Here is a 72,089-nt window from a genome sequence, read left to right as displayed (position 1 = left end):
GAACTTGGATATATTATGGAAGATGTTATAACCATCACACTATGGTGGTATGGTGTTTGGAGAAAACAAGAAGCCTAAACAAGACTGTTGCTGATGGTTTCCATACAAGTTGTCATGACAAGAAGTCTTGTTGCTACTACAGCGAATGAACTTTGTGATTTCCATCCAAATGTGAATGACATCATGAACAGTGCAAGGTTTTATTGTGAAGAAATGTGGTTATTATTTGTTGTTGTTTTTTGTTGTCACAAAGTGTTTAGTCCCATCAAGCATGTGTAATGGGCTTGTGTATTGTTGTCATAAGTTGAAGGATTTTTGTGTTTGATCTAATATATATTGTCAAGACCCAAAGAAGCAGTGTATGTCTTAGTCATGACAACCATGAGGGTAGAAGTAGTGTTTTGTGCATCTTGTTGAGGAAGTGGATTAAGAACCTTGAGTATGAATCCAAGTAATGTGTTGGTCAATGTGAAATTGTTGCCTTGAAACAAGTTGTCTTGAATTGTTTTTGACAGAAGTTGTGCCACTTATAGGTATGATGGGTGGTTTTGATTTCATGCTCTGCATCAACTAGCCAGACATGGAGAAAGACGCTATAAATTTTTTGAAAACTTGTGAGAAGTGTCAACTACATGGGAATCTCATACATGCTCCAACAGGGGATCTCATACCCTTCATTACACATTGGCCTTTTCAACAATGGGTGTTCGATCTCATTGGCCAAATATATCATGCATCATCTAACAGACACAAGTTTATTATAACTGCCACTGAGTACTTCACTAAGTGGGTAGAAGCGGTTCGATTCATCAAAGCAACTAGGAAACAAGTAGCTCTGTTCATCCTTAACTGTATCATCTGCAGGTATGGGCTACCTTCATTCATTGTGACTGACAATGGAGGAAAATTTAAGAATAAATATCTAGATGAGCTCTATGAGAAATTCAAAATCAAAGAGCACTGGTCATCCATATATTACCCTCAAGGTAATGGACAAGCTGAAGCATCTAACAAAAAACTACTGACTATCTTACATAGAACAATAAATAAATCTAGAAGGAATTGGCATCTGCAGCTCAATCCCGCATTATGGGCTTATAGAACAAGTATCAGAACACCTACTGGGGATACACCTTTTTCTTTGGTTTATGGATCCGATGCAGTTTTACCTATTGAGATGGAAATACCATCTTTAAGATTTTCTTTGCAAGGTCTTGTTACTGATGAAGACTACAAAATATCTAGATTGCAAGAACTCAAGTTGTTGGATGAACGTCGGCAAGTGGTGTTTGATCATCTAAGAGTGTATCAAAAGAGAATGTCTAAAGGATATAACAAGAAGGTTCGACAATGATAATTGTAGGTTGGTGACCTTGTTCTGTGAGAAAATCCTAAAAATCAACAGTTTTGAGACAACAAAGGGAAGTTTGAACCCAATTGGATGGGTCCCTACATCGTTACTACAGTCTTTGGCTATGGTGCCTATCAACTCTCAACATCAAAAGGAGAATAGCTCTGTGAACTGATCAACACCTTCCACTTGAATAAATTATTCACTTAGTATTCTCTGCTCCAGCAACCTGGATAGCTGAAAAAGTCTTGAAAAAAAAATCCTAAAAATCATAATATGTCCTAAAAAAAAAAAAAAGAAGAAAGAAATCTTTGCCAAGCAAGTGAAAACCTGGCAAACAAGTGCCTCTTGTACTCAAGCACTCCATCTCTCAAGGCAACATTGGCGTTTCCCTCTTTCCTGCATCTTTGATTTTACTTGTACATATCTTTTAGTCACTTTTGTGACATCTTGGTTGTTTTAGAACCCTCATGGCTTGAAACTGGTCAATGTCCTAGTCTTAGGGTAATCGACTGAGTATTTTATGTTTCCTAAGTAGTATCAACTAATTCATCTTTCTGTTAGTGATACTCGGTTGTCCAATCTAAGTCACCTATCTCCTAACTATTGAAGAGTTTTGTCACGAAGTAAACAAGCAAAACAACATTACTGAAAACAATCACTAAATAGTTTGAGATATGCATGAAATTTTCTTTGTGTGTTGTCTTTTATATTGTTTTTTCATTATTATTCCCTATGAGTAACTCAAGGAAGTCTATCTTGACTAAGATGAGCGAGGATTGGGGGCATAATATTTTCTTTGTTTTCTGCTTGTAGGAATGATTTTGATGATCTGAAAACATCTAATCAGTTGGGTGTCTATGATAAGTGCCTTCACATTAAGGTTAAATCACCACACATACCTCAACTCTACTTATTTGTATGCTACAGGGAGGTTGGCATCATTTCTTTGTCTATTTTGAGGGAATCTCTTTCAATGTGCAATTTGGATGCATGCATACTCTGTCCAAGGATATGAACAAAAAAAAGGATTATTTCGGACAAGATAATTAATAAATTAATATTGCACATGAAAAAAAAGGAACTCTATTCTACCTACTATGTTTTTAAATGCTCAGTGATGAAAATTAAGCATTCCAAATCCAATGACTAGTTTTAGTTTCCATTCATTCTGCATTTTGTGAATTTGGAGTGACTTTTGTATGATAACAATGATCTCTTTATCTTTTGAATGAGAGTTTGAAGTATCATCATTTCTCAGCTAAGTGGTATCTATTTCATCATTTCTCTGATCAAGTACTTGTGTATTCAGATGTTAACTGTATACATAAGCATCTTAGATAGATCCATACATTTTGTTATATACTTATTTGCATTCATATTATTGCATAGAATTTTTTTTCCATTACTAGTTACACATTTTCATCATATATTTGCATATGAAAATAAACATAAACATACATCCATATTCATCTGCATTACATTCATCCATACTACACAAATATGCATACATATAGAATAAAGCATATATAAAAAATCTCATTATCAATCAACACAAGTACGATGACATCAAACCAAGATCTCGTATATATCATCATAAATATCTCAGAGTACAAATAAAAGTTTCACGGTAAAAATGATATCAACTTTCATCTACAATCTCTCATCGAAGTAAGAATCATATGGGCTGCAAAAAAAATGGGGTATATAGAAAAATCTAAGAGCTATAAAAATGTAGCTCTTTGTCTCTCCCTCATCGCCAAGTGGTGGAGGAGGTGGAGCCTATTGACCAACATCCTTCCTAGGTGCCTAAGCTCCCTCAGATTGAGCCATATACTTAGAATATGAGACAATCTTCTACCCTACTAGAACTGCTATGCTATATGATGCAGTGTAATAAGTTGTTCAACTGGTATGATGCAAAACCTCCCACTGAAGAGCATCTCGCTCTGCCCTGACCTCAGCCAGCTATCAATCTTTCTTTTTCCCTCATCTTAGCGAGCTGATGATCATGCTCAGCTCTGACCTCTATCAGTTGTTGGTCTTGTTTTGCAAGCTGTGTCTGAGCCACTATCAACTGTGACTACAAACCTACTAATCTGGATCGCATAGACCATGTTGCATCAATTGCCCCCTGCTCCCTCACAAGTTCTCTGCCTCCATCTCCGCCCCCCCTCCACCCTACTCATCCCTCCACTATCGCACCTGTCTAGGAGCTACTCACTCCTCCTCTCCTCCACCCTCTGTTGTCCTAGCACCACTAGTCCCAACACCAATAGCTCCATGGGATCCACCCTCCCCTCTCTGCTGTTGTCTCCCCCTAGTTGGTACTCTGTTACTTCTAGCACCAGGATCACCATCTACCCACCTAGAAACTACCACTCTCTGACACTATGCATGTCCCTGTACCTATGCCTATGTAGGGTACTCATCCTTAGCCTCCTCTATGAGAGGCGCATGCTCAGCCTAATCCATAAATCTAGGAAAGGGATGACTCTAAAACCAATCCTTGTACTAGGGAAATACCCCCACATCTACAATATCCTCCAGATAGTCCCATCAAAGTCATTGCAATCTAGCAAGCACCTGCATGCTCAATGCATATGACAACCTAGGGGCCCATCCTCATCTTTCCTCCTCTCCATTACGGGCATAGGCGGTGAACTCCTATAAAATCCCCTAAGACTTGCCATATCGCCTCATAACACGAGATACAAAAAATTGCTCAATAACGGTCACAAATCTGCCAATAAGAGGTCGGGTCATGAACGTATCTCTCTGCTAAGCTCTCCAATCATCCCATAGCTCTAGATCCCTATACGGTCTCCATACCACAATGATCAGATCATCAAGTTGTTGTCGCCAATACTCTGTCTTTCCCAGATGGGGCTGAGTAATGTATCCAGAATATCTATAAACGATCAGCTGGTGTAGATCTCTGGCATCATCCACAGTAGGTCTACAAACTAGGATATGCTCCCAGGCCCAAATCTGCAGAACCAACACTCATGTTGTCATTCTCTTCATGTCCTTGTATACAGTCTCATGCATCTCATGATACATGTGGGCTAACAAACACGATCCCCACCCTAATCTCTCAGAATGAATCAGTAGTCTCTCAAGCATCCTTGCCCAGCCACATAAGAAGCCCTGTTGTTTCCTATTTGGCATAACAAAACAACCAATGAACCCTGCTAATACATATGCCAAGGGAAACTGCTCACTATACCTAGCCATCATATCATCCTAGGTGATAGCTCGGTCTAGAATGTCCTTATCATGAAATATGTGTCTCAAGGCTAAGATACTAGGCCACTGAGTAGAATCATAGTCAACCTTATCTCTAGCAAATGGAATCCTCAAAATCCTATAAACAACCTCTAGAGTAATGGTCATCTCTCCCACTAGTAGATGAAAGGTGCTATTCTCTGAATGGAACCGCTCAACAAGTAAAGAAAGCATCCTGTGATTCACATGGATATCAGGAATTTGTAAAAGGTGAGTAAAGCCACACAAATCAATATGTGCTCTATCTATATTTGATAGCTCATAGACTAACCTCATCGTAGGAGGATAGACACACCGAAACAGGATATATGGTAGTTGAACCTGTAAGAATCAAACAACAGAGCATCAACAAGTTATCCCAATTATGTTATACGACATGTTAAACATCACACAAATCCAAATACACCAAATGCCAAATAAAAATTTCATGTTTTGACCCTTAAAAATGCTCACTATTTTTCATACAACATTTCACAGACTAAGTAGAAACTCATACGAGTCAGGAATTCATGTAGCACAATAAAAGACTCCCATATGATAAATGAAATGCATTTGCACGATAAAATAGGTTCTCAAGCAAACTCTCGTACGATACATGGGATGACCCCAGATGACAAAACATATAGCATAATATGATAAACCACATGAAGAAAGTTTGTCGTATGAGAGATAGTATCATCTCGCATGACAAAACAACATTGAATGGTTTTGGACGACATGAAAAAGAAAAAAATTCAACCAAAATTCAAAATTGATGAAATGCAAAGGCTTAAAATTGACTAGTTACCATTGGCTCATAGTTTTGTGGTCTGTTGTGATGTCTCTGGCACTCGAATTGATGCTCCTGGATCAAAATGACCATTTTTCTTCATAGAAGGATTTTCAAATTTCAAACTTGGAGAGGTTAAAATGAATTGAAAATGACACTTGGACCCCTTATATAGCCAAAACCCTAATTTTTCAACTTGCTCCGATGGACATGAAAATTGTACCCTAAGCTAATTTTCCCATCTTGATTCAATTTTCGGGATCGATATCAAATTACAAGTTTATTATTCTAGTCAATTTTGCACAACTAAGATCACTTAGCACTTTCATCACATTCTCATTTTATTCTTCAATTTGCACTCAATTTCACATTAATCATCGCTAAATCTTCAAATGATCCTCTGACTCAATCTTTGTGCTCAATTCATTATCATCACCAACAATTACCTAAAATCATGTACCCTCGCTATCTTTCGATTTGTCTCCTGAGGTGAGATATTCATGATCTCATGACCTCACATCTTCAATGTCGAGAAATTTTTTAAATCTTCATCAAAAGTCGAGAAAAAATCTTTTCAACTAAAGAAAATCAAACAAATTCTTATCACTAGGGGCATCTCAGCTTCATCACTTCATATCAAGTTGAGATTTCTTGATCATCTGAATCAAATCAATGTCTAGGGGCATATCAGTTTCATCGCTTCAATTCAAGCTGATATTGCCTTCATTTGAATCAGACTCTTAACGTTAATCAGTTTCATCGCTTTTCATCAAGATGATTATTCATTTAAGCTCAATCAAATTTTTAAAGAGTATCTTTGATCACATGCTCAATCTAAGCAGGTGTTCAATTTTATCGCTTCAAATCAAGCTAGACAATTTTATCTTTGCTCATCATGTCTTGATCCATCAAGTTCAAGATTGATTTTATCTTCACTCGCTGTGTCTAGTTCAATCAAGTTCTAGATTAGTAAGATTCGCTTCTTGATCAATCAAGTTCAAGTTCAATATCTTTTCTCTTCATCGGTCCTAGTTCAATCAAGTTCAGGATCGGTATTGCTTTAATCAACTTTGTTAAGTTTCATCGCTTCAAAATAAGCTAAACATCTCGCTCTTCATCTGGTTCGTTATCAATCAAGTTTACAACTGGTATCTCCTAGACATCAACTATTCTTTGAACCAACGTGTTGCTTGCACATTAATTCAAAGAGGGGCAAATGTAATACCCTAAAATTGGTCACCTAAACCAGGGGCCCCTAATCTCGACAACATCACCAAGGTCCTAACCAAAGGCAATTAAATCAACTTTGATTACACAATTAATCAATTCTTCAATCATTAAATGTCACATGGCAAGTGAATTATTCTATATTAATTAAATATTTATTTAATTAATTAAATCATTCCAAGTAAATAATTTTGATCAATTATCCTAATTAATTTATTAAATATCCTACCATATTTTATTAATTAATAAAATTGCCATTAATCATAAAAAAGGAATTAATTATTACAAAAGAGGAATCAATATGCAAAGCAAGAGTTAAATTAAAAATAAAATAAAATAATTGAATTGAGAGACAAAATCAAACTTGAGATATTATTTCTTCTTCTAAATTGAGATAACTTGAAATCAGAAAAACAATTAAAATGAATTATTAATCATTCTCTAAAATTGGAACTCAAAACTTTTGAGAAAAGAAGTTCAGTTGCATTGAAAAGACTTTTTTCTTGAATAAATCAAAGAATATGCATGGAATCACCTATTTTTATCTCAAGTACATGGAATTAATTGAATTTTATCTCCAATGCAAAATCAAACTTATAATCTGAATGCATTTCAATCAAACTATAGTTGGAATCTATCTCAAGGTTAACTGAATCTGATCTCTCAATTATTTCAATTATCCTAAATTGTGTTTTTTCTTGAATAATCTCAACCGCTCATTCCTAATTGATCTTGACCTTTGGTCTCTCTTGTGATTCTCTACAAATTCATCCTTCATCTCTCATTCAAAACACCCTGGATATTTATTGTTATTATAAAGTTTTTGCTCTGGAGTCATTGAAGATATTGTGCTTTCTTTTTGAGATTATTGCATCTTAGTCTAGCTTTTTGCATATTTAGTTCAATTATGATTGCTTGAATTCACATAGCTTACTATTCATCCATCTAGCATAATCTTGAATCCATTTAGCTTAATATCATGCTCATATAGATTAAATCCTTCATCTTGGTGTAGTCTAGTCACTGGTATTGCTTATACAAATATGAGAGCAATTCTATACTCGCATATTTTAGAAGGCAATTGGTCAATTTGTGATGGTTTTATTATTCATTCTTATATATGTCTAACCATACATGTAATGATTTAATTGAATTCTTGTGTCTTACAACTTGCAGATACTTATTCCACTTTTCACACACATGGTAGTCAGTGAGACTCTTTTGTGTTAAGCAATGTGCTCTAGGAAATGTGCCTTCCTGCATGTGTAGGCCCCCATGCTATGTAATATCTTTCATATGGCCAGTGAATTGATATTATGGGTCACAAATCCCACTATGGTTTTTCCTCTTTGAGGTTTTCCACATATAAACTTTGTGTGTTAGGGTGCTCATTCATGTGGCTGGTTTATTTACTTCATGTTATATGTTTCTTCATTTATCGGTTTATATGTGTATGTTATAAAAAGTTAAAATCTTGTATTACCGGTAGAACATTGATTCACCCCCCCCACCCTCTCAGCGTTCTTGGATTCATTATATTCCAACAATTGGTATCAAATCCTAGTACCTTGGAAGAAGATCCTGAAACCAGAATCATTGAACGTGGCTATGGAGAAGCAAATTGAGATGGTACTTGAGGACTATGATGCTGAAAGGATGAAGAACTTAAAACTACAAGATGAATTGAATTTTGCTATTGAATTCATTCTTGTTCTGCAAGAAAGTTTATCATCAACTCAAGCTAAGAGGAAGGAAATTTTGCAAAACCAGGATGATGAAGAGAAAAATGCACTTAAGGAACAATGTCAAAAAATTAGTCAAGCAAACATGCTCATGAAGAATAAAATGCCAGACTTGACTATGAGGTTGTTAAAAGATATTGAGGATAGAAAGAAGAAGGAAGAAAATCTTGCTATATCTCTAAAGAACAAATTTTAGGAATGTGTCAGATTGAATCATGAGAATAATCTGTTGAGTACTGATTTGGTACAATCCTTAAATAATGAAAAAGATACAGAGAGACAAATAATGACTCTAAGAGATGATCTGACTACTACATGTGAGTATAAAGAAAAATTTAGGATTAGTGCTACATAGTTGGATGATTTATTGAAAAGACAAAGGCAGAGTGAGGATGTTGGCATTATGTGAACCGGTATGAGGACATAATGACATTGTATGTTGTCATTGATGTCAATATGATGAAGAGGTGTGAACTGGCATATGTGAGAACTGGTATAACACTGTGAACTAACATTTGTGCCAAACTCAAGCAGTGTGCTTGTTCATGATGAACCGGCATATAGTTATGGGAATCGGCATATGGAAGTATTGTATGACTACCGGTTGGTAGTCTTAACTTTAGGGTTTCCAGTTGATGTGCTTCAAGTCTATGTGGCTCAATTGATGATATTGTGTGATGAGTTAGCATTGTAAAGAAGAACAGATCGTGTTGCCATGCAAGCCTGTGTTCGTGAAGGATTTTACATGAGGGAGATTGTTCCTATCTACCTCAGGAATGTGTGAAGTCTGTAAAATGGTGATAACATGTGATGGGTTATCATCCATCATAAAATCGGTGGAAATGGACGATGGAGAATGTCTTGAGTTTGGATCAAGATCTGCTGCATTTAATGTAGTGTGCTCAACGGTCAGGATTGAACCATTTGAATTCCTTAACCTAATAGGTTTAGGGTTTAGGGTTTATGCTACTGACCTATCTGTTTTCCTATAAGGTCGATGTTGTGTCTCTTTCTAAGGTTGTTGGCAAAATTTGTGTGTGTGTATCCAAGAGAAGGGATACGTGATTCTTGCCAAACCAAAAGGAGAGAAGTGATACCTATAAAGTATAAGTGTAGAAGGTGAAGAGGAGCTTAAGTGGATCTGCATTAGCATTGAGTGTTGTTACCAGATCATTGTAATACCTGTTGATCTCTAACCACCTCAACAAGTGGAAAATCCCTTAATAGGGTAGCCTTAACTGGCTTGCTGAAAATCCTTTAACAGGGTAACTCAAAGCTACTAAGTTTGGAATACTTTAGCTATTGAGTTCTTGAAATCCTCTAATAAGGTAACCTTTAACAAGGTTTAACCCTTAATCGGGTATTGTAGCCATCCCTTAACCGGGTGATCTCTAACAGGATTGGTTCCTAGCAGAACCTTTTGTAATGTCTCTAACCGGACAAGGCTCCTAATAGAGCAGACTTCTAAAGAGTTCAAAAATAGCTCGTGGGTATTCATCCCCACCATGGTTTTTCCTAGTTGGGTTTCCACGTGAAAAGTATGTTTGTCATGTGTGATGCTTTGCTATTGTCTGTCAAGCATATGATGGTTCTACGTTTTATGCCTATCAATAAAACATGTTGAACTAGCTGTTATTATGATCTGATGATAGATTACCTATTTATGCATAAGGGTGAAATGGAAGTGTAGTCTTGAGTTGAGTGAAAAGATAAGTGAGTAACTGGTTAATTCTTGTCTTGGACATTCTTATCTTTACCAGTTGCACTTTGTTTCAAACCGGTGTCACTATCTGCCAGTCATTTGAAGTGTCTGCTATCAAACTGGTTTTGGACTGTATTTTTGTCTATACTAATTCACCCCCCCCTCTTAGTACTATTTTGGTACTATTTTCTCATCATTAAGTTATCAATTGGTATCAGAGCATTCTCTAGGTCCTTTGTGCTATAAGCTTAACTGCTTGAGGTAAAGATCCCAGTCTAATGATGAAGAGGGAAGGTCCAAAGTTTAACAGAGAAAATTTTAGTATATGGAAAGACAGAATGAAGATATTCATCAGAAGCATGGGTGTTCAACACTGGAGTTTTGTTGAGACTGTCTATGTTGCTCCTACCGGTACCCTTACCGATGACCAAAAGAGAGAGATGCAGGAGAATGGGCAAGTCATGGAAGCCCTAATCAATAGTTTATCTGTAATTGAGTTTATTGATGTTCAGGATAAGGTAAATCCCAAAGAGGTATGGGATACTCTTGAAAATATCTATGGCGGTGATGAGCATGTAAAACAGGATAAGGAAGAAAGCCTTAGAGGGAAGTTTGAAGATATGTGGATGGTTGAAGGTGAGACCATTCAATAGTATGGAATAAGGATCAAAACCATTGTTAAAGATATCAAGAGTGTAGGTGGTAAAATAGAAGATGCCACTGTGGTAAAAAAAGTCCTGAGATCCCTATTGCTGGTCTATGCAATAAGGGTTGCTGCTATTCAAGAGCTAAGATCAATAGACAAGACTAAGGTATCCTTAGACTCCATCATAGCAAAGTTGATAGCCTATGAGCTAAATAGTGTTGATGGCAGCATTCAAAAGACTAAATCAACTTTTAAAGCTTCTGCTATACCATCCAGAAAAGGAAAAGATGCTAGCACTAGTGGTGAACCAAGACAGAGCAGAGAAATGGATGATGAGGAGATTTTGATGGCATTTGAAGCTCTCCTTGCTAGGAAACTTCCTAAAGGAACCAGCAAATACAAAGGTAAGCTACCTTTGAAATGCTTTTCTTGCAACTAGATATGACATATTGCTATAAACTATCCTAATGGCAACAACAAGGACAAACCGAAAAGGTTTAAGAAATTCAAAGGAGGAAACTGGAGAAACTATTTTGTGGCAGTTGATGAAGGTGTCACAGATGAAGAAAATGAAGATATTGTGTTTGTTGCTATCAAGGAAGATGTGTCAGACAAGAAGGCTCTTGTCTCCCGGTTTGATAATTCCAATGAGTGGATCATTGATAGTGGTTGTTCTCACCATATGACTAGTGACCAGAGCAAGTTTCTATCCTTGGAGGAGTATGATGGTGGTGTGGTTCGCTTTCACAATGATGCACCATGCATGGTCAAAGGCAGAGGGTCCATATCTCTGAATGGAAAGAGTACTGCTGACAATGTGTATTGGGTTGATGGTCTCAGACACAACCTTCTGAGTGTTGCCCAGTTGAATGACAGTGGCCTCACTCTGAAATTCAAGAATGGAATTTGTAGAATCAAAGGAAAGAATGGTGAATTGGTGGCCACTAGCATGTAGACCAAAGGTAACCTATTTCATCTGAATGCAAATATAAGTACATGTCTTATGGCAAATTTTGATGATAGCTGGATATGGCATAGGAGACTCTACCATGTAAACTTTGATAACATTGTGAAAGCTAGTAAGATCAAGGCAATTAGAGGGTTGCCGGTGCTAAGCAAACCGGATAATACCTTGTGTAGAGAATGTTGATTGGGAAAAATGTCTTCCTCAACCTTTAAAGGTAATTCTTTCACTGCTGACAACTTGCTTGTTCTTGTGCATACTGATTTGTGTGGTCCTATGAAAACTAGAAGTGTGTAGGGTGATAGGTACTTCATGATTCTCACTGATGACTACTCAAGAATGATGTGGGTCACATTCTTGAAAGACAAGTTTGAAGCCTTTGTAAAGTTCAAAGCTTTCAGAGCTTTAGTGGAGAAGGAAAGCGGTAAAAGGATCAAGTGCCTGAGAACTGATCAAGGAGGGGAATTCACTTTCGGTGAATTCAACAAGTACTGTGAAGAACATGGCATCAAGAGGCAATTTTCTACCCCCCAGACTCCATAGCAGAATGGCCTAGCAGAAAGGAATAATCGGACTGTGGTTGAAGCAGCTAGAACCATGTTGATTCAAGGAAAGGTAGCTCACACCTTTTGGAGAGAAGCAGTGAGCACTGCAGTCTACACAATGAACTGGGTACTCATCAAGAAAGGTAAGGATAAAACTCCGTATGAGTGTTGGACCGGTAAGACACCTGTGGTTAGCTACTTTAGAGTGTTTGGTAGCAAATGTTACATCAAGAGGAGTGAACACCAGAGAAAATTTGATGCGAAATGTGATGAGAGAATATTCCTTGGATATTACACCAAGAGAAAATCTCTCAAGTGTTTCAACAATAGGACTCGAAGAATTATGGAAAGCATCAATGTAAGAGTTGATGAAACCTCTAAGAAAACTGAGGAAACTAGCAGTGAGAAAGAGGTAAACAAACTAGTTGCAACCTTCTGCGAACTGGTTGTCAGTCAACTAAGTACTAGTAACAATGTTCCTACACCGGCAAATGTAGATGTTGATACTGATGGAGATGAGGATGAAGAAGAAAAGAAAGAGGAATCCATCAAGACCATTCCTCGGTATGTCAAGCTGAATCATGATCCTAATTAGATCATAGGAGATAAGGATGCAGGAATCCTTACAAGAAGAAAGAGCAGAGAAAACTCATGTATGATCTCTGAATTTGAGCCTAAATCATTTAAAGAGGCACATAAAGATGAAGACTGGATCAAGGCAATGGAAGAGGAAATTGACTAGATAGAGAAAAATGGTACATGGTCTTTGGTACCCAGACCGAAGCATAAAAATGTCATTGGTACCAAATGGGTCTTCAAAAATAAGCTGAATGAGGATGGCATAGTGATTAGAAACAAAGCCAAATTGGTATGCAAAGGATATGCTCAAGAAGAAGGAGAAGACTATGGAGAAACCTTTGCTCTTGTAGCCAGATTGGAAGGAGTTCGTATGCTTCTTACATATGCATCTTTTAAAGGCTTCAAAGTATATCAAGTGGATGTAAAATCTACATTCCTAAATGGTGTACTTGAAGAGGAGGTGTATATAGAGCAACTAGATGGGTTTGCCCTATCTAAAGATAGTGAAATGGTATGTAGGCAACATAAAGCCTTATATGGGCTAAAGCAGGCACCTAGAGCATGGTATGAATGCCTGCATTCCCATCTTGTGAAGATTGGATTTGAGAGAACAAGTAAAGATAGCAATATCTACTTGAAGTCTGAAGGAGATCAGATCTTGATCTATGAGGTATTTGTTGATGACATTATCTTTGGTGGAGATGAAAAGATGAGTCATGAATTTGCAGATGAGATGAAGAAAGAGTTTGAGATGTCACTCATAGGGGAGATTAAGTTCTTCATTGGACTGCAGATCTAGCAGATGAAGGATGGAATCTTTATCACTCAGTCCAAGTATGTCAAAGAGGTGTTGAAGACCTTTGGCATGGAAGATAGCAAACTGGTTGGCACACCAATGGTGACCAGTTGTAAGCTATCCAAAGAGGATGAGTTTGCATTGGTTGATGAGAAGGAATACCGATCAATGATTGGTAAGTTGCATTATGTAGTGCATAGTAGACCGGATATTGCACATGCAGTTGGCATTACTGCAAGATTCTAGAAAAGTCCAAGAGAATCCCACTTGGTTACAGTCAAGTAGATTCTCAGGTATCTAAAAGGAACTATTGACTATGGGTTATGGTATCCATACAATAATGATTTTAACCTGAAAGTGTTCATAGATGTTGATTGGGCTAGTAATGTAGATGACTAGAATAGCATAACTGACAGTGCATTCTTCCTTGGTGGTAGACTAGTCTCATGGATGAGTAAAAAGTAGAGTTGTATCTCTCAGTCTATAGTGGAAGTGAAGTATGTTGCAGCTTTCATGAACTACACTCAAACAATTTGGATGAAGCATGTATTGAATGGCTTCAAAGTTCCTGTATCTGAACCGGTAAGTATATTTTGTGACAACACTAGTGCAATTAATATCTCCAAGAATCTGGTATTACATTCTAGAACCAAGCACTTTGAGCTTAAGTATCATTTATTGAGGGAAAAGATTCAGAACAAAGAGATTTTACTAGAGCATGTTTCCAATAAGGAGCAGTTAGCAGACATATTCACCAAGCCTCTCGCAAAGACTACATTCATATACTTAAGAGGTGAATTAGGGGTATTGCCCCTTCAGGAGGTGAACTAAAAGCATATGCTCCACATCAGTCAAGTATTGCATAGTCAAATTTATTTTGGATTGATGTGTTGAAGGATGCTACTCCTTAGGGGAGTAGCCTAATGGAATAGGGTAGCTTGTGCCTCCACTTTGGCATTGTTGTCAAAGGGAGAGAAGATGTGAAGTGGAGAGATATCTTTGTATATTGCCATCAATGCCAAAGGGGGAGATTGTTGGCATTATGTGAACCAGTATGAGGACATAATGAAATTGTATGTTGTCATTGATGTCAATATGATGAAGAGGTGTGAACCGGCATATGTGAGAACCAGTATAACACTGTGAACCGACATTTGTGCCAAAGTGAAGTGGTGTGCTTGTTCATGATGAACCAACATATAGTTATGGGAACCAGCATATGGAAGTATTGTATGACTACCAGTTGGTAGTCTCAACTTTAGGGTTTTCGATTGATGTGCTTCAAGCCTGTGTGGCTCAAGTGATGATATTGTGTGATGAGTTAGCATTGTAAAGAAGAATAGATCATGTTGCCACGTAAGCCTATGTGCGTGAAGGATTTTGCATGAGGGAGATTGTTCCTATCTACCTTGAGAATGTGTAAAGTCTGTAAAATGGTGATAACATGTGATGGGTTATTAGCTACCATAAAATCAGTGGAAATGGATGATGGAGAATGTCTTGAGTTTGGATCAAGATCTGCTACATTTAATGCAGTGTGCTCAACGGTCAGGATTGAACCGTTTGAATTCCTTAACCTAATAGGTTTAGGGTTTATGCTACTGACCTATCTGTTTTCCTATAAGGTTGATGTTGTGTCTCTTTTTGAGGTTGTTGGCAAAAGTTGTGTGTGTGTATCCAAGAGAAGGGATACGTGATTCTTGCCAGACCAAAAGGAGATAAGTGATACCTGCAGAGTGTAAGTGCTGAAGGTGAAGAGGAGCTTAAGTGGATCTACATTGGCATTAAGTGCTATTACCAAATCATTGTAATACATGTTGATCTCTAACCACCTCAACAGTCGGAAAATCCCTTAATAGGGTAGCCTTAACCGGCTTGCTGAAAATCCTTTAACAGGGTAACTCAAAGCTACTGAGTTCAAAATCCTTTAGCTATTGAGTTCTTGAAATCCTCTAAAAAGGTAACCTTTAACAGGGTTTAACCCTTAGTCAGGTATTGTAGCCATCCCTTAACTAGGCGATCTCTAACAGGATCTATTCCTAGCAGAACCTTTTATAATGTCTCTAACCGGACAAGGCTCCTATCAGAGCAGACTTCTAAAGAGTTCAAAAATAGCTTGTTGTTATTCATCTCCATCGTGGTTTTTCCTAGTTGGGTTTCCATGTGAAAAATATATGTGTCATGTGTGATGCTGTTATCTTCTGATGCTTTGCTATTGTCTGTCAAGCATATGATGGTTTTGTGTTTTATGCCTATCAATAAAACATGTTGAGCTAGTTGTTATTATGATATGATGATAGATTACCTATTTATGCATAAGGATAAAATGGTAGTGCAGTCTTGAGTTGAGTGAAAAGCTAAGTGAGTAACCGGTTAATGCTTGTCTCAGACATTCTTAGCTTTACCGGTTGCACTATGTTTCAAACCGATGTCACTGTCTACCAGTCATTTGAAGTATCTGTTGTCAAACTAGTTGTCTGTATTGATTCACCCCCCCCCTCTTAGTACCGGTTTGGTACTATTCGCTCACCATTAAGTTATCAGAAGATTCTAGAGGACTTGGAATTTTACAAGGTGAAAGCTTCGGTACTACAAATGAAGATCAGACAATCGGTATGTAGAACTCGTCAAACCAGAGGAAACTAGTAAGGCAATCTAATGCTTGCAAATTCAATGGTAGATGTTTTTTTTGTAATAAATTAGAGCATATGGCTAGACAATGTAGAAATAGAGAAAATCAAAACTACAATTTAGTTCCCCGTCAGTACACAAATTGCAAGAAATATGGTCATAAGTCAGAAGATTGCAGAATAAATGTTAAGTGTCATGCATGTGGAAAGTTTAGACATTTGGCTAATCAATGTAGGTCAAGGAATGACAGTGGATATGTCATAGAAATTCAAAACAACAATGTTACATGTTATGCATGCAAAAAAATAGGTCATATTGTTAAGTACTACAGAAGAAAGACTACACCGGTTAGCAATGATAAAGAAAATGAGAAAGGAAAGAAGAAAATAGAAGAAATACAACAAGATCACACCAAGAGATGGGTTAGAAAATCTAAAGAGCCAAGTGGAGATAGGACTACATCCATAACTATACCAGTAATTCCACCGGTAGACCAGAGCATTCTTGCACCAGTGGGAAATTCAACTGGTAACTAAGGCATATACCTTAAGGGTTGGCAAGTTCATTCCAAATATTTCATATTCCCAAGAGGAGATCTGGAAAGAGATTTGGAGAGTGGTATTGATCATTGATGGAGATTTATCCAACATAAAAGTGTGAAACCAACATCCGGTAGGGCACATCATTAAGAATTTATGATAGTGATGAATTAGGGTTTACTCGTTGATAAAAAGGGAAAATGGATTCATTTTCACTAACCTAGCACTCAAGCAAACCAAAGCAAAGCAAAGGTGAATAATAGGTGATCAAGAGCGAGAAAAGGCATTCCAAAGGATTTCTAGCAGTTATCTGAGAAGTAATCAAAATCTTCAAACTGGTGATCATTTTCCAGGTATTTCTTTGAAATGGTATCTGGATCATCCTCTATTCCTACTTTCATTGTGAATCCCACTATTGTTGAGTTTAAGGATAGGCTTAGACCTATTTTCAAGGAAGTTCCTCAAATCACAATCAAGGAAGATTCTACTGCTGCATTTACGAGGGTTCCCGATGGCATGGTTTATGTGGAAGATGTCAAGGCCTATATTCATTGCACATTGGAGGACTTAGGTACTGAGGAAATCAAGGGGATGCATCAATCTATGATACTAGGCAGCTCCAAAACAATCTAGCTGAAATATCAAATCATTGAAGATCTAGGGCTAATCGAAATCCTAAATATTTTGGAATTCAAGGATGAAGTGATCAGTTGTGTTATGAGCAAGGTCCATAATGAGTTGATCAGGTTGGACTGGCCCCACATGATCACCAAAGAAGAAATTTAGGAAGTCATCAGCTTACCCAAAGTTGGAGAGGAACTAGGAAAGAAGATCTCCAACACTATGGTTGAGAAGTTCACCAATGCAACCCATGATGGTCAGTCATTCAGGGTCAGCACAATCAAAGATATAGATGTGAAATTCTCCAGCATGATCATTGGCTACAAGGTAACTCAATCAAGTTGATTGAACTCTGTTGCCAGTTCATGTATCCACGTTGCATACCAAATGATAAAAAATAATGAAAAGTATGACTTGTGTAAATGGTTGAGAAGTGAATTAATGTTGAATCTTGGCAAGATCAAAGGTGTTAAGAAAGGAACTTTCTAGTTTGGCAATCTTATTGTCTTCTTGATGTTGTACTTCATGAATGAGCTACTGAGTTTAGGAAAGAAACAATGGGCTCATGACATATCAGTAGGTATGCAAATCAAAGATGCAATCACCAGTCTTGGCAGCAACAGTGATAAGAAGCTTTGGGGCTACTTTAAAACTTTTCAAGATAACATGAGACCTGGGGAGACAATCTCCAAACACTTTGTGGAGAAATACTCCACTGATATTTTCTTTATGGTAAAAATAGATGAGACACTCATGGAAGTAGTGGAACCTAGAACTATATGGGTCACTGAATTGGGGTATGAAGTTGATGACAACATCTTGGAGCTATATATAAAATGTTGTTTGATGTGCCTTTGGATGATAAGGCTGAACACTTTGGCACTACAGAGGAAAAGGCTTTTGAAGTTAAAAATAGTTTCAATAAGAAAAGGAGGGAAAAGAAAATAGACAAAATGTCTACATTTGTTCAAAATGTAATTCATAGGATAGATACAGAACTAGGTTGTGGATCTAAACCGATAGATCAATTAGCATTAGCAAGTTCTCCTAAGGTAAAGAGGCCTGAGACTTTCATTTCTTCTATCACTCCTGACCCTGATTCAAAGGATAATCAACCTCTTGCATTCAGAAGGGTATAGAGGAAGAAAGATGGCAAGCCTCTAGTAGAAGAGAATAAGGTGGAACCAAGGAGGAATCTAATAAGAAAAGTAATAATTGCATCCACACCTTCAGTAAGGAAACCTACTCAAAAGAGGCAGCCTGCTCCATCTGCTCTTGCAACCCCCAATAAGAAGAAAAAGAGTGTGATCGATGGAGCAATTGAATCTAGTAATGTTACCATCATCCCCCCAATGATTTGTGTAGAATTGATTGATGAGATAACTAAAGATGGAATTTTAAAGAATGTGTCAAATTTCTATGAAGATTTAGAAGATAATGAGAAAAATGAAATGGAAGAAGCAATTTTGTTACATTTAGACATATATAAGAAGGATTTGGTAGAAATTTTGAAGGAAATTCCTCTATCATTGTATAATAAGTTAGAGGCAAGGAGATTAGATGCAATCATGAGGGACAAAGAGATTAAAGAAGTTGAACTTTTGAATATGTGTGGCTCTATAAATAACGAGGAAATGAAAAGGTGTATAGATGTTGCAAATAGAACAATCTTTAGCAGCAAAATCCAACAAGTATGATTAATGATGGGTAAAGTCAATGAGATAATAAATTAGAATAGAGATGGTTGGACTAAATTCTTCCAAAATAATCCTGATTTTCTCCCTTGTCAAGAAGAATTTGATAAGGCAATTGCGCCCACCATTCCAGACAAATCTAAGGGAAAGGAATTTTGGGAAGTTCAAATCAAATTTTGAATGAACCGGTAGATAATCCTAAAATTGATGAGAGTCTATAGACTAAACTGACAGAGACTACATTTTTACAATATGAGAAAGGTAAAATAGATAATGTACATGTTTCGAATAATATTGTGGATAATAATCCACCAATAGTAATGGATATTGCACCAAGTGGTGAAGCCACCAATGCAAAAGAGGATGAGAAAAGGGATACACTGAGAGAGGATAAGGAAAAGGAGACGGAACCGGCAGTTGATTCCTCAACAAAATTTTTGGCAATTGACACTTCTCAAGTTGAGAAGAAATCAATCATAGTGATGAGTCCCACAGAGCTAATGATGATGGCTACTCAAAAGCTAATGAAGGTTGGATCTCCAGACAAAGGAATAATAGATTAGTCAATAATAATTTTGCACAGATTGATTCCTGATTGTATAATTGAAAATGAAGCAAGCCCTTCTGGCAAGCTTAAGGCCTTGACATATCACATATCTAAAAACTTTCAATCATTACAACAGATTTCTAACAGGAAAGCACTTGTAAGATCTGCTCTGGCCAAGAAAGCCGCTTTTGACTAGATTATTGAGATAGAGAAGAGGAAGGTTGATGAGAAGCTTATACTTATTTAAAATTATTTGAAATGGGGTACTAACATCTACAAGATCTTTTGTAATATTGAGATTCTTATAGAAAATGTAGATAAGAGGATAAAGGAGTTACAAGAAAAGATTGCTACTATTGCTAATTCTTCACTTACAACATCCATTGATGGACAAATCTTGACTTTGGAGAACCAAATTTTTTCTTTGGAAAAGGAAAGAGACAAGATTATTTGAAGAGCAAGGAGTCTCAGAGGTTTGGTGAGTCCAAGATTGGATTCACTTGGTGTACATAAGAGGGAATGTATGGATATGCTTGCGAAGCCCACACTGGCAGAAGTCACTAAGAAAGAAACACTATCACATTTACTAAGTGGACTTGTATCCATATTTAGAACATTCAAAACCAGTTGGGATACCTATATACAGTTGCTAGAGAAAGATTACCTAGAAATCTTGAAATTGGTCAAGCTCTAGTAAAGTAATCCGTAACAATTCTTTCACTAGTCTTTAGCATTGATGCCAAAGGGGGAGTGTATATTATGTGATAAATATGTATATAATCCTAGGGGGAGGATATCAGACAGAGTATATTACAACACATAGTCAATCAGCTCAGGGGGAGCATGTTTCAGTTGAACCAGCAAGGAATCTATTTTTCACATGAGTGTTGCCATCAATGCCAAAGGGGGAGATTGTTGGCAATTGACACTCATTGGATTCATATGTTGTCATTGATGGCAGAAAGATTCTATTGAAGGCATATACCGGTAGATACCAACATTTGGAGGCATACACCGAAAAATACCAACATTGGAGTAATAAGGGTCATCATCGGCACCAACATCAACATCCAACACTTTAGTAAAGCTGACATCAGTCTGGGATCCGAAAGGTTTTATTTGTAAAATTATTTTTTATAGGGTCAACATTGAATATATTTTGTAATGTATTGTAAGATGACATAAGGCATATTGTTTGTAGAGGGTATATAAGTCAGTCTGTTAGGTCATTTTTGAGATAGGACAAGCAAGTAGAACTATGTGATGTGAAGGATATGTATGTAGGTCATTTGTATGTGATATTTATATCATGCTATGATCAGTAGATGGTTTGTAAATAATTATTGGAGGAATGAAGATATTGGTAGAAGGGTTCAAGGTTTATGAATTGGTACAGAACAAAGATTTAACTGGAACTCATTTTGGCATTACAGATGAATTTTGTGAGTTCACCATTATTGTTTTATCTTATCAGAAGCTTGTAGTTAGTGAGACTCTTTTCTGTTGAGTAGTGTGCTCTAGGAAGTGTGCCTTCTTGTATGTGCAGGCCCCCATGCTATGTAATATCTTTCATATGGCTAGTAAATTGATATTGTGGGTCACAAATCCCACCATGGTTTTTCCTCTTTGAGGTTTTCCACATATAAACTAGGTGTGTTATGGTGTTCATTCATGTGGCTAGTTTATTTACTTCATGTAATATGTTTCTTCATTTAGCAGTTTATATCTGTATGTTATAAAATCTTGTATTACTGGCAGAACACTGATTCACCCCCCCTCCTTCCCCTCCCTCTAAGTGTTCTTGGATTCATTGTATTCCAATAGGAACCTGTGGTTAAAATTTTAGACTCAGAAGTATAGGATAATGATGTTAGGCATCCTTGTCCAAAACTATCAAATGTAGACAAATGAAATATTTTTGAGATTAGGATGTTGCTCTGAGTAACTCCCTAAAAATTCATTGAAAAGGAGTGAGAAACTATTTCTTGATTTCTAGTGTCTAGGATTGTTTGTTTCTTCAAAATTAGGTCTTGTACATCTTATTCTCCTCTTTTCAAACCTACATTTGTTGTCTCCAAATCCTATCACCTATAAACAAAAGAGTGAAAAATATTATTGGATTGATAGGATTTTTGTCAAGGTCGAACCCAAGGTTTGTAATTAACCCTGTGATGAATTGAAATGAAAATGTAAGCATCTCTTAAAAGGGTGGAGGATAGTTCTAAAATTAAAATGCTAAATTATAAATGTTATACCTTTATGAATTTTTCTTTGAAGTCTTCATGAAAATGTTTATGTTGTCATCTAATAATTCATGGATGTCTTCATAAGTACTTGATTATGTATGCCATCTTGAATGCTTGAAATTTGAATATTTGATCCCTCCTTCCTTGCTCTTATGATGCCTGATTACTTGTTCACTTGATTTTGGCAAAGTGTAATTGAAAACTTTTGGAGATATCATTGAGAGTTTATTTCAAATGAGGGAGTAAAACTTGTTGCAAGGTGTGCACCTTTGTTCCCATCCCGGGGAGGGTGAAGAAGCGATGGGAGGGAAGGTAGCTCTTCCGGGAAGGTAGCTCAAGCTCAAGGTTGGATACCCCCCTCTCACGGCAAGAAAGTTTATATCCGGCTCCACAGGCAATAGAGTTCAATGTGTTGTGTAGCCCAATGCTTGGGTTTGTGACATGGCTTAACCGCCTCCTTTGGATTCTATGTCTAGTGTTTGCATCAGGAATTAACAGGTTGCTCTTTTGGTGTGATGACAATTGCACTTATAAAAATTGGTATCAGAGCTTGGTCATAGGTTCAAAACCCTCACTTGCACTAGGGGGGATTGTTGCAAGGTGTGCATTATTGGTCTCCTTATCTTGTGAAGTGCAGTGCTTGGGTTTGTGACATGGCTTAACCACCTCCTATGGATTCTATTAGTCTAGTGGTTGTAGTGGGAATTAAGAGGTTGATCCTTTGGTGCAACGATAACTGCACTTGTAAAAAGACTTTCTCTTATACCTCACCCTGCAAAACATGTTTAAAATTATGAAGAAGGCCAACATGAGAAATATATTACTATCTTAAATTTTTTGACCATTAGAGTGTCCAAAATTTGGCCATTTTGGTTTGTCAAATGGTGCTAGGTGCCCTTAGCTAGGATTTGAAGGGTACTAGGTGTGCCCTTTGTTATAAATATATGTTTGGTTGTCATTCATGTCAAAACCAATGATCCAGATTCGTCTGGATATGTTAAGTTGATTTACTGAGTATAGGTGTTGCAAGGCAATGATAATTATGTTGCAGTGGAAAAAGATTGAGAACCTTGTCGAGTTGTAAATGTGCTTTCCAAAAGGTTGATTTCTCAAGAAATATGTGTTCACAGTATGCAAATATGTTATTCATGTTTGCCTAGTATTGGATTCAGTTGTGGCAATTGATTTGGTGCTTTGGAAGTTGTGTTTCGGAAGTGTATTCAACGTTAATGGTGTTCGACAGTGAGTGCAATGCTTCACATTCCTCAACATTTTGGTTTTTGGTGATGATATTTTGGGAATACTTGGTTCATGTTCTTAATTTATTTATATCAAGTTGAATTGTGTTTTTGTTCTTCAAAAGTATGCTTGTCGAAGTTCGAGAATATGATCATTTCAGATCTAGTTGACCTTGAATTTTTTTCCTTGTTTTGCTCTGGTATTTTTAATGTGTGATTTTACTATTATAATATTCTTGTAATAAATTAGGTAGAATACCAATGAAGAAGTGTTCTTGGGGAAAGTATTCTTGAGGTCGACTTGGTGCATATTGTTGGATATTGATGTTGCTAGGATATGTTGTTGTCATTGATGTCAACATATTCTTGTGATTACAGTTTGGTTTATTGGGATCATGGTTTGATGTATGGAATACTTTTAGTATCAATATATCTTTTTGTATTAGTTTTGGTGATCCGGGAAGCTTAATTGATCATATCATATGATCTGGTTTGTCGTTTGTTTTTTTGATCAGTTCTTTGCAGAGTTCGGTATTTCCTCTGGTACATTCTGGTGTGATCATATATTGAGCTGATATTTTGGGAGATTTTTTGGTATGGTCTTGTGTATCTTCAATTCAGATGGTTTGTGATTTGGTGCTCTACAAGTTATCTTTATTTGTGATAGTTGTTGTTGTTTGAGTACTCCTAAGTTTCAGATGTTGATTGATGAAGATTTGATAAGTGGTGTTGGTACAGCTGTTAGTAATGATTCTAACATGCTTTCTAATGTTTTCTAATTGTTTCCTATTCATTTTGATGATCCACATTCATCATTGTGCGTGTTCTTGGTGATTTTGTTGAGCTAGTGATGTTCTTCCTATTATGTGGTTTTCTTGGTAGTGTAGCATTTTGCAATTGATCTTGGTGTGATTACAGATGGTGATGAGCATTTGCAAATTTGATTTAGGTCCATGTTACATAATTTATATCATTATATTCATCTGGTGGTTAATCTTTGTATTGTGTGATGTAATTTTATAATTATAAGTTGAGGGTTTAGCATTGTCAAGGTTGATGAATTGTATAAATAGGTGGTATAGTCATGTAATTTTTGTATCGAGGTTGTGTCTTCTTGATCAGAGAGTGGTATATGTGTGAAAAAAAGGATTCATCCTTCAATGTGGTGTATTGAGAAGATATTGGGTATTGTAGATAAGACAATTATGCTTAACCAGAGTTGTCATCGGGCATTTGCAGATGCTATTATTGTTGTTTGATTCCTTCTGGATTGTAGTCTGAATCTTGTTGTAAGTCAGTGAGACTTCCTTGAGGGTTATAGCCTTATAGTTTATTGTATCTTGAGTTGTAAGCTCTAGGAAGTGTGCATGAATGCTGGTGCATTTCCCATTGTAATATTTTTACATACTACTACAGAGTATCATCTTATTGTGGGTAGGTTCCTACCATGGTTTTTCCCTTAACCGGGTTTTCCACATCAAAATCTTGGTGTTGTGTGTTGTGCTATCAATTTGTTTATCTTTGTTTTTGCTACAGTTTATCAAATTTGTATTTGTGGTTGAGTTTGTAGATCTGGTAGAAATCCGATTCACCCCCCCTCTTAGTTTTCTCTCATTGTTGTTGTCAATAATTGGTATCAAAGCTAGATCCTTAGAAAGAAGCTTAACCTCTTGAAGAGATCTGGGATGGAAACTAGAGGAGTTATCTTTAAGAAGGAGAGGCTGAGATTTGATGAAGTAACTATACCATATGAAATAACTGAATGGTTGTGCACTTGAGATGTCTTGGAGAAGATTACTGGAAGATTACAAAGAATGCCTATTATGTTCCTCCAAATGGACCGGTTACTGCAGATGAGATTAAGGAAGTTAAAAATAACATTAGAGCTAAGGAATCATTGCTAAGCGCCCTAACTGATTCAAAGATGACTATTGTAACTAGGACTTCAGACTGCACATGAGATTCAAGAGAAGATTGAAACCTTGAATGAAGGAGATAAACAAGCAAAAGTTGCTAACTTGCAAACTTTGAAAGAGAAGTATGAGATTTTGAAGATGGGAGTGATGAGAACATAAATTCATGTATGCATAAGGTGAATGAACTTTTCCTAGGTATTAGATGTGCTGGTGGAACCCTAAAAGAAGATGAAATTGTTGCTAAGGTGTTGAGATCATTGCCTCTTGTTTAGAAACATAAGATAGCTACTATTAATGAAATATAGAGTGTAACTACTATCACAAGAGACATGTTGGTTGTAAATATTACTAAATTTGAAATGAGTGAATTTGGAGAATACGTTGAAATTTTGAGACAACATTTAGAGCATTTGTATGTGGAAAGCATTGATTGCCTAGATATTGCCTAAAGGAGTCGGTAAGTATGATGGAAAATTGCCTCTGAAATGTTTCTCTTGCAATAAGATAGGACATTTTTCTTCTAGATGCCAAGAGAGTCTGTCTAAGTAATATAGGCATGACAAATTTGATAACAATGATAGGAATGATAGATATGAGAAACATGAGAAGTATGATAAGCCTTACAAGCCTAACTAGAAGTATAAGCATCGGAAGAATTTTTATTATGCTGCTAGTGAAGGTGTTTTATTTCTATCAAAGAAGATAGACCAGTTTTAGTTGATTCCACAAGCTATACTATTGAGGAGAGAGCTTTAGTTGCTAAAGTTAAAAAGAAAGATGAATGGGTGATTGAGAGTAGTTGTTCACATAATATGACTGGTGATAAAATAAAATTTGTGAATATGAAAAGGTATGATGGTGGAATAGTAGATTTATAGATGACAAAGCCTGTGTGATCCGTGGTAGAGGTTATATTTCCTTTGATGGTAAGCATAAGACTGATGATGTCTTGTATGTTGAAGGTTTGAAGCATAATATTTTAAGTGTTACATAGATGGCTAAGAAATGTTATGATTTATAATTTAAGAATGGAAAATGCAAGATCCTAAATGCCTCTAGTATAGAGATTGCACTAGGAACTAAGACTAGAGGTAATATCTTTCATTTGAATGTTGGTAAGAATAGTTGCTTGATTGCTCAAATTGATGAAAGTTGGTTATGGCATAGGAGAATGTGTCATGTTAGTTTTGATTCAATTATTAAGATTAGTTCTACACAAGTTGTTAGGGATTTGCATAAAATTGTTAAGCCTATTAATTTGATATGTAAGGTATTTCAAATGGGTAAGCAAACAAGAATTTATTTCAAGAGTAAGTAGTATACATCTAATGGATTTCTATATCTTGTGCATACTAACCTATGTGGACCTACAAATGTTAGAAGTGTGCAGGGTGATAGATATTTTATGTTACTGATCGATGATTATCCTAGGATGATGTGGGTTGTCTTTTTTAATGAAAAATCCGAAGCATTCGACAAATTCAGGATATCAAAGCAATGTTTGAGACTAAGATAGGACTGAAGGTGAAATGTCTAAGATTTGACAGAGGAGGAGAATTTTGTTCTGATGAGTTTGATTCATTCTATGAGAAGCATGGTATTAGAAGACAATTATCTACTCCTAGAACCCCACAACAGAATGGAGTTGTTGAAAGGAAGAACGAGACTATTTTGGATGATGTAAAGACTATGTTGACTAAAGGGAACATTTTAAATATCTACTGGAGAGGAGATATTAGCACGGTTGTTTACACATTCAACTAAGTTCATATAAAAGGTGATATCAGTAAGACTCCTTATGAGATATGGTTTGGTCATGTTCCTACTATGAGATATTTTAGAATTTTTGGTAGTAAGTGTTATATCAAGAGAGATGAGGATATAGGAAAGTTTGATGCAAGAAGTGATGAAGGGATTTTCTTGGGATATTTAACAAAGAGAAAATCCTATCGTTGCTATAATAAAATACTGAGAAAGATAGTGGAATGTGCAAATGTGAAGGTTGATGAGAACTATGGAAAATAAATCAAATCATGTGGATATGATGGTGGTCAGAATATTTTTCTAATACCTATTCAGATTGAAGAATTGAAGTAGAATGATCTGGTAGAGACAGCTAACCCAGATATTGTTGTTGTAGGTGGAGAGGTACAAGAACCTGAAAGTCAAAATAATCAGAAGACTCTCAGGTATGTAAGATTGAATCATTCTGAAAATCACATTATTGGTGATAAAAATAAAGGTGTGATGACTAGAAGAAGGCTAGCTGCTAAAGAGGCATGTTTTATTTCCAAAATTGAAACTAAAGATGTTGTTGAAGCTTGCCAAGATGACAATTGGATAAGAGAGCTATGGAATAAGAATCAAATCAAATTGAAAAGAATAACACATGGGAACTTGTGCCTAGATATAAAGATAAGAATGTGATTGGTACTCAATGGGCATTCAAGAACAAATTGAATGAAGTTGGTGAAGTTGTCAGAAATAAAGAAAGATTGGTATGCAAAGGATATTGACAAAAAGAAGGAATTGATTATGAGGAGACTTTTGCTCCGGTAGCCACACCTAAAGTTGTTAGGCTATTGCTTGCATATGTTGCCTATAAGGATTTCAAGGTGTAGCGTCCTAAAATTGTGACACTTGAAATTTTGACTACATTTGGGTCTTCATGATGGTGACGCAACACTGAACCTGAATGGAGACCCCAAAATCTATTTATGACATCAAAAACTGCATATTTTTGCACCTTGGCCTAATCCTTCCTTGCACCCTGCTGTCTCGGGAGGTGGGACCATGGTGCCCAGTGCCCTGGTCCCCCAGGACCATGGCGCCCAGTGCCCTGGTCCCTAGCCCTATTTTGGGCCCAGTCTCTTATGGGGCAGCGGGTCTTTAAGTTTGCAATTTGGAAAATAATCTTCCTAGGTCGGCCTAAGGTTGGAAAAATTTGTCTTTTAACCCTAATTAGCAAGCATATAAACTACATTTCCTCTCCCATTTTGAGGAGGAAGGAAATAAGAAAGAGCAAGAGGTAGAAGCGCTAGGCAAACATTCAAACATTCAAGCATTCAAGCATTCCTTCAAGCAATTGAGCATTCTAAGTCTCCATTCAAGGCTAAGTGTTGCATTCAAGACAAGGATTCAACCATTGAAGAGGAGATCACATACAACATACAACATCAGTACACCTTCGCATGTAAGAATACAAACATTCTTACAACAAGGTATCAGTACTTGTTTACATTACAAACATTTACATTTACAGCATTCTCATTTCTTGGTTAATTCCAAAACCAGGGTTTGACCTAAAGGCAAACCCCTAATCCCTAACCCCCCAATCATCCTCTCTTTTCTGTGTGTAGGTTGCAGGTATGTGGCTATAATTGAAGATTTGGAATCCTTGTGCAGAGACGAACAGATCCCCCTTCGTTTCACAGAATTTTTGGAGGACCGTGTGCACGCTGGGCGCCATCGTCCCATCAACTTTCGCTCAAATTTGCATGATAGCGTCATCTCGACATTTTACTACTAATTCCAGGTCGACAACTTCATCCCATATTCCTATCTCTGTTTATAAGTGAATCTTTCTTACTTTACATACACTCCTAGTTCAATCTTTCTATCTACATTCTTTACAAAAGAGGGTAGCCTTGTTGTCTTAACCCTTGAAACTCATTTAGAATCCAATCTTGCATTGTGTGGGATTGGATCTTGTGGGTTTCAACCTCTCTTTTAAATGTAAAGTCTCTCCTAAGTGAAAACCGTCAATCCTAGTGACCTCCTTTCTCCTTGGAGTGGGGGGAACACCTAGGGTTTGATTTTCCACTTTACATTTTGGTGAACCCGACGTGAACATCCTAATTCTGATTATTCATGGTTGGATCTAAAAAATTTGCTTTCTTAATTACATTTCCATGTTCGATCTTTTGCAAATTTTAGAGGATTAATTGCATAAAAACCCTAAATTTTCCTTTTAGTAATTGAGCTTGTGAAATGTTTAATTGTTAATGCTAATTTCAGATCTACCCTTCTATTGCAAATTATCAATTCATATTTGTGCTTTAATTCTAAAAATTAAGTGGTTAAGTGTCAAAACCCTAATTTTTTAAAACCCTCTTGATTCAACCTTTGACTGAAAATTTCACTGATCAAAACACCTCCAAATCGGCTGTAACTTTGGATTCCGCAACAAAATCATAATATCTTTTATCCCTGAAAATTTTGAAAAAAGTTGCGAGGACCGTGTGCACCCCAAGCGCCATCATCCTCGACATTTTTTTTGAAATTTCGGGAGCTAGATCTTACTATATTTTTCTGCTAGAATCTAGAATCTTGGTTGATTTCATCAATTATAACACTTTCAAAATTAAAGTCAAAGTTGGTCTAGTGATTGCTCAGATTAAGGCTTCTAATCATTCAAAAATTGTTGAAATCAAAATTTTGTGTCAAAATTGGGTTTCTCACTGTCCTAAATCTGAAAAGTGTGTTGGCATTCATTCAAAATTTCAGTGCTTTATTCAAATTTTTGCAATTTGTGACTTTTGAAATTAAGTGTTTAATTTCAACAACTTTGATTTCCACTTTCAAAATTGAATTTTGCATGAAATTGAGTAAAATTTTAAATTTCAAAGCCTGCATTGCTTTTGGTATTCCCTCTAAAATCATAAAATTCAAAATTTTAGTTTCCCTCTCTTTTTCAAAATTCAAATTTTACATTTTTCAACAATCTTGGTAGGGTTCAATTTTGAGATTGCAACTTTAATTTGGCCTATCTACAGATCATAAAATCACTCAATTTTTTCAGATTAGCTTTAAAATCATCATAACTTTCATCCCTGAAAATTTTGAAAAAAGTTGCGAGGACCGTGTGCACTCCGTTCGCCACGGTCCCTGACATTTTTTTTGAAATTTCAGGAGATTGTCGTGATTGCATTTAACAGCTTAAATCTAAGAGATTAGCTGATTTTATTGAAATTTTCTACCTCTACATTCAAAATCTTCTCTCTCTCTCTAGTGCATGAGTTTTACAACAATAAGCCCTACTTACACTATTCCCGTTAGACGAAGCCTTAGAATTAAGTCTTTCCAAGGTTTAATTACCGAGGAGATGGAACCCAATTTGAATGACCTTTTTAATGAGGACATAGGTAATTCCTCTAATCCTCTTAATGATGAAGAAGCTCTCCATGAGGTTTCTATAGAACAACTTTTGAAATTGGATAACCAATTTGATGATTTTCAGCAATGGATGTCTCATGAATACCCCGATAGTCAAGCTCTTTCATTAATTGAGGGTCTAAAACGCATGGTTCAAAGTGATAAGAATGGAATTGATATTTTGCATGGTATTGCACACATTGTGGATTCAAATGTGATGCCTATGAGGAGTTGTACTAAAACTTTAGGTTATACACAACCTCCTACTCAAGTCAATCATTCTATTCCTTTAACAACTTCTATTGCTAGTATACCTACTTTTACATCAAACATAATGACTACTTCAATACAAAACATTCCACCCATGATCACTAGTCGTGGGGGCAATCCTTCCTCTTCAATCAACCCTCTTCCTCCATTCAATCCGACTTCTTTAGTCATTCCTTCAATGAGTGTCCCTATTACATCTCCACAAATGAACATGACGCAAGGGGGAAATTCATTCAACCATTCCATTCCTCCTTGTAGTGTTCCTTTTTTCCAATCATCTCCTATGACTAACCATCATAGTGTCCCGCCACCTTACTCTCAATCAATACCTTCTTTCAATAACATAATACCTCCATCACAATCTAACATGTCTAATATGAACTCTTCGACTAAAGCGACCATTAACAATCTTGCGCAAACTGTCTCTTCTTTACAACCACAAATTGCCTCTATGAATCAATCTAAGTTTAGTGTGCCCACATTTGATGTTGTGAGCCCACTTTCTCTTGACATTGTTCGAGCTATCCCCCCTAAGCATGTTGAAATCCCACAGTTGGAGCTTTATAATGGTAAAGGTGATCCTCTAACACATGTTAAGACCTTTCAAACAGTATGTACCAATTTTGCTCATGACCAAAGGTTGCTTGCAAAACTGTTTACTAGAACATTAAGAGATAAGGCCCTATAATGGTATTGCTCATTGCCTTCCTATTCTATTACTTCTTTCCAACAACTTGCAAATGCTTTTATTCAACAATTTCAAAACAATATAAGTCCTAAAGTTACTTTGATTGATTTAATGCATTGTAAACAAGGTGTTAAAGAAAAAGTGACTGATTTCATTGGTAGATACAAGCATTTGTGTGCTCAAATTTCTTTTCCAGTACCTGACAATGATATTCAAAGAATCTTTATTTCTAATTTACAAAAAGATATTAGAGAAAAACTTCTGTTTTCTGAGTTTACTTCTTTCCAACAGTTGTGTGCAACTCTTCACAATTATCAACTGACTGTGAGTCAAATGGAACAAGCAAATCCTATGGCTCTGAGTGATAAGGGTGATAGTAGTCAACAACCATTTGGGAAGTTTAAACCAAACAGAGGGTTTGTTAATGAAAACATCATCAACAACAATGTGAATGCAGCATCAGGTGTGCCTCCTATTTCTAAGTTTTTCAAGAAAGAAAGAAAGTTTACTCCTTTGAATGAATCATTGCATAGTATTATGAATAAGTTATTGGAACAAAATGTGCTTACTCTCCCTCCTGTAAAGCAAATAGATCCTGCAAAGATTAATTCACCCTATTTTGATAACAAATCTTTTTGTCAATTTCATCGTCAACCTGGGCATGATACTGAAAAATGTTTTGCTTTAAAGGGTAAAATTCAAGATTTGATTGATAATAATACTATCTCTGTTTCAGGAGTGAATGATAAAGGCAACACATCTATAGCTCTTCCTAACCAAAATCTTAAGATTTTTACTGATCCATTACCTTCTCATACCTCTAATGTGATTGAGACTAATGATTCCTCTTTCTCACCTGATGGTCTTGTGTCTATGACTCCGAATGTGATTAACTTTGTAGAGAAGCAGAAAATCCCTAAAGAACCTTCCATCACCTTTGATTCCAGTGAAAATATTAGGGCACCTGATGGTCCTTTATATATAGTTGCAAAAGTCAAGAATACACCTTGCCGTGGAGTGCTTATTAATCCTTCTTGCATGGTTAATGTCATTACTGAGGAATTTCTTTTTACTTTGCAATTGAATCAAGTGATCTATGACAAAACAAATGTGGTTGTGAAATTATTTGATGCATTTTCTTCTCCTGCAATTGGTTCTATTACATTACCTATTGAGGTCCATAATAAGTCCCTTGATGTGAGCTTTGCTATTATTCCATCATCCGAACAATTTAGTGTGAAGCTAGGCTATCCTTGGCTATCTTCCATGAAAGCTATTGCTTCTCCTATTCACAAGTGTTTGAAATTTCCCCATAATGGTGAAGTTGTTACTGTCAATCATAGTCTCTTTAAACCAGCTGAAAGAACTTCTAGTGTTCCTATTGATTTTTTTTGGCCTAAACAATTCCAATCTCTTCCACCATGACGTGATCATCTTTTCAAATCTTATCAAAAGTGGAAAAAAGATATGATCCTATCTCTAAGTGAACCTCGAACACCCAAACTTGATATTCCTATCGTTCTTGAGAAGGAAGTTCTTCCTTTGAAAGATAAAACTAATGTCTTTCCTCAAGAAGATTCCCAACCCATTCCTATGGATGTGACTATGTCTATGTCTAATAAACTTTCTAAAAATAGACCTATACCTCCTCGTCATGATGGACTTGGTCTCCTTCCTAAACCAAATATTCCTCCTTTATATGGAGCAATTCCTCCTCCTTCCTTTTATAGAGAGAAGAGACTTTCCTCTTCTCCTATTATCCAACCTAAGAGACCACAACCTAAACACCCAAGTGATAAGGATGAGAACATTCCTCCTCCTCAATCTTCTCAACTTCCTACTAAGATTAGACGAAATCATTCTGCACGTGAACACTGACGAAAGCGTCATCTTAGAGCTCAGGCAGCTGCTTCTCAAACTTTGCAATCCCCAAAAACACCTTCAGCTAGTATTATTCCATTTTCTCCTCAGCTGAAAATTGAGCCAAAATATCCTAAACATAAGATGCATGATGGTCTTGACCCTATGCGAGTAAAGATCCTATTTTTATAAATCTTGATGATGATATAGATGAAAATGTTACTCCTCTTTCTTCTGATAGTGAATATGAATATGTTGATGTTGATAACCATTTATCTAATGAATTTTCTAAAGCACTTATCCTAGCTCCTAGACAAGAACAACGTGGCTTGGAACATGAACATAGCCCTTGTTTGGATCTTGTGATAGCTCCATCTGCTATGTTGGATGTTCCTCCTCTAGCGTGTTTCCTACCTTCCCGAAATATTGATCAACAAGATCGGGGGGTGGATGACATGCTAGACTAGTTTCATTAGCATAGTAGACTCTCTCCTCCTCTTTTTCTTTTGTTACTTCTTCTAAGTGGAACACCTAGGGTTCGATTTTCCACTTTACACAAGGTATAGTAGATGGATGTCAAATCAGCTTTTCTGAATGGTGATCTAGAGGAAGAAGTCTACATTGAGCAACCTGATGGATTTTAATTATAAGATAATGGAGACATGGTAAGAAAATTGAATAAATCTCTTTATGGATTCAAATAAGTCCCTAGAGCCTGTCATGCTAGATTGGATAAGTACTTGCTAAAATTAGGATTTAATAAAGGTATTGTTGATAGTAATCTGTATTTTAAGATTGAGAATGATAACATTTTGATTGTTGAAGTTTTTGTTGATGATATTATCTTTGGAGGAGATTATAACTTGAGCATTAAGTTTGTCGGTGATATTTAGAAAGAATTTGAAATGTCAATGATAGGAGAGATGAAATTTTTATTAGGATTGTAGATTTCATAGACTAGAAAAGGTATTTTTGTATCTCAAACTAAATGTGTGAAGGAATTGTTAAAGAAGTTTGGCTTAGATGACTCCAGACCTGTCGAAATCCTATGGTGAGTGGTTGTAAATTATCTAGAAATGATGAATCTCCAAAATCTAATTATTCTTTGTATAGATCTATGATTGGTGGACAACTATATTTGACTCGGACTAGACCTAACATTATGCATGTTGTGTGCATGATTGCTAGATATCAAGTTGATCTAGAAGAGAGTCATTTTACAATTGTCAAGAGGATATTCAAATACTATAAATGAACTATGGATTATGGTTTGTGGTATCCAAGGAATTGTGATTTCATGTTATGTTCTTACACTGATGTTGATTGGGCTAGTGATGTTGATGACCAAAAGAGTACCTCCGGTGGTGCTTTCTTTTTGGGTAAGAATTTGATTTCATGGGCTAGTAAGAAACGGGATTCAGTGTCCTTATCTACTTTTGAAGCTAAGTACATTTCTACTTCTAGTAACTGTACTCAGGTAGTTTGGATGAAGCAAATGTTGAAGGATATCAAAGTTATCTGTGATGCACCTACTGTCATATATTGTGATAATTCTAGTGTTATAAATATGTCAAGAATCTAGTGCAACATTCAAAGACTAAATATGTATCAATCAAATATCATTTCTTCAAAGAAAAAGTCAGTGAAGAGGAAGTAAAGCTGGAATATGTATCTACAAGGGAACAAATTGCTGATATTTTCACTAAGCCTTTTGCCTGTATATACATTTGTCTATTTGAGAGACAAGGTAGGGGTATCTACCCCTCCTAATGAGAACTAGATGTATTGAGTTGCATCAATCTGGTGGACTCCATAGTCTAATATTTTGTCCATATTGATGAGTTGATGATGCTACTCTGTTGGAGCAATCAGTATGTTTTAGGGGAAGAGAAAATGTCTTATTTATCAAGAGGGAGAGTATGTTTGGTTTTTTATCTTGAGAATTTTTGGCATTGTTGTCAAAGGGGAAGAGAAGCATGTGAAAAATTATTTTATCTGCTTGATCTTAGGGGGAGTTAGTTGGAGATGCTTTCTTTCTTTACATTGATTGTTTTTCACATTCATGTGTTTCCATTAATGCCAAAGGGGGAGATTGTTGGATATTGATGTTGCTAGGATATGTTATTGTCATTGATGTCAACAAATTCCTGTGATTTATTGCTCCAGTGATTGTAGTTTGATTTATTGGGATCATGGTTTGATGTATAGAATACTTCTAGCATCATTATATCTTTCTATATTGGTTTTGGTGATCTGGTAAGCTTAATTGATCATATCATATGATCCAGTTTGCAGTTTTTTTCTGATCAGTGCTTTACAGAGTTCAGTATTTCCTGAGGTATATTCTTATGTGATCAGATCTTGAGTTGAGATTTTGGGGGATTGTCTGGGATGATCTTTTGTATCTTCATTTCATATGGTTCATGATTTTTTGCTCCACAAGATATCTTTCTTCATGACAGTTGTTGTTGTTTGAGTAATCCTAAATTTTAGATGTTGATCGATGAAGATTTGATAAGTGGTGTTGGTACAACTATTACTGATGATTCTAACTTTCTTATTGATGTTTTTTAATCATGTCCTATTTTTTTTTATGTTCCACATTGATCGTTGTGCAATTTCTTGGTGATTTTGTTAAAACGATGGTGTTCTTCGTGTTATGTGGTTTTCCTAGTAGTGTAGCGTGTTTAGTTGATCTTGGAGTGATTACCAGTGGTGATGAGAATTTGGAAATTTGATTTAGGTCCATATTATGTCATGTATATCATTATATTAGTCCAGTAGTCAATCTTTATATCGGGTGATGTAATTTTGTAAATATGAGTTAAGGTTTTAGCCAACCTTGTTGTCAAGGTTGGTGAATTGTATAAATAAATAGTATAGTCATGTAATTTAGGTATCAAGGTTATGTCTACATTATCAGAGAGTGGTATATGTGAAAACAAAAAGATTCATCCTTCAGTGTGGTGTATTGAGTAGATATTGAGTGTTGTAGAGTAGATAATTATGCTTAACTGAAACTATCATCAAGCATTTGCAGATTTTATTATTGTAGTTCATTCCTTCCATATTGTAGTCTGAATCTTGTTGAAAGTTAGTGAGACTTTCTTGATGGTTCTAGCCTTCGCAATTATTGTATCTTGAGTTGTAATCTTTAGGAAGTATTCTTGAATGTTGGTGCATTACACATTGTAATATGTTCACATACTACTGTAGAGTATCATCTTATTGTGGGTAGGTTCCCACTATGGTTTTTCCCTTAACCGGTTTTTTCACATCAAAATCTTGGTGTTGTGTGTTCTTATCTCAATTTGTTTATGTTTGTTGTTGCTGCAGTTTATCAAATTTGTATTTGTGGTTAAGTTTGTAGATCCAGTGGAAATTTGATTCACCCCCCCCTCTTATTTTTCTCTCATTGTTGTTTCCAATAATTGGTATCAGAGCTAGATACTTTGGAAGAAGCTTAACCACTTGAGGAGATCCGAGATGGCAACTCGAGATGTTATATTTAAGGAGAGTCTAAGATTTGATGGAAGTAATTATGCTATATGGAAGAACTGGATGGAGGTGCAATTGATATCTCTTGGAGAAGATTACTAGATGATTACAAAGAATACCTATTATGTTCCTCTAAATGGATCGCTTACTACAGATCAGATTAAGGAAGCTGAAAATAACATCAGAGCTAAGGAATCATTGTTGAGCACCCTGATTGATTCAAAGATGACTAATGTAATGGGACTTTAGACAACGCATGAGATCTGGGAGAAGCTTTAAACCTTGTATGAAGGATATAAATAAGTAAAAGTTGCTAAGTTTTAGAGTTTGAAAGGGAAGTATGAGATGTTGAAGATGGGAAATGATGAGAACATAAATTCCTATATGGATAAGGTGAATGAACTTGTCCTAGATATCAGATGTGCCGATGGAACCCTTGAAGAAGATGAAACTGTTGCTAAGGAGCTTAGATCATTGCATCTTGCTTACAAATATAAGGTAGTTTCTATTGATGAAATCTAGAGTGTAACTACTATTACAAGAGACATGTTAGTTGTACAAATTGTTGCATTTGAATTGAGCGAATTTGGAGAATCACATGGAAAGTCTCTGACAAAATTTAGAGCATCTCTATCTAGAAAGCAGAAGTATGATCCTAAAGAATGTAGAATATCCAAATATGAAAGAGAGATAAGGCAAATGAAAGAGAAAAAAATATAATTGGAGGATCTTCAAGCATTGATTGCCTGGAGATTGCCTGAAGGAGCCGGTAAGTTGTTGGGTGAATATTTTGTCACTATCATACGAATGAAAAAATATGTATTTTGCACACAGCTATGTTAATACAAAGTCTTTCCTACATCAAGGGGAGGTTCCCTAGAAGAATTGGATATTTCAACAACTTTGAAATTAAATTCAGAAGTAAGCTTAGGGCATGTAACTCTCCTTTTTCAAAATTAGTGTATCTCCCTTCACTTGATGATATTTCTTACAACTAACGAAACTAACAACTAATAGAACTTCTTAACAATGATTTTTAATATCTCAACAATCATGTAAGATCAAAGTATTATGTGAGTGAAACTTACTTTAATCTGCACAATTACAACTGTAATCACAACTTACAGCTCAAAGTCTCCAAGATATTATTAATTTTTCTAAAAACTAAGAGCAACTAATATCAATACAAAGCTTAGTATATAATCACTTAACTATCAGAAGATTTCCCAAATATGCAAATAGCACAAAGTCTACTTATCACAATTAGAAATCTCTCTTACTCACATAAACAATATCACTAATAAGATTCAAGTATATTGGAAATGATTATGAGAACTAGACATAAGAACAATTGAATCATAAACACAATCTTTAGCCCAATATAAAGTTTGGAAACTAGCAGATTGCTATCTTTATTTGCTTGAATCAATCTTTACATCAAAAGCTCAAAGTCTTTGTTGAGGCAAAAATTCGGCAAAGTCTTTCTTAGCATAATAAAAGATAAATATTTACAAATGAGGTTCCTCCTTTTATATGAAAGGAGTAGAGAAAAATGTGGATGTAGTTGACTAATTCAATTGTAGAGTCCTATTTGACTACATATACTACATAAAATAAAAATGCAACTACAAAAAAATTTGCAGTAACTAAGAATTCAACTACATGAAAAGATAGTGTCAATGGGGACAATTTATTCTTCATTTTTCCCCTCATTGAGTTTTTGGAATTCCTCAAACCTTTCCAGCATAGCTTGCATTTCATATTTGTCTGGCACTGAAGTCGCACTGGAAATGGCATGAATGCGAGATATGGAATCTCTGACTTCTACATAATTCCTTTTAGCTTTCTTCAAAATTGATGCATGATCACCTAAGTTGATTTGGATTTCAATCAGCTTATCAAGTGATGCTAGAGAAAATTTATCATCTACCAACTATTCGATCATGGTGAGGAATTCATGTTTGATGGTCTCATTGGGTAAAACCTTTTGTTCTATATCAAATAACTGGCAAGGCAATTCTGATATCCCTGATGAAATATTTGTGATTGCATCAGAATATGCTTTCTTATCCAAATTCATGTCCTTTACTAGTATTTTCATTAGCTCATCCTTGTGTGCCAATATTGATCGGGTTTGGATGTACTCACCCCGAGTCAATACTACATTGTTGTCAACAATATTGTCTACTCTATATTCTCTCATTTTATCCCAAATCCCTAAATCTTTCTCAAGTTCTATTATTTCTTGGGATAATAAATATTGTAAATCCTGAACTTGTACATGAGCATTTTCCAAATCTGTCAAAAGCTTGACTGCAAAATCAATGAGATGTGTCCCTTTTGACTTCATGTGATCAATCCATTCTTCCACTACCCCACTTCTTGTACCTAGTCACTCCACCTTTTTGAGTGCTTCTCTATCAACTGAAGAAACTATTGGTTGAACCTCTTGTGATGACTCTGTTATTTTATGTAGAACGCTTATCACCTATTAACATTTTTTCTTCCATTCATTCTTCTCTTCCCTCTCTTGGTCAAATTTACGCATGAGAGAATTGAAAGCAGTTTGAGAGTCTTGCTTAACACTCTCATGTGTTTCTACACCAAGTTCTATAATTTACATAGTACACTCTAGAGGTTGAATATTGTCCTTATACTTATCTGATGACAAAACCAAGACCTCAGCATGTTTCCTTTTTCTTACTAGTTCAACTAAGATTCTAGACATAGTCTTGGGCTTCTTGGTGACTTTCTTCTTGACAAGACCCAATTGATCAAAATCAAAATCATCTAGTGAAATTACATACTTCTTTCTATTGGGCACCACCATATCCAACCATGGAGGAAGATTTTATTTCATCGTTGGACTTGTGGTATCAATTTGCACAGTCACACATACTTGTATTGTAGACTGACTTGAAGTAACAATAGCCTGAGACACTACCACAATTGAAGTTGTATACGTAACATCAGGAACTTGAGAAGAAGATGATGCTGCTACAGTGGTAGAAACCAATAGAGGATCCATTGTAGTGATAATGGTAGAAACAAGTGCTGGAGCCTCTATAGTAACAATGCTTGGAGGAAACATCACCTTTTGTTTCTCATGAGAAATCTGTGCTAATACTTCTGAAAAGTCTAAGATTGAAGATTCAATCATAGACATAGGTACAACATAGAAACTTGGAAGGCTAGACAAAGTTACAAATTCTTCATCATCTTCTTCAACATCTAATTCATCATCATCTTGTTCCTCATCCTTTTCATCTGAATCAGATTCAATAGAATGAATGGTTACCTGAGTTGAAGTAGGAACTTGTGTTGTTGTAGAAATGGTGGTAACTGGCAGTGGAACTAATTCCCCTGCATCTTATATTTCTTCTTCCTATGGTATCTCACCCTCTTCTTGTCCTTTTTCTGATTCTTGTAATGCTGGTTCCTCAAAAACATACTTTTGCAAAACTTAAGATGAAGATTCTCCTTTCTTTGGCCCCTTTATAGTGAAATTATATGTAGGTTTCTTTCCCTTTGACCTAGGAGATGAAATTGGTGGTAGCTCTTGTGGATTCTGTTTGTTTTTAGTTCTCATTTCTGATGTTTTTCCCATTTGACCTTCATCATCTTGAACATCACCAAAGCTTGTTGGAAGTTGCTTCATACTAATACCTTTCTTCAATATTCATGCATTTGTGTTTTCCATGATAGGTGCAAACCTTACAGAAATAAATTTACTTTATTTCTTTGACCACTGAATGGGAGGGAGAGGAGTATTAGAAATATTATTATTATTAAAATAAATAGGATCCACAAGATCATTATGTTGGTATTATGGATGACTTCTTCATGTGTCGCATTGGTTTTGTCATTGATGTCAACACTTGTCTTCTTGGAGGTCTACATTATGTTCACCGATATGGTTAGTGGATTGTGCACAGTCACTGGTATGTGTTCATCAGCAGGTTATATTGTTCACCGACAACAATGATGACTTGTTATCATTTGGAGATCATTTTTTTATGTCGAAGACATGGATTGGATGTTTGAATTTGGTGTTTTTCTTATTGGTCTAATCAAGTTGAAAGATTTGCCTTTACTGATAGATAGGTCTAGGTTATGGACCAGTACATGATATCTATTCCAGATCAACACAACACATTTTGGAAAATAAGTAGATCCTTGTGCAAATCACACAGACATTATTTGAAGGTTGAAGGAAGGTTATGAAGGTGTTTGGCACTCATGTTCAGAGCTTAAACCGGTACTGAATCCAACATTACAGATGCTATTTTTAGCAATACATTATTATTGTATTTGACCATCCAATTGTAGTCAGTGTGACTCCTATTTTGTGATTGAGCAGTGAGCTCTAGGTGGTTGGCCTTTCTGCATGTGCAGACCCCATTTTTATTCACTTACTATCTACAGTAGTATCATCTGATTGTGGGTAAGGTTTCCCACCATGGTTTTTCCCATTACCAGGTTTCCATGTCAAAATCTTTGTGTCATGTGTTGTGGATGTTGTTTCTCTTTATGTTTCATGCATTAAGTTAAATCAGTACTGCTATAACTGTTAATCTGTTTTACCGACATTTAAGTTTGTTTTATCGGCATTAAGTTTAAGTTGGAATAATTTACATTTCATCTATAAGTTATTGTGAATTTTTGAATGGAGATCTTGAGGAGGAAGTTTACATTGAACAACCTGATAGATTTTTTTTATAGATAATAAGGATATGGTTTGAAGCAAGCTCCCAGAGCTTGGTATGCTAGACTTGATAAATATCTTTTGAAGCTTGGTTACACAAAAGGTAATGCAGACAATAATTTGTATTACAAAGTTACCAATGATGATATTTTGGTTATTGAAGTATTTGTGGATGATATCATTTTTGGAGGTGAAGATGGATTATGTAAAGACTTTGCTAACCAGATGCAAAAAGAATTTGAAATGTCTATGATTGTAGAGATAAAAAAATTTCTAGGTTTGCAGATTTCACAAATAGATAATGGTATATTCATATGTCAAACAAAGTACTTGAAGGAACTCTTGAAGAAATTTGGTATGGAAAATTCCAAACCAGTAAGTACTCCTATGACTACAACTGATAAATTGACATTGAAGGATGATTCATCTCCTATTAATCTAACAAGATACAAATATATGATTGGAGGTTTATTGTATTTGACACAAACCAAACCTAATATAATGATTGCAGTATGTATTGTCTCAAGATTTCAAGGAAATCCTAAAGACAATCATGAATCAGCAGTTCAAAGGATTTTCTGGTACCTACAAGGCACATCAAATCTTGGTTTATGGTATCCTAAGGATGAAAATTTTGATTTATGTGCATACACCAATGCAAATTGGGTAGGAGATGTAGATGACAGAAAGAGTACCACTAGTGGTACATTCTTTCTTAGCAGAAGATTGATTTCATGGATCAACAAGAAGCAGACTTGTACATCATTATCTACAACAGAATCAGAATAGGTTACAACAGCAACTAATTGTACTCAGGTATTATGGATCAAGCAAATGTTGAATGATATAAAGGTAAAATGCAAAGAATGAATAATTATCTATTGTGATAATTCAGCATCAATTGATATATCAAAGAATCTAGCATTTCACTCTAAGACAAAGCATGTTTCTATTAAGTACAATTTTCTGAAAGAGAATGTTGAAGCAAATGAAGTGAGATTAGTTTATGTGAATACTAAAGAACAAATTGTAGATGTCTTTACAATTCCTTTGCCTAAGGAAACATTTGAATATCTCATAGAGCAGCTTGGGGTAATTTCCCCACCGATAGAAATTTGAATGATGAATATTGGCATCAAACCGACAGGGACTAATAGAAAAATATTTTTTCGGCTTTGATAAAGGAGAGCTACTTCTCAGGGGGAGTAGTTGGCTGAATGTTATATTTTGAATTCTTAACTGCTTTGGCATTTGATGTCAAAGGGAGAGAGATATATATGGAAAAACATTACACCTTAAGGGAGAGATATACTCTTTGGATATATGTATTTTTGGTTTTGGTTTTTGTTTTGGCATAGAACTTTGTATTGATCTATTTTGGGAGATTGTTGGTTTATTGGTTTTCAGCATTCTGGCATTCTGTTTTTGGCACTTAGATGTTTTTCCATCAATGCCAAAGCAGGAGATTGTTGGTATTATGGATGAATTCATCATATGTTGCATTGGTTTTGTCATTGATGTCAACACTTGTCTTCTTGGAGGTCTATATTATGTTCACCGGTATGGTTAGTGGCTTATGCACAGTCACCGATATATGTTCACCAGCAGGTTATATTGTTCCCCAGCAGCGATGATGACTTGTTATCATTTGGAGATTATTTGGTTATGTCAAAGACATGGATTGGATGTTTGGATTTGGTGTTTTTCTTATTGGTCTAATCGGGTTGACAAATTTGCCTGTATCAGTAGATAGGTCTAGGTTATGGACCGGTACATGATATCTATTCTAGATTACCATGACACATTTTGGAAATTGTTTATTGATTGGATAATGTGGTAAATATATTGAGCCAACATGTTGTATCGCATCAAGACTTATTTGTAATTGATTTAATTGCAATATATTTAGTGAGCCAACCTATACATTTGGTCTTAGGTTTTGTATATATGATTATAAGATCTTATTGAAGATCGGGATATAGGATCATGATGAGTGTGTTCAAATATTGAAGAGCAAAAATAAGAAGATCCTTGTGCAAATCACGTAGACATTATTTGAAGGTTGAAGGAAGGTTATGAAGGTGTTTGGCATGCATGTTCAGAGCTTAAACCAGTACTGAATCTAGCATTGCAGATGCTATTTTGAGCGATACATTATCATTGGATTTAACCATCCAATTGTAGTCAGTGTGACTCCTATTTTGTGATTGAGTAGTGAGCTCTTGGTGGTTGGCTTTTTTGCATGTGCAGACCCCATTTGTATACACTTACTATATGCAGTAGTATCATCTAATTGTGGGTAAGGTTTCCCATTGTGGTTTTTCCCCTTACCAAGTTTCCACGTCAAAATCTTTGTGTCATGTGTTGTGTATGTTGTTTCTCTATATGTTTCATGCATTAGGTTAAATCGGTACTACTATAACTGTTAATTTGTTTTACTGACATTTAAGTTTGGTTTACCGACATTAAGTTTAAGTTGGAATAATTTTCATTTGATCTATAATTCATTGACGACTGGTTCATAATGGATTCACCCCCCCCGCTCTCATTTGTCCTTCCTGGGTCCTAACACATTAGTGGTATTCTCCCAGGTGTCTGGAATTTTAGCCATATCTAATTTTTCAATCTGTTCAAATGTAAGGCGATTGAAATCAAGTCTCCTCACATCTTCATCATCTCTACACAATCAGCCCAAACATCCTCAAGCTTGTGTACATGCACATAATTTTGGTGGATTTTATTTTTCATTCCATGGAAATCAAAATTATTGCGAGCCTTGAATCTTCTCATTATTACCCACTGCATTTCCTCCTCCATGTTTTTGGTCTTAGGAGTAGTCATCACTGAATATTTGCCAATTGATTCAAATGACTTGAGACCAGTCTTGTGTGAAGAAGGTTATCTCTCATGTACATACACTAATTGTCTACATAGCTCCATGATAATTATTTTGTCTAATGGGTATCTTGGTAGCATAAATGGTTCACCAGTAAAGCAACCCACCTGAATGTATGTGAATGCTGGAAATTATAAGAAAACACACCCATATTCACAAACTTTGTTATAAGAAGCATCAAAAACCTCTTTTTTCTGCAAATGCATGTCCAACAAACATTTCCATACTGCAAAGAATACACTATTAACTCTGCAGAAATGAATTCTGCAATTGGAGATAGTCAACTTAGAATAGTAATCCCATACTGGAGTTAGTCTTCTATCACCTTTTGTAGATAGACCTAGAAATTGCCTCATAGAGGTGGCTACATACACAAGATAGGAAGTCATGTAGAATTTCAATGTGGTTTTGACTTCTTAGAACTGATCACGAATGGCATCACTAATTTGCTCACCCCAATCAATCTTATCATTCCCTTTCCTACTAATATTCATATACTAGCACATCCATGGTTAAAAGAAGTGAGAATCCAGAAGCCCTTTCACTCGAAACAACAAAGTGACCATGTCATTCTATTCTTTGGTGAAATCACTTCTTTTAAAAGATTTCGGCCACCGGGAAGTTGTAGATGTTTGAGAACTTGACAAGAAAATATTATTAATTGTTCTCTCACATTTATCTTCATTTTTGTCATACCATTTTGTGCATTCACCTGAGTGATATCCACCACTTTTTTTGTGTAAGAACCTTTGAGGAAAATTTTAAAATACTTATTGTCAAGACAAATAGCCACATTTCCATCTATTTCTTTAACATGTCTAGTGGTAGGATCAAACCATTTTGTTGCTGCCAATACAAAATCAGGGTCATGAGCAACTACTGGAAAAGATTTGTATTTATGCAACTCACTAGGTTGTTAGTACTTATCAAATTGCCATTAGTTTTTATACTCAAAGTCATACTATATATTCTAGTCGGTTAGCATTACCAAATCATGCAGTCGGTACACACACAGAAGTTGGTATGAATAGTCTAGTCAGTTACAGAAGAAAGCAGTCACAAAATGCAATATTCACCGAGCTATTTACTGAGTATCTTTTTATGGCTACCAAGAAATAAAGTTAACATACCAAGTTGATATTCACCGAGTGAAACATGTTACCAGATACATTGAACCTGAACGTGCACATGAAAATGTGTTACAAGATCGAGGCACATCTAACTGTTATTACATTGGAAATTGCACTAGAAGATTGTGTATGATTGCAAGGTCAATCTAACCAATGAAATATTTTGTTTAGTTATTCATTCGAGGAATCTTGTTTGTAAGATCAAAGCAATGAATCAGATCACCATTTTAAGAGATCTATATATATAGCATGGGAAGAGAAAAAAAGTGTATGTATGAAGGAAGACTATTACAGAGACATAGAGAGGTCACCGAGAAGGTTATCAGAGAACAATCAAAGAACAAAGTAAACAGAAGGGTTTACCGAGTTACAATATGGGTTACCGAGGTATGCTATAAGCAAGGTAATCTTATTCTGAGCACATAGAATCTACTATAACATTTCAGATGTAAAGTTGCAAATATTTGTAATGATTTTATTGTAATATTGTGAAGTTGAAAGAGAAACCTTTAATAGGGTAAAAGACTCTAACCAAGTCTATAAATTGTAAATCCTCTAACCAAGTGCAGCATTCAGATTAATGTTGTAAAATCCTTTAGCAAGGTAGATCTGACATATCTTGTTACTCCTAACAGGGTAAGCTATTAGAAATAGATAAATGTAGCTCTAACCAAGCAATCTTTATTATTGCAGTAGTGAAGTTGTGGGTGCCATCCCCACCACAGTTTTTCTCTCTAACTAAGAGTTTCTGTGTAACCAAAATATATGTGTTATGGAGTTAATCATGTATGATTGTTATCTATTTGTTTTAACTTTATTTTATGTTACCACACTATTCTGTTTATGCATAACAGTAAGGTTATTATTAAAGAAAATTTTTGGAGTACTGATTCACCCCTCCCCTCTCAGTACATTAGCTTTCCATATTGGGCCTAACATTTGGTATCAGAGCTTGAATCTTGAAAAAGGGTTTAACTACCTAAAGAGAAAGATCTTATCTATGGAAGGCTATAAACAATCTCAGAGGATTATGTATCTACAAGAAGAGCTAGATCATGCAAATCAAGTGATTGCAGATATGCAAAGGCAAATGCAAAAGCTCTGAAAGTAAGAAGAAGATTATCTGATGACTTGTAGGATTCTCAAGAGTTAGTGGAACTAATCAAGACATCATCTGAGAATAGTATATCTGAAGAGACTAAAGAAATGATTGGAATGTTGAAAGAAAAGAACAAAGCATTGGTTGATCAATTAAAAGAAATGAAAAGAGAACATGAACATTTCAGTACACAGATGACTGAAAATCTAGATGCATTAAGGATAGTTGAGGATAAAGCAAGAGATCTACAAAGAGAGAAACAAAAACTTGAAGTCTTAGTATTTGATAAGAATGATGAAATCATAAGACTAACTGGTATTCAACAAAATATGACCGATCAACTAGGTTATGCACATCGTGAAGCAATTCTAAAGAATGATGAAAATCAAGCATTGAAACTTGAAGTATCAAGGTTGACTAGTGAACTTGAAACAGAGAAGAAATCCAAAGAAACATTGAAGAAGAGTTATGAAGCATCAAAGATGTTGGATGAGCAACTGAATACAAGAAGACCCAACAAAGATGCAGGACTTGGTTACAAAGGAAAACAATCAACCGAGAAAGGAATTCATACTACCGAGAGAGGAGAATCATCAAAGCAAGCTAGAAACAGGAATAACATCAAAAGGAAGAAGCCTATTTGCTACTACTATGGAAATCAAGGTCATACTACCAACATATTTTAGATTAGAAAAGGTAAGCAACCGAATATCACTAAGTCCAATGGATATTGTTACAATTGCAATAAATATGGTCACACATCTAATCAATGTAGGACAAAGTCTGTTAACAACTATCAGAAGGCAAAATTCAAAGGGTTTTGTAGAAACTGCAATAGATATGGACATAATACCAAGAAGTGATGGTCTAAGCAAAAGAACTACATGCGGTATCCACACCGAGCAAACACTAGAGGTTACTGAACTCACACAAATCCTTACCGACAATATGCAGTAGTACCATGGGATTACAATACAAGGATATGGTGTGAATGTTGTGGAAGATATGGACATATTAGTGCCAACTATTTTATAAGGTTTGGAATGAACAACCGAAGATCATGGAGAAATCCTGGTATGGCATGTTTTCATTGTCACAAAGTTGGACATTTAGCTGGAGATTGCAGAGATCAACCTAGAAGAGACACTGAAGAGATAAAAGAAAAATTCAAGATGATTTGGAAAAAGAAGGAAATCATGTCAGATGAAGAAAGCACCTTACCTACTGAGTTAGGTGCACCTATTCCAAGTTAGTCAGAAAAGGTATGAAGGGACTGCATTCTCTAAAGGTTAAATCATAACAATTCCTATTCTATTATGTACAAAATTAAAAATCTGCATAGTTAAGATGCAATTAGTCAGTTTGAAATTCTATCAAAAGTACTTTATAGGAAACCTGTCAAGTCGGTGTATACAGGAAGCCTGTCAAGTCGGTTAATGAAGAAAATTTGGTTACTCGGTTAAAATGAAAAAAGGAGTAAATCAGTAAAAGGTGAATCGAGTGCATTTATTGTCTTGACCTAACTTGCACGGAGCCCGATAAGGTATTTTTGAGTACTTAAAGGTATTTTCACGGTCATTTTCATTCACCAATTTTTCAAGAGAGTAGAGTAGAGAGAATCAAGGTGATCAAACTTCATTCAGAGTGAATTTCAAGGTATTTACATCAAATCTATTCACATTGTTAAGTTGGTTTCCGATCTAGTCAAATTTCTATTATCTACTGAGTGTGAAGCATCAATCATTTGTAAACCCTAAGGATAGTTTGCTAAATTTTACCTGAAACCTACAATGGTGCCCAAGATCCAATATCCCGTAGTTGTCAAAAATGTGGAGAAGCCCTTGCTAAAATATTCTTTGACCCCCAAAGTTGCCTCTGAACCGGATGACAAAACTACATTTTCACTCATCTTGGATCGAGTCTTGTTAGTTGAAGGTGTTAGATTCTTCACCAAATGTCATGTTGAGGAACTCGGTCATGTTGAGATTAGTGATACATATGATGAACTTTGTACTGATGGCAAAATGGATAGCAAATTATAGCATATCAAAATCAAGGGATTAACTGAAGCCCTAGCCTATCCCCGTGTGTTCAAACCCCAGTGGGTTAAGTTTGTCTTGAGTAGAGTACATGATGATTTTATGTGGCTAGAGGAGAAACCATTCAAAATAACTAAGGAAATAATTCATGTGATCACCGCGTATCCTATCTATGATCATGCACGAGCATAGAAGATGATATCACAGAAGGAGCTAATCAATCTAACTAGAGTAGAATCTGATTATTGATGACTAAAATTGAACAATGTCACTGATGCAGAACTCAAGTTTGCAATTAGAGTAATTGGTTACTGTTTCTTCTAATCTGCAAGGGAAAACAGTGTACCATGTGCCGCAGTTGACTTGGCCTACAAAATAGTGAAGAAGGGAATGAAAGTAGATTTATGTGAAGTGCTACTAAAGAACTTGTTTGAGAACCTGAACACAATAAGGAAGCTAAAGAAGAACAACTCAGAAAATACACTGAAGTTTGGTTCACTTCTTGTATCCATGTTTTTCTACTTTGAGAAGTTCTTTCCCTCAGTTGGTAAAGTAGTTTGGGAGTTACATAGACCTATCACCCATCAAATCAATGATTTTATCAAGAAATTGGGAGATAACTTTAATGATATCATGGATGACTATTTCAGCAAATTTCAAGAGAAGATGCACAATAGGTATAGGATTCCACCACAGCTGGTAGAAAAATATAAGGATGATATATGTTTTGAGGTAGAAACCGATTATTGTTATTTGAATGTTGTTGAACCAAGGTCTCAATCTTTGCCACCAATGGGTTATGAGATTGACTATGATATAACACAATAGTAAATTGAAGCCTATCTATCGTTGCCAAGGCATGCTACTGAACTAAGATATGGAACATATGAAGAGGTGAGGGAAAAAGTAAAAATGAGCATTGTAGTACCTAAGGCTACAAGAAAAGATACAAAAATGATAAAGGTTTTATCTAAGAAATTCAGAGAAGAATCCTCCTCTACACCTATCAAAGGCACTCTTGCCATTACTGAAGAGGAATCAGAAGCTCAAGAGGTAGCAATAACATTAAGTACTGAGTTGCCTAAGGGTAAAGTTTTGAAAAGAAAGAAATAGGACATTTCAAAGGCCCTACCGACACCACCAACGAAGAGACCCAACACTAGAGCATCAGCTACATCACTGAGTAAGAAACAGAAGAGTGTTACTATACCCAAGCTAACCAAGACCTATAAGAAATCTACTCGGAGACTCATTTTGGCAAAAGAGTCTAGTGATACAGAATCTGATGATGCGAACAAATTTCAGATTGTAAAAAGCAAAAAGGTAAATATTCATAGTGTTGAAATTTTTTGTGCCAATCTTAAAGAATATGGTGGATTTGCAGGATTTAGATATGTTAAGTATGAGACTAGGAATAATGATGAGAAGCGACAAATTGAAGAAGCTGTCATCTGCACACTTCTAAAGTTTCGGCTAGCTCCATTAGAACTAGTAAAGTCACTTCCGAGTGAATTATACTTACATATTAATAACAAATGGAAATATGCAATGGACTCAAAAAGACAAATAAGGGAAAGAAGTCTAGTCCATCTATTCCCTGATATGTCTGTAGTAGAAATCAAGGAGCATTTGACAACATACAATTCTAAATTTCTTGTCAAACAGAGAGCCTTAAAATTGATGAATGGGCTATACATTGATGTGGAAAATGAGATAAAAGCCAAGTGGCAGGAAATCTTCAAACTAAAGGATGTTGGTGAACAATCTCAAGTTGAAATTGTTGATGTCACCGACCAAGATCCTGATACTACCAAGCAAAACCTGGCTGACACTATTCAAATTGATGAAGATGTTATGGATGAAGAAGCACCAAAGCAGGAAATGATTGAAGGAACTACCTATGCAAAACTTGTATCTAGTGAATTTGTTTTAGAACAAGTTCAGCCCTATTCATCGGTGAAGCCACCTGTCTCAACCGAAGCTCCTAAGGACACAGATCAAGGCATCGAAGGTCACAAGTCTGAAGTAGTAGAAGATATAACCAAAGATCAGATGTCTCAAGCATCATCAAGCACTGTAAATGTTACAGCTGAGACCCCTAGCACCGAGACACCCAAGGACACTACAACGGCTATAGGAACCGACCAAAGTGTTGCATCCACTGAGCAACCTGCCAAGGGTCAGCAAGCCTCACAAGCACTTGTCTTAGTGCAACTGACCAAAGGAAATGAGAAGAAGGTGAGAAAGCATAGTTTCAAAATTGATTTGACTAAATCGATAGTATTGCCCAATGTGGATATCTCAAAATTAAAAGGGCAAGCACTTACCAATTTTGATGAACTATGCAAAGAAAAGGCCGAATAGGAAAAACAATTGGCTATTCAAAAGAAGAATAAAGTACTTCAGAAGGTAAAGACACTACTAACAGAAATGCTACCTTCAGCAAGAGTGTCAACCAATGCAACCATCCACATTCAACTGGATGAACTCCTTACTCAAATAGAAACATCTAGAGTTGATGCATCTGAGTACTTAAGCAAGCTAAAAGATAATGATCTTACAGCAAAAATGATTGAAGAGGTACAAAAAGCTCTAGCTATAGGAAAAGTAAAGCTTGTCAAATTCATTGCTGAGTTGTCCCCTCAACTCAAGCATATTCTTTATTTATTTCAAAAACTTTGTACATTTTCCCTATTCGTTAAAGATATCAAGAATAAAACTGATGCAATTGAGAAAGAGATCACCGATCTCTCAACTAAGTTGACCACCGAGGCTAATTCAGTTCAGAATTTTTATACCAAGCTTCAACAGCTCATGGCTCAATAGTTAGAACTCAGGAATGAAGAGCATAAAATTAGGATGGATATAATGACCCTTCAAACATTATTCCTTCCTCATCTCTCATCAGTACAGGAACAGATCAATAGAGCTACATGCCTATCAACTACACAAGAGGGAAGCACTCTTGATGGCTTAATATCACTATTAGCTGATATTCAAGCACAAAATTCATCAATGGAAAGTGTAAAGGATTCACTCTCAGTCACCCTCACCGATGCCCAGAACAAGTATAAATCTATTTTTGATCAGTTACTGCCCCCGGATGGAAATTAAGTTTTTGATGTTTGTCAAAAAGGGGGAGAAATACTATAATACTACATAGGGGGAGTAATACCAGACAAAGGGGGAGTAATACTATATTTTGAGAGTGACACAATTTTTGTAACACAGTTTTGAGTATTGTATACAAGGGGAGTATACCGAGCAGAATATATAGAGCAACTAGAGCACACAAGCACAGAACAAAACTGAGCATGCAAAATCCAAGTTATGTATAGAATAATGATAAGGGGAGTATATTTGCATATACTATTTCATTGACTATTGTATATATTGTCGAGTGTAGTCATTTTGCAAAGTATATAGTTTTTTGAGTTATGACTTTGAAAGTAGTTTTTGTCAAACAGCTCAACTAATGTCAAAAGGGGAGATTGTTACTACTTATCAAATTGCCATTAGTTTTTATATTCAAAGTCATACTATATATTCTAGTTGATTAGCATTACCAAATCATGCAGTCGGTACACACACAGAAGTTGGTATGAATATTATAGTCGGTTACAGAAGAAAGCAATCACAGAATGCAGTATTCACCTAGCTGTTTACTGAGTATCTTTTTATGGCTACCGAGCAGTAAAGTTAACACACCGAGTTGATATTCATCGAGTGAAACGTGTTACCAAATACATTGAACCTGGACATGCACATGAAAATGTGTTACAAGATCAAGGCACATCTAACCGTTATTACATTGGAAATTGCACTAGAAGATTGTGTATGATTGCAAGGTCAATCTAACCAATGAAATATTTTGTTTAGTTATTCATTCAAAGAATCTTGTTTGTAAGATCAAAAAAATGAATCAAATCACTGTTTTAAGAGATCTATATATATAGCATGGGAAGAGAAAAAAAGTGTATGTATGAAGGAAGACTATTACAAAGACATAGAGAGGTCACCGAGAAGGTTATCAAAGAACAGTCAAAGAATAGAGTAAACATAAGGGTTTACTAAGTTACAATATGGGTTACCGAGGTATGCTATAAGCAAGGTAATCTTATTCTGAGCACATAGAATCTGCTATAACATTTCAGATGTAAATTTGCAGATATTTGTAATGATTTATTGTAATATTGTGAAGTTGAAAGAGAAACCTTTAACAGGGTAAAATACTCTAACCAAGTCTATAAATTGTAAATCCTCTAACCAGGTGCAACATTCAGATTAGTGTTGTAAAATCCTTTAGCAAGGTAGATCTAATAGATCTTGTTACTCCTAATAGGGTAAGCTATCAGAAATAGCTAAATGTAGCTCTAACCAAGCAATCTTTATTATTGCAGTAGTGAAGTTGTGGGTGCTATCCCCACCACAGTTTTTCTCTCTAACCAAGAGATTCTACATAACCAAAATATATGTGTTATGGAGTGAATCATGTATGATTGTTATCTGTTTGTTTTAACTTTATTTTATGTTACCGCACTATTCTGTTTATTCACAACAGTAAGCTTATTATTAAAGAAAAGTTTTGGAGTACTGATTCACCCCTCCCCTCTCAGTACATTAGCTTTCCATATTGGGCCTAACATAGGTATGAGGTGAGACAATCTTGAAGAAGCCTCCCAAACTCTCTTGACAAATTCCTCCATGTTCACATGTCCAATATTTGTTTCCAAAATTTGATCCACATTTGATTTGATTGAACTTTCAAGAAACATGTTCAAGTACTTGTCATACTTGTACTTCAATTTCTTTCTTATGGATTTTCCAGGAGAGGGCACAAACATTTGCTAGAGGACTGCACTTCAACACCAAAAATCAGTGTTCATAGAGTCAACATCATCAAAATCATGCCTTCATTGAACAATATCAGAACTAGAAGGCCAAAAATGCCTTAGGAACAAAAACAATAAAAATCTGAAGGTCGGGTTTTAAAACCTGACCTACACTAGGAAGGATCAAACTGCTTATCGGGTTTAAAAACCCAATCTATAGTAAGTGCAAGGAATTTGACATATCAGGAAAAATAACCTGACATGTCAATGGTAAATCACTCATCTATAGGTCAGGTTGTAAAATGCAACCTGCACAAGGTGGAAGGTCAGCTTGCATGTCGGGAAATAAATCCCAACATGCAACTCAAAAGAAGAAAAGGCTTTTGGTAGATCGTATTTTAAAACCTGACCTATCCAAAAGGGTAGGTCAATCAAGCATGTCAGGGTTTAAACCCTGACCTTCTCAATGGGGTAAGTCTCCTGCATGTCGAGAAATAAATACCGACATGCATTTCACAATGGATCAAATGTCAAGTCAGATTTTAAAACCCAACTTTTCCAAAAAGGAAACTCAATAAGCATGACGGGAAATAAATCCCAACATGCTAGTTCACAAAACATGTTCAAACCAATAGGTTGGGTTTTGAAACTCGACCTATTGAAGGAAAAATCAAATAATGCATGTTGGGGTTAAAACCCCAGCATGCGATATGGATAAATCAAACCTAGGTTGGAATTCAAAATATGATCTATGGATAAATCAAACAAACAAAGGAAGAAGATCGAGAATTAAATCTCGACTTCAAAAGAAAAAAGAAAGAAATTACAGGACTAGCAAAAACTAAAACCCTATCTTGTGAAAAACATGAAAGAAAATGATAAAAACTAAAAACCCTAGCCAACAAATAAGGAAGTAAGGAGAAAAGAATGAAACTTACCAAAAATATGCAAGAAAATGGAAGAAATCAACCTCTAAAACCCTAAATGTGCTTGTACAAGAAATATCCCTGACATGCACGCCTAAGACACCTGCATATCAGAAAGTAAAACTTGATGTGTAGGGAAAAAATGACCCTCAAGTTAGACTTTAAAGTCCGACCTGCATTGTCAAATGACCAATCCTATAGGTTAGACGTTAAAACCCGACCTTCCAATTTAAAGCAAAGGCTTGTAGGTCAAGTATTAATACCCAACTTGCAAGGAAAAACTTAAAGTAAATCTAACTCAAAAAATAAAAAGATAAAAGGCTAATGACGTAAAAAAGAGGCACAACTTATGATGTAAATTGGACATTCTCGGAGTACATGAGGAATGAAAAGGATAAGTTTCATATGACTGCCTAATGAATTCAGTTCAGCTGAAATCAGTGACAACATATGTATAATGGAAAATTGCCTCTAAAATATTTCTCTTGCAATAAGATAGGACATTTTGCTTCTAGATTCCCAAAGAGAATGTCTAATTATGATAGGCATGACAAATTTGATAAGCATGACAGGAATGATAAATATAAGAAGCATGAGAAGTATGATAAGCCTTACAAGACTAACTGAAAGTATAAGCATTAAAAGAACTGGTATTGTGTTGTAGGTGAAGAAGATGAAGTTGTGTTTATTTCTATAAAAGAAGATGGACCGATGCCTATTGATTCCACAAGCTACACTATTGGGGAGAGAGCTTTAGCTGCTAAAGTTAAAGAGAAAGGTGAATGGGTAATTGATAGTGGTTGTTCACATCATATGATTGATGATAAAAGAAAATTTGTGAATATGGAAAGGTATGATGGTGGAATAGTAAGATTTGGAAATGACAAAGCCTCTGTGATCCATGGTAGAGGTTCTCTTTCCTTTTATGGTAAGCATAACACTGATGATGTCTCATATGTTGAAGGTTTAAAGCATAATCTTTTAAGTGTTGGACAAATGGTTGAAAAAGGTTATGATTTACAATTCAAGAATGGAAAAATCAAGATCCTCAATGCCTCTAGCATAGATATTGCACCGAGAACTAATATTGAAGGTAATATCTTTCATTTGAATGCTGGTGAGAAAAGGTGCTTAATTTCTCAAATTGATGAAAGTTGGTTATGGCATAGGAGAATGTGTCATGTAAATTTTGATTCAATGATTAAGATCAGTTCTAAACAAGCTGTTAGAGATTTTCCTAAAATTGTTAAGCCTGCTAATCCAATATGTAAGGAATGTCAAATGGATAAGCAAACAAGAATTTCTTTCAAGAGTAAGTAGTATACATCTGATGGATTGCTAGATCTTGTGCATACTGACCTATGTGGACCTACAAATGTTAGAAGTGTGCAGGGTGAAAAATATTTTATGTTACTCATTGATGATTACTCTAGGATGATGTGGGTTGTCTTTTTGAAAGAAAAATTAGAAGCATTGAACAGATTAAAGATATTCAATGCAAAGTTTGAGACTGAGACAAGACTGAAGGTGAAATGTTTGAGATCTGATAGAGGAGGAGAATTTAATTCTGGTGAGTTTGATTCATTTTGTGAGAAGCATGGGATTAGAAGACAATTATCTGCTCCTAGAACCCCACATCAAAATGGAGTTGTTGAAAGGAAGAACATGATTGTTTTGGATGATGCAAGGACTATGTTGATTGAAGAGAATGCTCGTAAGATCTACTGGAGAGAATTTGTTAGCACTACTATTTACACATTCAACTGAGCTCATATAAAAGGTGATACCGGTAAGAATCCTTATTAGCTATAGTTTGGTCACATTCCTACTATGAGATATTTTAGAATTTTTGGTAGTAAACTGTGTTATATCAAGACAGATGAGGATATAAGAAAGTTTGATGCAAAAAGTGATGAAAGGATTTTCTTGGGATATTCAACAAAGACAAAATCCTATTGGTGCTACAATAAGAGATTGAGAAAGATAGTGGAAAGTGGAAATGTAAAGGTTGATGAGAACTATGGAAAAGAAATCAAAGCATGAATTATGATGATGGTTATCATATTATTCTAACACCTATTCAGACTAAAAAATTGAAGTAGAATGATCTAGTAGAGATAGTTAACCCAGATATTGCTACTATCGATAAAGAGGTGCAGGAACCTGAAAGTTAGAATAATCAGAGAACTTCAAGGTATGTAAGATTGAATCATTCTAAAAATTAGATTATTGGTGATAACAATAAAGGTGTGATTACTAGAAGAAGGCTAGTTGCTGAAGAGGTATTTTTTATTTCCAAAATTGAACCTAAATATGTTGTTGAAGCGTGCAAAGATGACAATTGGATAAGGGATATGGAAGAAGAATTGAATCAGATTGAAAACAATAACACATGAGAAATTATACCTAGACTTGAAGATAAGGTGTGATTTTTACTAAATGGGTATTTAGGAACAAATTGAATGAAGTCGGTGAAGTTATCAGAAATAAAGAAAGATTGGTATGCAAAGGATATTTGCATTAAGAAGGAATTCATTATGAGGAGAATTTTCCTCCAGTAGCTAGACTTGAATCTATTAGACTGTTGCTTGTGTATGTTGCCTATAAGGATTTCAAGGTGTATGTGTGTGAAAAGTGGACCTGTATCTGTATGCACAACACTTCAATTAAGTCATTACATGTATGGTTAGACAAATATAATCATGAATATGAAAACCATAACAAATTGACCCATTGCCTTCTAAAAAATATGAGTATAAGATTTCTCTCATATTTCTATAAGCAATACCAGTGACTAGACAACACCAAGATGAAGGATTTAATCTATATAAGCATGATATTAAGCTAGATGGATGCAAGATTAATCTAACAAGATTTAAGAAATAACTGAGATAAATGATCTAAATATGTATGCAATGAACCTAGAGCAAAAACAACATAATAACAATATATTCTCCAGGATCCTTGAATGAGAGATGAAGGCCTGAATTTATAGAAAATTCGGAATGAAACCAAAGGGTGAGATCAAATGATGATGAGCGGTCAAGATTTTCCAAGAGGAGGCACAACCCAGGTGAATTGATGTGATTGGATGCTTTTCTCAATTTTAAAGGAAATTGAACGAAAATTAAGATAAAATCAAAAAAAACTGATTTATTCTCTCTTTCATTCAATTTTAATATTTAACTGTTTTAATTGCTTTCTTTGTGATTTATCAATTTTTAATTTGTTTTTCAAGATTATCTCCAATTGATTTATTTTTCTCAAATTTTTAAATCTTTCTTGATCAATTAATTCCTTTTCTGATTTATTTCCTTTTTTGAAGATTTGTGCTCATAATTTCCAATTCCTCTTTCTTGATTTGTTTCCTTTTTTGAAGATTTATGGCAAATTGATTTATTTAATTAAATATGCTAGGACATTTAATAAAAATAAATAAGATAATTGTTTAAAATGATTTACTTGGAATGATCAATTAATTAAATAAATATTTAATTAATATTGGTTGATTAATTTTGCCATGTGACATTGATGATTAATGAATTTAATTGTGTGCTCAAGATTTATTTAATTGCCTTTGGTCAGAACCTTGGTGACGTTGTTGAGATTAGGGGCCCATGGTTTAGATGACCAATTTTAGGGTATTACATTTTCCCCTCTTTGAATTAATGTGCGAGCAGTGCGTTGGTTCAAAGAATAGTTTATGTCTAGGAGATACCAGTTCTGAACTTGATTGATCACAAACTAGATGAAAGCAAGGTGTTTATCTTGTTTCAAAGTGACGAAGCTAAATGAAGTTTGATTAAAGTGATATCGTTCCTGAACTTGATTGAACTTAGGAATGATAGAAAACAAAAGATACTGAACTTGAACTTGATTGATCAAGAAGCGGATCTTACTGATCTAGAACTTGATTGAACTAGACATAGCGAGTGATGATAAAAATGTATCTTGAACTTGATTGATCAAGACACGATGAGCGAAGATAAATTGTCCAACTTGATCCAAAGTGACGAATACTAAACACCTGCTTAGATTGAGTGTGATCAAAGATACTCTTTAAACCCTTGATTGAGTTTAAACGAACAATCAACTTGATGAAAAGCAATGAAACTGATTAACATTAAGAGATTGATTCAAATGAAGGCAAATATCAGCTTGATTTGAAGCAATGAAATTGATATGCCCCTAGAGATTGATTTGATTCAGATGATTGAGAAATCTCAACTTGATATAAAGTGATGAACTTGAGATTCCCCTAGCGATAAAGTCTTATTTGATTTTCTTTAGTTGAAAAAGATTTTTGCTCGAGTTTTGATGAAGATTTGAATATTTTCTTGACATTTGAGGATGTGAGATCATAAGGTCATGAGTATGCCCCCTCGGGAGTGAAATCAAAAGATAGCGAGGGTACATGATGATTATAGGCAATTACTTTAGCAATGATAATTTGTTTGGGCATAAATTGATTTAGAGGAATTTTTGAAAAGTTGATCATAAAGTTGAGATTCAACATTTGATTAATGAGAAATTGAGCCCAAAATGAAGAAGAGAATAAGTAGTTTGATGAAAAAGTGCTAAGTGGTCCAAATTTTGAAATTGACTAGCAAAATGATCTCGAATTTTGATTGTGATCCCAAAAATGGAATCAAGATGATCAAATTAGCTAAGGGTACAATTTTCATGACCATCGGAGCAAGTTGAAAAATTAGGTTTTTGGCTATATATGGGACAAAAGTGTCATTTTCAATTCATTTTAACCCTCCAAAGTTTGAAAATTCAAAAACCCTTTTGCGAAGAAAATGGTGGTCCCTACTCATCAGCATCAATTTGAGCACCAAAGATGTCATAATCGAACCCGAAACTACGAGCCAGTGGTAAGTGATCGATCTTAAGCCTCTTTATGTTTTTAATTTTTAATTTTTTTGTTCATTTTTCAAGTTTTTCGCATGTTTGGGGTTGGGTTAACATTTTATCATGTGAGATAGGATCCTGTCTCATACGAGTAACTGGTAAATTTTCTTTTGTCATTTGGGGCCATTAGTTTTGTCATTTAGACCCTACCCTTGTGTCGTACAAAATGTTAGTAAAAAGACCATTTTGTCATGCGGTCTTATAATTTGTTGTTTGGGAATGTTTTATCGTACGAGAGCTATTCTTGACTCATATGAAATGCTACCCTTCTATGTTTTGTCATTCAGGAAATAGTGAGCATTTTTGAAGGTCTAAACTTGAAATTTTGATTTTGCACTTGACTCTGTTGGATTTGCGTGATGTTTTATTTCTCGTCTTGGCTTATTTGGAATTTTTCCTGATGTTCATTGTTGGGTTTTTGTAGGTTTGATTACCTCCTGTACTCTTCAAATGTGTATATCCTCCCACCATGGCATTAGTACGACATTTATCTGAGGTTGAGAAGGCTCAGGTTGATTTATGTGGTTTGACCCATCTTTTGAGATTACCTGATATCCGTGTTAATCACAGTATGCTCACAACATTGGTTGAGCATTTTCACTTAGAGCATAACACATTTCATTTTCTAGTGGGGGAGTTGACTATCACTCCCAAGGATGTGTACAGGATCCTTTGTATTCCTTTTTTTGGGATAAGGTGGATTATGATACTGCACTGTTACCTGGATTACAAGCAATTAGGAATGTATTTAGGGATCCAGACATTTTGACCCATTCCATCAGTTGGGACATGTTGATGAGTAGATACAGTGAGGATTTTTCACTGGCATGTGTTCTAGCAGGTTTCATTGGTTGTTTCCTGATGCCAGATAGAGGGCAGAAGGGTTTCTGGTGTGGATGGGGTTGGATGCTAGAGAGATTGGTTGAGACCCCTCAGAGACTTGGGTGGGGTTCTTGTATACTAGCTCACATGTATCGAGAGATGCATGAGATTGTATATAGAGATAGTAGAAGCATGGTTGTGGGTGTATATATCCTACAAGTTTTGGCTTGGGAGCACCTTCCCATTTGTCGGCCAGTGGTAGATGATAGTAGAGAGCTTAGGCAACTGATTATATACAGGTATGTCAGTTATATTACATAGCCCCATCTGGGCTGGACAGATTTTTGGAGATGGTAGCTTGATGACCTCATAGCCATAGTATGGGGACCATATAGGAGCTTAGAGCCATAGGATGACTGGCGGTCGGTTCGCAGGGACCTTTTTGTGACATGCCCTCTCATCAAGAGATCACAGACCATTGTTGAGTGATTTGTCATTTCATGGGTGATGATGTAGTATGGCCGGCCTCAGGGGATATCCCAAGAGTATCTAGCTTATGCGCATTATGTGGATGAGGAGAGAAAGGGATAGTCTCCATGGTTATCCTATCCCTTGGCGATGCAGGAGTTGACTAATCTCCAGTGCCTTAGATGGGATTATTTGGATGATATGGCCGATGCAGGGGTATTGCCCCAGTTCAAGGATTGGTTTCAGCAGCATCCATTCCCTTGATTCACAGATCCAATAGAGAAGGCTCCTCATATTGAGGATGTTGAGGATGATTCCTCCGCACTAGCACAAAGACAGGGACAAGGATAAAGAGCCGAGGCTCTGAGGCGGATAGGTGGTGATCCTGGGAGAGTAGGAGTGATATTGGGTGGGATTGAGGAGGAGCAAGCAGCTCTGAGATAGGTTCGGCAATAGAGGGATGAGCAGGGTGGTACTAGAAGTGGAGATGGAGGGGGAGAGCCTGCGAGAGAGCAGGGGATGGATGCAGGGCAGTCGATGAGAGCACATCTTGCATAGCTACAGTCACTATTGATAGTGGCTCAGACTTAGCTGGCAGAGCAAGACCAACAGCTTGCTGAAGTGAGGGCTGAGCGTGATCACCAGATCATAGCACTAAGAGCAAAGATGAGAGCAGAGATAGAGCCCTTGCAATAGGAGGTCCTTCACCAAACTAGTAGGGCAACCTACTATGTTGCAACATATAGTGTTGCAGTTCCTGTTGTGTAGCAGGTGATACCCTACTCACAGTATATGGCATGGTCAGAGGCAGCTCAGGCACCTCGACATGATCCTGGTCATCAAGCTCCTCCTCCTCTACCAAGCGATGAGGGAAAGTGTGCCAACTAGATTTTTCTTTTTGTAGCTAGGATTATTATTTTTTGTAGACACACCCATTTTTTGTAGCCTGTACGATTCTTGCTTTGATGGGAGTTTGTACATGTCATTGGACATCATTTTGTACTCTTAGACTTGATACGATATATATACAAGATCCAATTTGACTTCATCGTGCGTGTGTTGATTCAATTTTTTTGTTGTTTTCTATATGCTTTACTCTACATGTATGCATTTCTTTTCAGTATGGATGTATGTAATGTAGATGAAATATGGATGTCTATTTTTCTTTCTTTTCATATGCAAATAAATGATGTGAATGAGTAATGAGTAATACAATTTTTTTCATTTTTCTATGCAATAAGATGAATGCAAATGAATGATAGTGAATGTATGAATCTATATAAGATGCTTATGTATGCAGCTAACATCTCAAAACACAAGTACTTGATTGGAGAAATGATGAAAAGAGACCACTTAGCTAAGAAATGATGAAGCTTCCAGCACTCATTCAGGAAATAAGGAGATCATTGTTACCATACCGAAATCACTTTAAATTCACAAGATGTAGAATGAAATCCAAAATGATATGCAAAATGCAACCTAGACCTAGTCACTAGATTTTGAACATCTTAATTTTCATCATTGAGCATTTGGCAATTATAGTAGGAAGATTAGAGTTCCTTTCTTTTTATGTGCAATATTAATTATCTTATCCGCAATGACCCTTTTGTCATTCATATCCTTGGACAGATTTCACAGGGATGTGAATTGCATCATAAAGAAATTCCCTCAAAACAAACAGAAATATGGGCCTCCCTGTAGCATTCAAATAAGCGGAGTCGAAGGATGTGAGGCAATTCCATCTTGATGTGAAGGCTCTTATCACAGACACCCAGCTAATTTACATCTTTCCAGATCATTGGGATCATTCCTTCAAGCAGAAAACAAAGAAGATATTATGCCCCCAATCCTTGCTCCGCTTAGTCATGATAGACTTCCTTGAGTTACTCAGAGGGATAATAATTGAAAACCAATATAAAAGATAGCACACAAAGAAAATTTCCATGCATAGCTCAAACTGTTTAGTGATTGTTTTCCATTTTGTTGTTTTGCTTGTTAACTTAGTGATAAAACTCTTCAGTAGTCAGAAGATAGGTAACTGACTCGGAGTGGATGACTAAGTTTCACTGATGTAAGGTTGACTTGGTTGATACTGCTTAGGACATGTAATGTGCTCTTGTCAATTACCTAAGACTAGGACATTGATCAGTTTCAAGCCATGAGGGGTCTAACGAACCAAGATGTCACAAAAGTGACTAAAATATGTACAGGTGAAAGCAAAGATGCATGAAAGCAGGAATGCCAATGTTGTGTTGATAGATTGAGTGCTTGAGTACAAGAGGCACCTATTTGCCAGGTTTTCACCTGCTTGGCAGAGATGCATATATTGGTTTTACCAAGGTGCCTATTTACCAGGTTTTCACCAGGGCATTTTCTCTCTTTTTTCCTTTTTTTTTCTTCTATTTTTCTTTTTCTTTTCTTTTTTCTGAATTTCTTCAGGACTTTTTCTAATTTTTAGGATTTTTTTAAGGCTTTTTCCAATTTTTAGGATTTTTTAAGGACTTTTTCTGATTTTTAGGATTTCTTCAAGACTTTTTTTGATTTTTAGGATTTCTTCAGGACTTTTTAGCTGTATAGGCTGCTAGAGCAGAGAAAATTTAAGTGAAGAATTTCTTCAAATGGATGGTGTTGATCGGTTTGTGGAGCTGTTCTCCTTCTGATGTTGAGAGTTGATAGGCACCAGAGCCAAAAGCTGCAGTAATGATATAGGGACCCAGCCAGTTGGGTTCAAACTTCCCTTTATTGTCTCAAAACTGGTTATTTTTAGGATTTTCTCTCAGAACTAGGTCACCAACCTGAAATTCTCATTGTCGAACCTTCTTGTTATATCCTCTGGACATTCACTTTTGATACACTCTAAGACAATCAAACACCACTTGCCAACGCTCATCCAGTAATTCAAGCTCTTGCAATCTAGATATTCTATATTCTTCATCAATAACAAGACCTTGCAAAGAAACTCTTAGAGATGGTATTTCCACCTCAAAAGGTAATAGTGCTTTGGACCCATACACCAGAGAAAAAGGTGTAACCCCAGTAGGTGTTCTAATACTTGTTCTATAAGCCCATAGTGTAGGATTGAGCTGCAAATGCCAATCCTTTCTAGATTTGTTCATTGTTCTGTGCAAGATAGTCAATAGGTTCCATTACCTTGAGGGTAATATACTGATGACCAGTGTTGTTTTATTTTGAATTTCTCATAGAGTTCATCTAGATCTTTGTTCTTGAACTGTCCTCCATTGTCAGTTATAATGGATGAAGGTATACCATACCTACAGATGATATAATTAAGAATAAAGAGTGCTACTTGTTTGTCGGTTGCTTTGATGAGCGGAACCGCTTCTACCCAGTGGCAGTGATAATAAATTTATGTCCATTAGATGATGTAGGATATATTTGGCCAATTAGATCAAATGCCTACTGTTGGAAGGGCCAATGTGTCACAAAGGGTATGAGATCCCTTGCTGGAGCATGTAAAAGGTGCCCATGCAGCTGACACTTTTCATAGGTTTTAGCAAACTTTATAGCTTCTTTCTCCATGTCTAGCTAGTAGTAGTCAGCCCTTAGTAGTTTTCATGCTAAAGTTAGACCATTTGAATGGGATCCACAAACACCTTCATGAACCTCGGATAATGCACATTGGGACTCCTCCATTTATAGACATCTAAGAAAAGTATTATACAAACCTCTCTTAAATAGGTCATTAGAAATGATGACATACCGTGACGTATTTTAGATTAGATTCATTTTTTCATTTCAAGAAATATTGGCAGGGACAACTTGGTCATGTAGGTAAGAGTAAATGTGGCTATAACAAGATGAGTCATGTCCAATAATAGAATAGACCATCTGGGACTCGAGAGAATCATAGGTAGGATAATGTAACTCTTCCACCAAGAATTCAAAGCAAAAATTAGACTCCTGTAGTTGTGGTATAGATGCCAAGGTGGCCATTGCATCTACTGCTCTATTTCTTGTTATGGGGATCTACTGAAATGATACAAAGGTAAAGTATTTCTTGAGATCATCCACCATTCTCTTATAAGGCATTAGTTTCTCATTTCTTGTCTAATATAGGTCATTGATTTGGTTGATAGTGAGTTGAGAATCTCCATAAATGTGTAATTCAACAATCTTCCACTCGATGGCCAACTTGATCCCATTTACCAAAGCTTCATATTCTGCAATGTTGTTAGTGCAAGGGAAGAGAATCTTGTAAGTTTTCGGGATTGAATATTTTTGAGGAGTAATAAAAAGTATTTTGGCACCAGAACCATGTTGAGTGAAAGACCCATCAAAGAACATCTTCCATGATTGTTCAGTAAGGTGCATGATTGATTCATCTGGGAATTCTATATGTAGAGGTTGACTATCTTCAAGTGGAGCATCATCAAGTTGGTCTGCAATAACCTATCCTTTAATGGCTCTATGTTCCACATATTTGATAGCAAATTTTGTAAGAACCATGACCCATTTAGCCAGTCTTCCTGTAAGTGTTTCTTTACTGAGAAGATATTTGAGTGGATCGATCTTAGCTACCAGCTTAATAGAGTGTGCCAACATATAGTGCCTTAATTTTTGTGATGCAGAGACCAATGCCAAGCATTCTTTCTCTATTATAGTGTAGTTCATTTCATATGACACCAATGTTATGCTGATGTAATAGATAGCTCATTCCTTTTTATTGTCATCTTGTTGTGCCACAAGTGCCCCCAGTGAAGTATTTGTAGCTGATATGTATAGGATTAGTGGCTTACCTTGAATCGGTGGCATTAATATGGGTGGATTAGAAAGATATTCTTTGATTTGTTTGAAATGTTGTTCACAATCTATATCCCAGTTGTATTGAACTCCTTTCCTTAATACCTTTGTGAAGGGTTGAGCTTTGTCTACTAGCTAAGATATAAAGCACCTTATTGACTGAAGACAACCTTGTAAACTTCTCATTTGACTGATATTCTTGGGCAGAGCATTTCCATTATAGCTTGGACCTTTTCAGGATCAACCTCAATTCCTTTTTTTGAAATTATGTAACCAAGCAATTTTCCTGATGTTACTCCAAATGCACACTTTTTAGGATTTAATCGGAGCTTGAATCTTTCCATTCTATCCAATATGAGGCCTAGCTCTTGATTATGCATAGATCTCTTCATTGTTTTTACCAGGGTGTCATGAACATAATCTTCCATGTTTTTATGCATCATATCGTGGAAGATAGTGGTTACTACTCTTTGGTAAGTTGCTCCTATGTTCTTTAGACCAAATGGCATAACATTCCAATAGAAGGTTCCCCATGCACATGTGAAAGTTATCTTTTCTTGATCTTCAGGTGCTATCCTAATCTAATTGTAACCAGAGAATCCATCCATTAATGAATACATCTCATATCCAGTAGTCATATCTACTATCATGTCAATGTTGGGCAATGGAAAATTGTCTTTTGGACATGCCTTGTTGAGATCCCTTAAGTCTGTGCAAACTCTAATACATTTGTTTGCCTTTGATACAGGTACTATATTTGATATCCATTATGCGTAGTCTATAGCTTTGATAAATCCAACTTTTAGCAATTTTTCTAGTTCAGCTTTGACTAGCAGTGCCACATGAGGATGCATCTTACGAAGTTTTTGCTTGACTGCTTTAACTCCTGGTGTAATAAAGAGATGATGCATGATGAGATTAGGATCTAGTCCTGGCATATCTGAGTATGTCCATGCAAAGTTGATCTTCTTTTCTAAAAAAAGGTTGCTAAAATCTTTTAACTCTTCTGCTGATAGTGATTGAGCTAAATCAATGATGTGTGGTGTCTCTAGACTCCCAATGTTCACTGGCTGAGTTGGCTCGATCAATATGGAAGATCTCTCCTAGAAGTGACTTGGCAGTATATCAAGTATCTCACCCTCAGGCACCTCTGAGAGGTTTTCATCTTTAGGGATGTCCTTTATTTTCTCTTTCTTAGATTCTGACATCGCCACAATGTGGTTTTCGTCATCAGATCTTTTGCTTTTATTTTTCTTATTTTTGTGACTAAGATACTTGATATCTATTTCAGTCTTGTTTTCACTTTCTTCACTAGTGGAAGAGTACATGGGTTCAACTACATTGAGATAGTAGGCTAATGTATAGCCATTGGAAAAAGTAGGTACATTCAAGGGTTGGTTATAAAGAGTACAATCGATCAATTTAGGATGTATTAAGGATAAGGTTAGATCGGGCTCAAGGGAGTTCACGGTACTATCATCATGGCTTTGGACTGACCAGTCGAGTTCCAGAAGATTACCTTGCATATGTGTCTCAAGACCAGGAAGAGTTACGACATGATTATCGAAATTCATGTTAGTATTTATTGGACCTAACCCAACCGAACTACTTCTAGCATCATCACCTACTTCAAACTAGACTACATACCGCAATGTGACAGTAACATGGTGAGCGGACAACATCTCAACATTCATGACAGAGTAGTCATAATGTATTGTTGAATAATCATTGTTATGAATAGATCTCATTTCTGAGTTATCAGAGTCATAAGATGAAGTTTCTGACTCATCTTCAAGTGGCTTAGTAAAAGTATATATAGTATCAACACCCACATCTTTTATGCAACAAGTTCCTTCATGATTTGGTTCATGGATTGCTTGTATTTGACACACTTGCGAACATAACCTTGATGGTTCTGTTAATCCCTATTGCCTATTCCATTCAGCTTCCTCTGGACTAATGACTGGTTCTATTTCTGTAGCTTCTAATTCTTCTTTTGTAGTTCCATATGCTATTCTCAAAATCTGATTCACTTTAAAATCCCTATAGTGATATGATAAACTCTATATGTAGAAGAGAGATTAAAGAGAAGGAAACTTTTAGGACAACATATGACAAGGTTTGATTAACCTTCTACACTTTGAAATTATCCAAAGTTCAAGCAGCTATACCTTTGTGAACTAAATTCACACTTTTAAAAGATAAATCCACAGCAAACCAGTATGAAAACTAGTGTATCTTATCACCTTAAAACTAACTGAAATAAAGAAATGAAACTTATACTCATGTTCAGTATTGATCTACAAGATATATAGAAGATAATCTTAATAGATACTAGTGCCTTATCCAAGGCCACAGAGTCATCTAAGTTCAAACAATACTTCCACAATCAAATATCTCCACACATCCTATCAGTTTGGCTTCTGTAAATCCCTATACATGCCTGACATACATAAGAATTTATTCATACCAAACTAAACTATGCTCATCAAAATTCAAAGTATCCCACACAAATATTACTGGTAAAAATGATTCCTACGTATTTAATTTCCCTCCTGAAGAGAAAAGCTAAGAAGCATATTTACTTAAAGTTGCCTTACAACCCATATTCAAAAGGAATAACCCTAGATTACTCAGAATGAAATAGTAAACATTTGAAAACATACTTGAAGACAACACAAAGTTTAAGCTCGAAACCAATGGTCTGTGTATTAATATTACTTCTGAAAGTATTACAAAAACATTTGAATATTCTCCATCAAAACTTGAAAAAAGGCTCAGATAAATTTTTGTAGCATTTTCTTACAATTCCTTGTGTTCCTTTTTTTACTAGTCCTGTTATCCATTTATAACAATATGGATGCATACATAGCTTCAAACTTTCCTAGGAGAGTTTGTTACAATCATTACTTCTTAAGAAGAACTTACAAAACCTTTTCCAAATGTGGTTACAAGTCTCTTTCAACATCTGCAGCTTCTTCCACTTATTCTTCTGTTGCAACATTTTCTAACTACTCCACATCAAGCACTGCATATTTTCTTGTCCATTCCTGATACACCTCATCAACAAGCCATGAGAAGTTAATTACTTTTTCTTTTGTCTTGGCTAATCTTTTCCAAGAATTCCTCATTTTATTGACCTCTGAATTCAAAAAACCATAATTAGATTTGATTTTCTCAATCTCCTTAATTGTTTTCATAAATATGGAGGCATCCTCTAATTTAACAATTCCTTTTATTCTTAGTGACAATTTGGCTTCTAATTCCTTAAGCCATATTTGTTTGTCCTTTAATTGGGTTGGGCTAACAAAACCTCCTAGGAGTAATTCGAAAACTTGATCAGTGTACTCTTTCTTGTACAGGTTGATCTTTCTATCTGCATTATCCACTCCTTCTGCCAACTTTACTAAATCCTTTGTCATATCATTGGTAGATTTAATAATGGGGTCAGCCCCTTCCTCATCATAGGATACACAAATAAGTTCTATACTCTACTCTATGGGTCTCCATTTATCACAAATAGGCATTAAAATAGCCTTGTCCCCATTTAACTCATTCCACATTTCCAAAATCTTACTCATGTTGTTATACATTAGTGAAGACCCTATAGTGTCAACAAAACTTAAAATTGTAGCCCTTACTCTCTCTTCATATTTCTTTGCATATAGGGCCTAAGCCTGTTTTAAATTCTCCAACTCATGGGGAGTGATCTCAATAGACTGAGAACTAGAAGGTGCTGGAGATGGTGGGAATTCAATAATGGGGCTAGTAGGTGGAGGTCTTGCAGGAGAAGAGGAGATCATCAATGTTGAGGACTCACCTTGATGGTATTGTCCTACCAACTGGCTTTGTAGCTTGGTGATGATACTATCTTTACCCCTTACCTCTTCCTTGGCATTGTTGTAAGCTTTTAAAATTGTCTCCAACTTAACTTGGTGATCTACCTTTTCCTTAGCCTCTCTTTCTGCTACTACAACACTAAACTTTGTAGTCTCTAGCATAGTGCTAGCAGCTTCCACTATCCTAGTGCTTTGCACTCTTTTCACTATAATTCCTCCAAGGTAACTTGACCCTGGGGTGTCCTTATTCCTTTTATTTTCATCTCTTTTAAGAGACCACATGACCAGTGTAGCATTATCCTTTTTGAAAGTGACTCCCTCCATAGGTTTGGTCTCCTTTCTTATTGCCTCTAAAACCAAGGCATCTTTTATGTCCCATTCAGGGAGAATGAGTACCCCAGCCTGTGCTACCATGTCTCTTCCTTTCTTGGGAGTGATGGTCTTAAACTCATCAACAATTTCTTGCTTTATCTCTTCCTCCACCATAGCTGGATCCCTGTGGGGCTTCTCACCTTTCCTCTTTTCATACCTAGCATTAAATTTATCAATATTCTACTTCCACACAAATTTCATGAAAGCTCCTGATGTGACAAATTTATTATCAGCCAAGAAATCCTCACTAGCTTGCTTGATCTCACGATCCCACTCCTGGCCTTTGAACTCATTAGTAGTAATGTTCATCTCAGTAGTAAGGGGCTCTTCTGGCATTCCCTCTTCCACTTCATCATATGTGTATACTATCTCTCCAAGACTACCTAATTGTAATAGTTGCTTAGTAGCTACTTGTTCATCTCCTATATGAATAGGGGATTGAGATGGGGAATACAAGGGTTAATCAAATTGTACTTCCTTTCTCACTCTTTGTTTCTTTGGGCTATCCTGAATATCAATGACATCCTGTATCTTCCTCTTCCCTTTTGAGGTAAAGGGCTCCCTTGTTGTTGGCATCAACACACTGTAATTGGACTTCTTATGTAACATGTAATCACCAGGAAGGATTGCTCTAGAGGATGTAGAACTATTTAGAACTAGTCTTTCTTTCTTAGGGTTGTTCTTAATTACAACCTCCCTCTTTTCTTTCAATGTCTACATCACATCCTCAAAACAAAGAATTAAGAATTTTACCTTCTCTTCAAAGGGGTGAAAGCTAGACAAAGGGTCATAGCTGGTGTCAAACTGGTGCACAAAGTCTAAAGCCTTCTTGTAGGCCACCCAGTTTTCTTTCCTTAGCTCTTGCTCATCTAAATCAAACTCATTCCTAATGAGGTCTTCAGGAAACTAGAAATAGTGGGGTCTACCTCTACATATTGCCCTCTTTCTAAACATGTTGTTGAAAAAATCTTTAGGGTCAGCACACCGGGATACTATAGTTGATAAATGGTATGGTTGAAGGAAATCTTCAAAATACTTCCAACCTCCTTTAATTATTACAAATTGTTGTGCTATGGTAACTATAGGGAAAATTGTCCCTTTACCTCTGCCTGTTAGCTCTGCCTCTTGCACACCACCAATCTGCCTGAGGATTTCTGCAATTCCCACTTTAAGAGGGACCTGATAGGGAAACAAAAATGGAGTGCCTTTGAAACCATATACTTTGAAAACTGTGGAGATAGGGTATAAGTAGATATCACCCCAATTGTGGACAATTTTAATATTCTCAGCAAACTCTTTTGGCCTAATGAATTCCAAAAGAACCTTAGGGACTCTTGGATTCTCTAAATAGATAAGAGTCCTAATATTAGATGCAAAACTCTTATCAAAATTTAAGTAGCTAGCATCTTCTCTGTCCCATGACAACATTGTACTCCATAACTACACTGGCATCTTCTCTCCATCTTTCTCTTAGACAATATCCATTCCACTTGCAAAATAGTCACCACCCTTGAATAAAAATAAATACATGAGGAGGGAGTACCATCTAGAAGGCCTATCCACTTTCCCATTCTTTATTCCTATCAAGCCTTCATGGATGGCATCAGTGATATAGGATGCATAATCAAAGGTCACTGCCAAAGAAGGATTCAAAATTTGAGCAATCATTAACATGTAATGAGTTGGCATATTTGCCTCAGCATCTTCTCCTAAAATTTGGCAGAGTGACTAGTATAATCCTTTGGCCCTAAGGGTAAACAGATTTAAAGAGAAAGGCTCCTCAATGTTGGGTCCTATAACTGTTAATCCACCTATCTTCACAAAGAATTCTTTAAGAGGCCCATTTCTAAGGTGGTTCCTTTGCACACTGTAAACCTGAGCTAGTGATTTAAAATTAATAGGCTCTAAAAAATTGGTAAATTCACTAAGCCCAAAAGCATTTCTAAACTCCTCATTATTTATTTCAATGAGGGTTTTCCCACTTATAACCCTAACACACTTTGTGATTGGATCATAGTTGTGTGCAATCTGAGTTAGGAGATCCACATCCATGAATACTACAGGGACCACCAATTTGCCTACATCCAACTCCAAGATACTGTTCATTGGGGATGGGGAGTTTGTCATACCAAATCCAACCTTAAATAATCCCAACCCAGACAAGCCAATTTGAGGGTCTCTTAGCCAACTACCCTTGTCATACAATCCTTCTCCTATTTTTAGGTGAGGAGCTCTTGGCACTAATTCCTTTACCTTTACTACCACATTAGTTGACATTGTCAACTATTCTAGGAAATCATCACAGATAGGCCTCTCCTGGTAATTAACCTTTCATGAGAATTCTATTTTAGGTGCCATCTTAAAAAACTATGCAAGCAATTTAATTACTAGCCCCAACTATTCTATAACAAATCAAAACCCCAATTAAAACACACTGTCAAGTAATTGTCAAGAAAGAGTACAAGAGAACCTATTTTTGGCTTGAAGAAATCCGCTCTACAACTAAAGAAATTCGCTTTGCAACTGAAGAAATTTTCTCTGCAACCGCATCTCTGCAATAATTTTTCAAAATGATGCCTTCATTCAATTGATGCGAGATCATATACGGTAGTTAGGTTCTTAACTATGACATTGATACCGCATGCTTCGGCCGTCCTTTCAGAATTGAATTCATAGAAGAATTCAAAAATTTCGCTCCAACGGGTCATAACATGCCTGTATATTTTCTTTTCGCTCTTTCACCATTTCATAGAGCATAACATCCTAGCAATTTTG

This window comes from Cryptomeria japonica, chromosome 8 (genome assembly GCF_030272615.1).
Source record: "Cryptomeria japonica chromosome 8, Sugi_1.0, whole genome shotgun sequence".
NCBI lineage: Eukaryota > Viridiplantae > Streptophyta > Pinopsida > Cupressales > Cupressaceae > Cryptomeria > Cryptomeria japonica.
This window is presented reverse-complemented; position numbering follows the sequence as displayed.